We start from the raw sequence: 72,089 nt of genomic DNA, 5'->3' as shown, positions 1-72,089 counted from the left end.
TATCTTGAGTTTCAAATTTTGATCATTTTATAGAAAGAAATCTTTAAATTGTAATCATGTTAGCAGGATTGACTTAAAAGTAAGGACATGGGTGGGTTTTGATCTAATTATGCATGCATGAGGCATCCAACCATTTTTAATATAACCTCTCTAGGTGCAGCCCCACATTCGACTACTACCTCAAGGTAACCCTATGGCTCCAAGATAAGCCCTCATATGAATTTAACCTTTGCCGGCAATGAAAAACTCCTCGTGGATTCCAATAGTTATGGGCAAAAGATAAAAATAGGACATGGGTGTGGGTTTTGATCCACTTATGTGTGCACATGTCACAAGACCATTTAATATAATCTCTTTGGGTGTAAACACGCATTTGACCACTACCTCAAGGTGACCTTGTGATTTTAGTGTAAGCCCTCATGGAAGCTTAACCTTTGAAAACTCCTTGTGTTTCATCATTGGGTCCAACCCCTTTGGGCTTTATAAATTGAAGGACACGGGGGATGAGCTTTGATTCACTTATGTGTGCACGGGTCACAAAGTCGTTTAATATAATATCTCTAGTTGCAACCACATGTTCAACCACTACCTTAGGATGCCTCCATGGCTTCAGGCTAGGCCCACGTGGGAATATGGAGATCTTAGAAGTTATTCCTATGTTTGTTGAAAAGTGTGCAACAAGAAATGCTTGTTGAGAGTGCAACAAGATGATGGAGCTTAGTGAAAAGAGTCGCCTTCACTAAGTGGGCCCGCAGGCTATTTTTGGCGCAAGTCTATTTTTAGACTATGTCTATTTTTAGACATATGGATCATGTCTATGGATGATTGATCAAGTTGGGAAAAATAGATGGACTTCTATTTTTGATGAAAGTGTGAGTGATCAAAGTCAAAAATAGAAAAGTCAAATATTATTATCTCACAATAATATTTGGACTATAAACTTAATCTTATTCTCTTGGAGCACTTCAGTTTGAGCTACGGAAGTGGCACATGCAGCTGTCAGAAGGAAATTCGTTTTTCTTATGAGTCAGTTGAGTTGGTGCATGCATGACTTCAGTTAGAACTCAAGTGAGTTGAGTTTAGTGGACTGGAGGTACAGTTGATGGAGTTGTGTTCAGTTTAGCTTTGTTAAACTCAATAGACTAAAGATGAGTTGGGTGAATTAGTTATTAATTAATTCACAAGTTATTAACTCATAATGCAACTATAGAATACATCAGTTAACTCAGTTGCATGTCAGTGCATGTTCAGTTCAGCAGGGACAGGTGTTAGAGGATCAGATTGCTATCAGTTGTGACTATAGCTGTGCATGATGATTTGCACAATCAAAGGATTGAGTATGCCAATGAGTTTGCTCACGTATCTTCATGATATTATAGCTGTTGCTCACGTCCAACATAGTGTGGGTGACTATTTTGCAGTGTAAAATCGAGTTTGGGAAGCTATTCTCATCAGTTCTCGAGCAGGTTTGAGCAGTGGAGGCAGGCAAGCAGCGGGAGAGATTTGGAGATCAAATCTGAGCTGTATTGTGTGTAACAGGTGGAGATACTTGTGAGAAGTATTATGCTTTGTATTGTTACATGATTCAATCAATATAATATACAGATAGTGTGGGGTTTTTAGCGAGATGCTTTCCCTGGGATACATACTGTGTTTATGAGTTTGATTGATGCTTCTATGTGTGCCTGTGAATGTTTCTGCTTCTGTAAATTGATGATTAACGTAGAGGAGATTATGTATTATACATGTTCCGCTTAAATTGTATGATCGAGATAATCTCTGTTGAATATGTGTCATATTATTCAAAATTTCTACAATGTTAATGGTAGAGTTATTGATGGTTAATGAGACAATAAAGAGTCATTTAAACCATGTTACAATCTACAATTTTAATGGACCATGGTTAATTTATGTAGTGCTTATCAATTGAATTGTTATTAAGTAGGTCAAATCTTTCAAAGTCTATATTTGTTATAGTGATTTCATCATTGTTTTTTCTAAAGTACGAAAGAGAGAGCATTTCCCATGGAAACAATACCATGGCTTTGGGGTAATATTGGCATTTTCCCAAATCTTGGTCTATGGAGTTCAAGCTAGTGATAATATCTCTCTCTAGAATTGTGACACCTCTTTCATTACCCTAAATTTTGTAATGTAATTAAGAACATATAGTGTTGAGGTGCTACTATTGATGCTATGATGTCAAACTCTATTATATGATGTAATGGTTGGTTGTTGTTTTTTTAAACAAAACTACTAGAACCGAAGAAATGGGACAACCAACAGATTATGATGCCTTGCAGAGGGCGAAAACTTGACCTAAGAGGAAAAATATACCTTGGGTGAATATTTCCCTTTGATGTGATGGTTAGTCTTCCCATGGAACTAAAATGTTAGGAAGATGAAGGGTCAAGGTGTGTTTAAAAAATGAAAGAGAAAAGCAATTTAACAACTTTTTCTTTTTGCCTTTTGTTATGAGCATTACTCCGTTATTCTTCTCATACGCTCATTTTTCCCTCTCTCACTCATAAATTGTAATTGGCATGTGAATTGCTGGCAACTTGTGTAACATGAATTGAATGTGTTGTAGTTCTTTTTCCTTGGATTGGATGGTTTTGAGGATTAGGAGTTGTCTTGTTTGTGTGTGGCACAAAGAGCACTTGAGAAGGGAGGGTCAAGGGAATACAAAGTTCAAAGAAGGAATCCCTTGTGTTGTGCAGACTTGTATTTTCATTTGTGAATGTCTATGGGCTTGTTCAAAGAACAAAAATGTTGAACATTGAGATTCTTTACTATGTATGGAGGAGAGTGAACTTCACCTTTTTATTAAATATGGTCTGAAAACTATGTGCTAAATCCTTGAGCTTAGTTTTTCCTTCAAGGAATTAAGATTTGGCTCGAGGACGACCAACTATGAGAAAGACTACAATATAGCTAAGCCTATGGTTGGGTGGAGAGTGGCTCACCCTTCTTCAATTCTAGATTGCAAAAGATTTGAATTAATGTAAGCATCCCTTATGCATGATTATTTGATTTCTCTTTTCAACAAGCTTATATGTACATGTAGTTTCCCTTCAACAAAATTATAATAGTTGTAGCTATTATACTATTTGGCTATAGCTTTTTATATGTTAAATTTTGTAACAATGCTAGTTGAGGAAGATAAGATTCATAAATTCTTCTTTAAGCAGGTCATGCTGGCATTTCTACTATAAATATTCTTCTAGGAGGTTTTAAAAGCTTAAAATTGGACCATAGTGAGGGGAAATCCTACTAATCCTCTAGTCCAATTTTTAGATCTCGGGTCACAAATTTTTAGGAAATATTATCACATGAAGTTGGGCTTCCTAAATGCATCTTTAAATAGGTCATGTTGGGATTTTCTACTATAGCTTTTCTTCTGGGAGGTTCGAGAAGCTAAAACTTGGACCATAGTGAGGTGAAATCTCATTGATCATTTGATCCAACTTTCAAATATTGGATCACAATATTCTAGAAGATATGATTAGAGGAAGTTGAGCTTCCTAGATGCTCCTAAAATCATGCATCAAACATGTCATGGTGTCATTTCTGCTATAACTTTTATGTTATGAGGTTCTATACATTGAAACTTGGACTAAAATGAGGGGAATTCCTGTTGATCATCTAGTCCAATATTTTAGATATTGGTTCATGATATTTTTGGATATATAATAAGAGGAAATCAAGCTTCCTGGATGCTTCTAAAATCATGCATCAAACAGGCCATGTTGGCATTTTTGCTATAACTTTTCATCTGGGAGGTTTTAGAGGTTGAAACTTGGATCATAGTGAGGGAAACTCACATTGATCATCTAGTTCAATTTTCAAAACTTGGAATGCTATAATTTAGGAGATATTCCCTAAATAATTTGCTATATTAGTTTGCATGTAAAGTGTTCGAAGAAATGTGTAAATGGTGTTGGGAAAAATATTGAGAGGGGGGGTTAATCAGTATTTTAAAAACTCACAAATTTTCTTTCTAAAATGTATACGCGACTTTCTGATATGGTATTGAGTTATGTTTTCTCATTGATATTTATCTGATTGATGAAGATGCTTATGAATGAGTTGTTGAAAAAGAACACGTAGCATAGGTTCAGGGGGAGCATTAGCCTTGCAGAATATAATGCATTGTTGGCATTCTGGTTGTTGAATTTTGCTACTTTTAAGATCTTTTGGTCTTAGTTATTAATGTCATATCTGTCATTTGATGTAAAGGTCATATGGAGAGCTGTGATGTAATAATTGTCATATTTAGTCATGTATGGACTTTTGAGGTCATGTCAAATATGTAATCCCACTTGATTGGGTGCTTGAGTCAAATATGTATCCCCACTTGATTGGGTGATTGATGTAAGTATGAGTCCTTGGTGATAGAAAGGTCATACTCAGTTGAGTTATAGAGACATGTTCTTCACTTTAAAATCTTTCTGAAGATTCAGCATGTGCTCAGGGGGAACATGGACAGTACAGTGCAACTCAGATCCAAACGGAGAGCTTTGGTTCGCGCTTTGCCCTTGATGTCAAAGGGGGAGAATATCTTTGTGTTTGAATAATGGTTATTTGATGTATCTAACAGGTTTCTACAGATTGAGGTGATCAACACCAACATTGTTTCCATGAAGTCCAAAGGGGGGGATTGTTGGCATTATGATGCATGTGTTGTCCTTGATGGAAAATCACTTGTAACCAAACAAGTATATGGTAAATAGATGCATCCACAGGTCAGTTAAGAGGTGACAAAATGATGGAACAAAATACCAGAATGATGGGTCAAAGGTTTACAGATCATAATCAATAGTTTGATACAGGTGAATACACGTGGGTTTGTCAAGGCCAAGTCATGTATACGCGCGAGTTTGGTGAAGAAAAGTAGCGTATGGTTTTTGTACCATGGTATTCTAAATACCAGGGATCCTTACCATGGTATTGGCCCATAGTAATGAGTGCGACAACGAATATTGATATCGTCAAAGATTACCACTAACACTAGTGTAGTTTTGACCTGTGGTATTGGATAAGGGCTAAATTATATAAAGAGGTGAAGATCAAAGTGCTACGTGTGCAAGTGAAAGGGTTTTTTTTATGAATACTTCAATCTGAAGTATATTTGCATTGCAAGGGCCATAATTGTCACATTGATCCGAAATAATTATGCACCGATGAATACAATGATGGATCAAGATCATGAGACTTGAAATAACTTTTTCATTGTATGATCTGCTCATGGATTGAATAGATCTAAGTATTGACACATGTTTTTATCTATGAATATTATGATTTGGGTCTTTCTGAAGTTCTGAAGAGCTACACAATTTTAGGTCAAAATTTGCATATCTATACGCTAGTTGGTCTCGGGAAAAGTGTGTATACACGCGGGTTCGCTTCTTCAAGGTCACGTATATAAAGTAAGGATTTATGTTCATAAATTACTGATCAACCTGATTAGTGTTGTTGCTTCTATGTTGTTTTTTAATGATGTCCTCATGTTGATCTGGGTTGGGTGATAATGTCTTAAGTAGAATTGATTGAAGTTGAATTTGCTTACATGATTGGTTGAAAAGATTATTGATGCTGTTGAATGTATGAGGGTTCTGTAAGCTAACAAAATATTTCAAAATATCTCTGGTCAACTCTGTGTCTGATTCAAAATTACAAGTTTTCAGTTTTTAGTATATTAAGATCTGTACGCGGGTTTCTTTACAGAAAAGCGCGTATACACGTGGGTTGCCTTAAGTGAAGTAGCGTATACATTTTTGGCATTTGAATGATCAGGGTTGCAGTTGATTCTGTGTGTTGAAGCAGTATTCTGAGTTCAATTATGTGTATTGGTTACAGTGATATGACTGTTCCAGTTGATTGGTTGAGTTTTGATTAAGTGTCAGTTGATTGGGTTTTAGTGATTGGTTGATTCAGTTGTGTCAGAGATTGATGATTGTATTACAGTGATGAGTTACAGTTTGATTGTTGAGCTTAAGTGTTGATATTGGATCCAGTGTGAAAATTTATGAAACGTGGTCCATGGATGTTGCTGAGGGTTGGAGCCTTCAGTGAGGAAGTCGAAGCTTCCTACCAATAGTAGTTGGTGATCAGATTAGGGGGTTGGAGCTCCCTTCCAGTAGGAGATGGAGAACGAGTGAAGGTTGTAGCCTTCAACAGGTGGGTGCCTGCGTACTAGTATGAGTCTGCACCAATACAAGAATGTAAGAAGTTTTTTTGATATTAATAAGTTTTGAAGACTAAGACGACAACAACGATGGTTTTCTCCCACATTGGGTTTCCATCTTAAATCTTGGTGTTCATGTGTGATACTTTATTTAGTTCTTACTGCAGTTGTTTACTGCTTATCAAATGCCTAATAAATCTCTTACATTCTGGTTCAAGTTTAATAGATAAAGAATTAGTTGTTTTATAAGTTTACTGAGCATACGCTAGTTTCTTTTATTATGGTATTTCCTGTGTCAAGTTCATGAACCACACATTCTTGTGATCAGAATACCACCTCATTTCCTTGATCACACATTTGGCTAACACTCAACAAGTTATGCTTTAATCCATCAACATACATAACATTACCAACTTTAACCTTTTCTTTTAGAAAAACATAACCTTTACCCTTAATGACAGTAGGTGAGTCATTTCCAAAAGTGACATTATTTTCTTTCTCTAAAGCATTGTATGAAATAAGTTTATCTTTATCACCTTCCATGTGTTTTGAGCATCTGCTATCAATGTACCAATGATTTTTTTTCCCTTCTGCAAACAATGCTATGCCACAACTTTCAGATTGTAATTCCTTCTTTTTCCATATCTTAGAATTTGTTGATATTTGCTCCTTTTGAGATGTTGACTGTAATTTTCTCCTGCATTCAGATTCATCATGTCCAAAGTTATTTCAAATTGAGCATTCAATTTCATCCATAAGAGGTGAGAAGATATTATAAGAGTTCTTCTGGACTCCTATCTCATTCCTTTGTTTTGTTGCTTCTCTAGTCATGATAGTTTTGTATGCAACACATTGAGCAACCTTATGACCAAAATTCTAACATGAAAAACATTGTCCATTAAAGAAGAAATTTATGTGAGCATAGAATCTTCTGATGTTGTTTACCTTTTGACTGGTGCTTTTGTTGTTGTTCATCCTTGGATTAGAGTGAACATGATTTACCTGAGGAATGCCTTTATTCTTTTGTTGAGGATTGAAGCTTTGCTTACTAGTTTTTGTTTCATTACTGAAGCTTTGTTAACTGATTTTTGTTGCATTACTAAAGCTTTGCTGAATCGTTTTTGTTGCATTTAGATAGCTCCCGGTGGTGGCTGAAGAATTTTCTGTTTGAGATGTTCCTCCAGTGTATTGAAGACTCGTATTGATAAGAGGAGAGAGTTGTACCTTGATAATTTCATCTAAGGTTTCAGATCCTTTAACAAATCTAAGATTCAGAGTTTTATTTTCTCAATTTCCTTTCTTAGACTTACTACTTCACATTCTAACATCTCATTATGCTTTTCCTTTTAAAGTTGATGCTTCAAAGTATCTATGGCTACTTTGTTTTCTTCCAAGCAAATTTTGAGTTGAGTATTTTCTTCAAAGAAATATTTTTCCTCTAATGCATCCACAAATTTATCATTTGACTTTTTAGTATTTTTCTCAAAAGCCATGAGTAATTTAAGATCTCGATCAGATTCACCTTCTTCACTATTTGACAAGCCATCACTATCTTCATGAGTATAATAACTTATTATATTGTCAAATCCTCTCATATTACCTTTTGCATTATCCTTCCCTTTGTCATGGTTGTCTTTATGAGGACATTTAGCAACATAATGACCAACTCTACCATAAGAAAAACATTTGAAGGGAAGCTTACCTCTGAACCTTTCGGTGCCCAGTTGAAGTTTCTTTATAAAGATCACCTCATCTTATTTCGATATGTATCATGATTCCTTGTGTTCTTCCTTTTATTTTCCTTTTGCAGATGCTTTAAATGCGGCTTATATGACTTCTGAGGGACCTCCTTTCCTCCTTTCAAAAGCAGTCATGATCCCATGAATTTGAAAAACAATAAGAGTCTGCAGATCCTACTTCTCTTCAATGGTAGACACTTTTGACTTGAATTTAGGAGTTAGAGATCTCAATATTTTCTTTACTAAAGTAGTGTCCTTTCTTTCTTCACCCAGATTTTTCATGCGATTTACAATCTCATCTATACGTGGAAAGAAACTAGAAATTCTTTCATCATTATGCGTTCTAAGAGTTTCATATTGAATTCTGAGAGTTTGAATTTTAGCACTTTTTACCTTGGTATCGCCTTCATAGCTTTGAATGATTATGTCCCATATTTCTTTTGTTGTGTTTAGCTGCATAACTTTGACAAATTTTGATTCTGTCAGACTTCCCAATAATGCATTGACAACTTTGGCATTGGTTTCATACGTCTTCTTTTCTGTTGCATCTGTGGGAACTACAACTGGATATTGGTAACCTCCTTCCACAATTGCCCAAACATTTGCTCCAAGAGACTGAAGATAGGATCTGGTTCTTGTCTTCCAATATATAAAATTATTTTTGTTGAAGAGTGTGGTCTGATAAATGTCGATCCGTCTTGATTGCTCATCTTGGGAGATCTTCCTTCAAGCGATCACGCTTCTTTTAAAGGACCTGCTCCGATACTAATTGTTAGGAAAAATACTGGGGAGGGGTGAATCAATATTTTAAAAACTCACAAATTTTCTTTTCCGAAATGTATACGCGACTTGACAGAACCCAGCTAGCTTATATACGCGACTGTTGTAAAAGAAACTAGTGTATGCTCAGTAAACTTGTAAAACAACTAATTCTTGTTAAACAATTCATTCTTGTTAAAATTGAACTAGAATGTAAGAGATTTATCAGGTATTTGATAAGCAGTAAACAAGTGTAGTTATAACATAATAAAGTATCACACATAATTAACACACATGAACACCAAGATTTAAGGTGGAAACCCAATGTGGGAGAAAACTACCGATGTTGTCGTCTTAGTCTTTAAAAAATATTAATATCAAAAAAGTTTCTTACATTATTGTATTGGTGCAGACTCATAATAGTACGCAAACATCCACCTGTTGAAGACTACAAACCTTCACTCGTTCTCCAGCTCCTACTGGAAGGGAGCTCCAACCCCCTGATCTGATCACCAGTTAATACTATCAGGAAGGTTCAACTTCCTCACTGAAGGCTCCAACCTTCAGCACCATCCATGGACCATGTTTCATGAATTTTCACACTGGATCCAATATCAACACTTAAGCTTAACAATCAAACTATAACTCATCACTGTAATACAATCATCAATCTTTGACACAACTGAATCAACCAATCACTGAAACCCAATCAACTGACACTTAATAAAAACTCAACCAATCAACTGCAACAATCAAATCACTATAACTAATACACAGATCTGAACTTATAATACTACTTCAACACCCAGAATCAATTGCAACCCTGATCATTCAAATGCCAAAAATGTATATGCTACTTCACTTAAGGCAACCCGCGTGTATACGCACTTTTCTGTAAAGAAACCCGCGTACAGATCTTGATATACTAAAAACTGAAAACTTGTAATTCTGAATCAGACACAAAGTTTGACCAAAGCTATTCTGAAATATTTTGTTAGCTTATAGAACCCTCATACATTCAATAACATCAATAATCTTTTCAACCAATCATGTAAGCAAATTCAACTTCAACATTCAATCAATTCTACTTCAGACATTATCACTCAACCCAGATCAACATGAGGACATCATTGACAAACAACAGAGAAGTAGCAACATTGATCAGGTTGATCAGTCATTTATGAATAGAAACCCTTACTTTATATACGTGACTTTGAAGAAGCGAACCCGTGTGTATACACACTTTTCTCGAGACCAACCAACATATAGATCTGCAAATTTTGACCTAAAATTGCACAACTCTTCAGAACTTCAGAAAGACCCGAATCATAATATTCAGAGATAAAAGCATGCGTCAGTACTTAGATCTAGTCAATCCATGAGAAGATCATACAATGAAAAAGTTATTTTAGGTCTCATGATCCTGATCCATCATTATATTCATCGGTGCATAATTATTTCAGATCAATGTGACAATTATGGCCCTTGCAATGCAAATATACTTCAGATTGAAGTATTCATCAAAAACCCTTTCACTTGCACACTTAGCACTTTGATCTTCACCTCTTTATATAGTTTAGCCCTTATCCAATACCACGGGTCAAAACTACACTAGTGTCGGTGGTAATATTTGACGGGATCAATATCCATTGTCACGCTCATTACTATGGGCCAATACCATGGTAAGGACCCCTAGTATTTATAATACCATGGTACAAAAACCATACGCTACTTTTCTTCACCAAACTCACGTGTATACGTGGCTTGGCCTTGACAAACCCGCGTGTATTCACCTGTATCGAACTTTTGATTCTAATTTGTAAACCTTTAACCCATCATTCTGGTATTCTGTTCCATCATTATGTCACCTCTGAACTAACGTGTGGATGCATCTAGTTACCATATACTTGTTCTGTTACAAGTGAGTTTCCATCAAGAACAACACATGCATCATAATGCCAACAAATGGTTTAATGATTCATTACATACAAATTGTTTGATGAAATGCCCCAATTAAAATGTTGTTTTGTGGATGGGAATATTATTTTTATATGTTAACATTGTTATATGATAGTCTTTCTATAGCTAATATATGCCTATTTTCATGCAAAACATTTGAAGAAATGTGTTAAAGGTGTTTTACTATAATTTGCATACAAACTATTTGATAAAGTACCTCAAAGACATAAAACAAAAGTTGCATGATTGAGGAGTATATTTTAGTTAGTGTGTTACAAATAGAATCAGAGTAATGCTTCTTATTTGATTTCATACAAATTGTCTACAAGAAAAATAATACTTAATTGGTTGTATATAAAGTATTTGAAGAAAGATTTACATGTAAAGTGTTTGAAAAAATATATGAGGGATGAAAATCAAGTTTTTGTAAGTGTAGTTAGGATAAATTTAGTAGGGGTATGTGACAAAGTGGCATCAAATTTGATTGTTAAGCTCATGGAGAAGAAGAAAAATTGATACCCCGTATCCTTAATCAAGCATTTAAGCACTGGGTAGTTACAGAGAACCTTAGTTTGCATGAGACCATAGAACCAACTTGTCCAAATATGACATGTAGAAACTATGGAAGCAATAATAAATCTTCTTGGTGAAATTTTGAAAAGAAACTCCACCAAGGTTGAAAAGGAATCACCACATCTAGTAGATTTAGTGTAGAGGTTGAAATCATTGAAGTTTTACTAGATTATATCGTGGTACAATATGTAGATGATCAATGGTTTCATGTCTTAAATTATGAAAACACTTGAATATTTTGATGTAGAACTTGCAAATCGATAAACCCATTTGTAGGGCACAAGTCTAGAAAAGTTTATTCCTTTATATATATAAAAGTTAAAATCAAGGTTTAAGTCTCTCCCTAATATTAAAGTGCATTTGTACCGCCTTAATGTGATAATGAGGTTTGTAGCTCTCTATCAATCAACCAAAAGCAAGATTTTCCAACAAGGAAAGGTTTTTAATTATACTACAAGTTTAAAGAGGGTGACATGAAGCATGCTTTAATTCATTTGGACTACTTCCTTGTTAGAGTCTATTTAGACTCCCTATGTCACACAGAGAACATGGACACGCTATGGTTGAAAATCAACCACTGAAATTTGATGCAGTAACATAATTTGATGTATTTCAAAGACATTTTGCTTATGAATTTGTAATATTTTTCTTTTTCTTTTTTTACATGGAAAATAACTTCTATATTACATACGAGGATATAAATGTTATGATCCTTGAGGGACTATTCATTTTCAACAATAATGCTCGAAGTAATTACATCAAAGCTCAACATGTCACTTGCGGGAATTGAACGTGAGTGGGGAGGATCCCAATCATTCCTCCCAACCACCCAAGATAAACCCAATTGACATGAATTTATAATCATTGTAATATTGGAAAATTTTCTTCCTATTTGAAAATAATTTACTTAAGTTCAATAAAAGCATTGCATTTGGCCTAAAGAGATGAAGCACCATGAATAGTGTATTTATGTAAGTAAAACAACCTACAAGGTGTAGACCATTAAACATGCTCATTTATATTTGGCTATTCTATTACAATAGGTGTTATTATGCTAAAATCACCTTGAACTTACATTTAGGCATAATTGCATTTTTGTGTTTCTAGAAAATTAAGCTTTGGTGGGTGCTTTAATATGCCACTATCTTCATTGTTAATCACAACCACATTCACGATTGAGATTCGCATAACCCACAATGCTCTTTAAACATAACAAATCTATGCTTTTGTTTCCACTTGTTTACTCATACTTTTATTTTGGTAAGGTGATTCCCTTTTGCGAGAAAGAGAGTGTTGCACATATAGAGCATGTTTTACTTAATAAAGAGAGAGGTGTACTAAGAATAGTTTAATAGAAAAAATCCTTTTAGTTTAGATGTTTTCCAAAAGGAATATATTTGGCCAAAGTTACCCAAAACTTGCATATGATCCCAACAATATAGAAATAGGCATCACTTCATCACTTCTCATAGATGAGACGAACCACAAAGGAAAAACCAACATATTTTCTCTCTTGGAAGGGTTGACTAAGTAAGATGTTGCATTAGATAATAAATTAGGATATATATATCTATACCCTAGGTTTGGCCCCAATCATTTGTTAATTCATAAAACGTTTTTGGATTAGGGGTGTAGGAAATTGAGTATATCTAATGGCTAAGCAAATGAGAGGAGACACAAATAATATCTCTCTCTAGGAATTTAGTTTGTGTGAGATTGTGCAATATTCATATCCATATATGACACACATAAATTATGGAGGCAATAAAAAATATTTTTGGTAGATATCTCAAAATTGGCTCTACCCATTTTGAAAAGGAAATCATCACATTTGACAAAATATGTGAAGAGGTTGCATTAAGTGAGGTTTTCCTAGATCATATGATGGTACAATGTGGAGATGATCACCATTGATCTCATGTCTTACATTATCATAGCACAACCTTTTAATGCGAGACTTGTAAATAGATATACAATTTGGGTGCTTGTGTTAACAAAGTTGCTTCCTCTATGGAAACCAGAATTAAAAGCAAGGTTTAAATCCCCCCACTATATTAAAGTGGGATTGAACCACCTTAATGTGATGTTGAGGTTTAATATTCTCTATGAATCAACCAAAAAAGCCTCATTAATAAAAAAAATGTTTTTTATAATACATAATTTAAAGAGAGTGACATAGAGTACATTCCAATTTATAGGGACCATGTCTTTGTTAGAGTTTATTTAGACTCACTAAGTCATAAAAAGAACATGGACAAAGTAGGGCTAAAATACAATCAACACTATATGGTTAAAGAAGTTTGTATTGATTACTAAAATTTGATGTTTTAACATAGTTTCATGCATTTAAAAAACATTTTGAATTGTAATCATAGCAATCAGGGTTGGGAAATTTTTCTTTTTCTTTGAAAGTGATTTATTTAAGTTTGGCATAAGCATCCAATTTAGTCTAAGGAAATTAGGCACTATGAGTAGGGTATTGATACATGCAAAACAATCCTTAGGATGCACACCACTGAATGCAAGCGTTTATGTTTGATTAAGTTATTGCAATAAAAATGTTCTTGTGTTAAAATCACCTTAAACTTACATTTAAATTTAATTCTTTAATTGTGATTTTAGAAAATTAAAAATTTTATGGGTATTTTTACACACCATCCTATTCATGATTGACTACAACCACATTCATATTTGAAATTTCATGATTCACAACACTCTCCAAACATAATAAATCTATACCTTTGTTTCTATACTTTTCTTTTGATAAAATTAATCTTTATTATTAGTCCCTGTGTCTGTGAGAGACTATAGCAATCACATCATGGTCAAAGTCCCTTAATTGTCCCTTGGCAATGTATTAGTTCATTGATTTTTTGTAACTTTAACCAAAGTTTTAAGAAAATGCTATATATATATATATATATATTCCAATTTTATATTGGCTAAGAGAGCCTTGATGTGACATAATTCCCCTAGTAGAGGGCGATTTAATTTCAATATTTGTTAGTGTCTAACAAATCATTTATTCCATCACTGAGTGCTTTGACACTAACACTGATGCCTCACACTATTAATGTTATGCCCAAGTCCTTTACATAAGCGCACGAGGGAGGGGGTTATATAATTATTGTAAAAATAACTTCCATTCCCTAGTTTTCAAAAACAATATTGGGCTCTCCGCATCACAGTATTTGTGGAGCTCCTTTAGAACCCAATATCTAATGAAGCCTCTTTAATTGTTTAAGTGTATTCATCTTCAAAGAAGGATGCATGTGTGAAACAAGGAACACAAACTTTCTTCTACACACATCTTTATTCCTTGCTCTGCACACACAACCTATTATATCCTTCCTACTGATGTTCAACGAGTATGTTTTCCCAGTCCCCATTTGCAAAATGTACAACTTTAATGCATTCAATCTTAGTATATAATACCTGGCTACTTGTATTTATAAGATATTTAACCAAAACAAAATACTAAGAAAATTAATGTAATGTTGAAGTCGTGGCATTAATCCCATTGCCACAAATTGTTGTTTTTGTTGTCAAATATATTCCATTGGTGGTGCTTAAATCTCGATCACGCTCCAAAAACTAATAGAGTAAGAAGATTTGTGGTTGGAGGTTAACTATTGATTTCCTTGCATATGTGCATAATAAATTATGAATTAACCCAACATATGTGATCATAAATTCGAGCATAGAATGAATGTATATGTTATTTATTGCTTTCACTTGTGAAAAAATGTAAAGAAAAACTCTACTTTCACTTGTGAAATTCGACATTCATTACAATTCATGCGTTGAGGAAACCTACTTCTCCTGTATGATGCATTGAAGATGACCACTGCACAATCATTGGTCGGTAAGTTTTTCTTTCATATGAAGCCATTACTCACCACTTATTCCACCAATAATCATTTATTCTATAATCATGGAAAATGACGGTTTTTATGTTTTAAAAGTTCAATAAGTGCAAACAAGTTTCAAAATATTTCATTTGAAGACTCTATTTTTATGAATTATAATATCACAGGTACTCCATTAATTTGGACATTCTTTTATGTTTTTATTTTTCAATAAAACTTCTATAAATATGTGCACTGAAGGTGAAGTCCTTTTATTTAAAAGGACAATTTTGTTAGACATACGTTAATGTGAAAAATTGGAAAATTTGAACGAGGAAGGATATAATATGTTACGTGTGCAAAGCAAGGAACATAGATGTGTGCAAAAGAAAGTTTGTGTTCTTTGCTCCACACACGCAAAGCAAAACTAGATAAACATTCCAACTAGCAAACCAATCTTATAATTAAAAATTGCCAATTGTTATATAAACCCATTTCAAAATATAATGGAAATGAGAAGTTTACCTGACTTCTGATTAACAAAACTTTATTCATCCACTCGATTTATACTCATTCTATAGTGTGGCTGCAAACATTTATTATCACACTTAATCTGCAATGATATAGCATGTCTGCAACCTTTTACATGGCAATATATTGTGCCATAAAAAATTTATATAGAAAAGTTTCACATATCATTTGCCTTCCACAAGAGTTCGACAATAAAGTTTAATGCTAAAAAAAGAGCATCGTAAAAAAAACGAAATCATATCTAGTTGAGACCATAACCCTGGGACATACTTATTATTCATCATGGTATGTTCATCCATATTTAATTCATTCCAAACTTAAAAACATTTAGATGCTTTTCATTGACAAGTATTACCTGGTCCAAAATTTTGCACACTACATCATATAGGAATCATTTGTTTTTCTTAACATGAATGGCATTAAGCAACTGCATGGAATTTAGGTTGTTTGAATTATAATTTTATCGAATGACCCTATTTTAATTTCAAAATCATTTCAAATTGAACCTTAAATTGGAGAAGAAATATTGCAGTACTAAATATTTTTAATCGATTTCCACTAATGTAATCCACATTGTTATTTCACATTTGTGTTTATCATTGGATCTGCTTGAGCAACATTGGCCACTAGCCCTAAGTATTTTGAATAACAAGTTGATTTATTTGACTACTTTGGGCTACTTTCCAACTCTTTGTATAATAATTTTCCTTAGGATTTGCTTGTGTTGACCAACCATTTGGAGATCATATTTCTTGATGATGAGGAAGGTGAGGCTAAATTAAAAGCGAAAAGATGATATGGGCTTGAAGACAAAGATTTGATTGCTCAATTTAATATAGCCTCTTTAAATTCGTGAATGTTCTCGAGGTTTCTTGATAAAGATCTTCATCATTTGGGCATTTGCATGCCTCTGAATGTGCGAGACTAGTCCATCATCTCCATTGTATCCTATGTTTACTTCAATGGCTGATCTATTTCTTATTTTTGTTCATTGTCTTCTAAATTTGTAATATTTGGGAACATGTGTTTTGAATGTTGTGTGGGACAATTGGTGCGTGGAGCAAGAAATACACACTTTCTTTTACAATTTTCCACACACATCCCCACTTTGGCACCTCCACATACATTCTCCCTCTGCACGTGGGATCCATTATAGACCTGGACAATCTAGAGAGGCATGCATTCACGGTCTAAACAAATTTGTGTTAAAAGAAGCACAAAAGAGTGGCTGTGTCAAATAATGTATAGAGGAGTGGCCCCACTGACAACCACTAACCTGATTGTAATTTTGAGTCATCAAATGCCTTAACCTTCCAATAACTAATACCACAATATGGCGAAGGATTGTTAAGGAGTGAGATCTGGCATTCACTTTTCATGGTTTCACTAAAAGCAATACTTGTTTCTTCAAAAATGTTCAAAACTATAAGGCGAAATCACTACTTACATTGATAAGAGTCCTATAATCTAAAACTGCATACATAAATGATTCTTTGAAAGAGAATTTTAAGTAAATAAGCATCATAAAGTCTCAAACCACGCTAAAAACATCCAAAATTGTAATATTAAGTTATATGAAACTTTTGGAAATTCATCATTAAATTTCAAAATATTTCAAAATATTTATAACAAAAATAAAATCAACTTTTATCAAAATTAAGTTTAATAGATTTGGCCCTATAATTTAAAGCTGCATGCATAAATGATTCTTTGAATGAGAATTTTAAGTAAATAAGCATCATAAAATCTCAAACCACCCTAAAAACATCTAAAATTATAATATTAAGTTATATGAAACTTTTGGAAGTTCATAAAATAACAGTAAATTTCAAAATATTTATAACAAAAATAAAATCAATTTTAATCAAAATTAAGTTCAATAGCTTTGCAATAATTAGATTTACTCTACTAACCTTGTTGCATTTGCTAATGCGTAATAGTCACTAACAAGATTTATTATTAACCATATTCATTATTTTCAAATTTAAGGCTCTTGTCGAAATTTTTATTGTGCCAAGAGATTTTTGGTGGAAGAGTCATCCATTTTGAATATCTAGAAGTTACGGTCTAGCCACCATGTCTCATCATCATAATAGGGAGGGGAAGATTAGATCAAATATTAGCCACCATGTCTCATCATCATAATAGGGAGGGGAAGATTAGATCAAATATTCTGATCATGATGATGAATGATGAATCTTAATGGTGTGTGGTTGGTCCTCGAGAGATTCAAAATAGATGCTACTTCTTAGAAATTTTTCCCCACCCAAATTCATTAATTCTGAATTTAGGATTCAGGGTCAAAGGTTAATTCTAGCCCTGAATTGAAAAGTTCCTTTTGCCACACAACATGGGCTTTGTGATTTCCACATTTGTAGTATTCCTTCATGCAAGAACGATCTCCATTTTTACTCTGAGATCGAGGAGTAGCGCTATGAATTTGCTAATGTTCCCTGATTGTTTTTGTTCCCACACTCAACATTAGCAATTTATCAATGAACAAATGAAGGAATCGACATTGTGTGATTAAACTTTTGCATGAGCCGATCAAGGAACCATTGCATTGAACCAGATGAAGAAGCAATCTTTCCCATAGGCTATCTTTAGCCTCGTGGACGTTAAAATAATTTTCTTTCTTTCAAAAATATTTCAACATTGCAGTGTTTTGAGGTCTTAGACGCACTCATAAGCAACTCAACATAGTGGAAGTCATGTATGAAGCAGGTTTGTTGGAAGGCTTGCAAAAGGGAGCCTTGCCATATGATGTAGTTGGTTGCAACAAAATAGTTGCCACATGATTGTTACTTAAGACATTGGACTCCATTATTAAATATATTCGTTATTAAATGTCTAATTTATGAAGAATTGTAATTTTTAAAATGTACGCTCTTTTGGAAGGGATAATACACATTTGCTTGGATCTATGATAAAGTTATTATTATTTTATCCATAGTATTTAAATGAAAATTTTGTAAGAAAGCATAAAAGCGAGGAAGTGTGGATGTCTCTTGTGCATGTTTCTCTTTCTGCACACATCCCCACCTCTGCACCTCCACACACATTAGCCCCTCTATACACTTCTCTATGGGGATTTTGAATGTCAATGCCTAGACTACATCAGACCCCTTTTGTTGGACACCAATGCAGACCCAGGTTTGAGATTGAGCTCTGAAAGTGTAAGCACTGCGAAGTTTCAAAGCAAGATCGCCTTAAGCTCAAATGAGCCTCATTGGTATTGGGAAAGAAGAGTAAGGAACACAAACTTCCTTCAACAAGAAGTGTTTTTTAATGTGTGTGCGGAAGAAGCGTTGTGCGAGAGAACGGAGTGTGAAGCAAGAAATACAAACTATACATTGCAGTAGATTATAAAAACGAGAGTGTTTTCAAATAACAACAAAACACAAACCCTGCATTGCCTTAATCGCACCAACATATCGATAACTACCAAAAGATGTAGGGACTATACTGCTATGTAACTATGACTCTTGTTAACTACCAAAAGATGCAGGGACTATGCTACTATGAAACTACCAAAAAGTTGCACATATAATTTTTTTTTCCTTTTTATAAAATTATATATATATATATATATATGAAAAAACTATCATAACTCAGTTGTCAAGCCAATAGTGGGGACAACCATAACTAAATGCTATATATTAATGTAGGTTGATTCATCACTGTTATTTAAGAAAAAACACACTACCTAAATATATAAAAAGTTACGCATATAAACCTACTAATTAATTTGTATTACATATATATAGCTTGAGTGAGCCTAATGGTTAAGAGCACATGTTTCCTCATAAGAGGTCACAAGTTCAAAACCAGAGGAGGTAGAGTATGTATGCCTTTGTAGACTTAGCGGTCAAATCATTGCGCGGAGCTGGGTCCGTTGTCCCACAAACAAAAGGGTCTCATACACCGATTTGGTGTCTGGCTTGGCCGTGACCTTAAAATTGGATAATAATAATAATAATATATGAATATAAACTCATAATAACGAGACTTCAACTATTGTAATATATATAATATTAAAAAAAATCAATGTAATGTTTATTTTACCAAACTCACCAAAACCAATTTGGTATCTAGCTTCTTCGTGACCTTAAAATTAGATAATAAGAATAATAATATATGAATATAAACTTCATAATAATGAGACTTCAACTATTATTATATATATATATATATATATATAATTAATATTAAAAAAATATCAATGCAATGTTTATTTTACGAAATTCACCAAAACAATATATGTATGTGGAATGGGCCTCATTTTATTATAAGCATATGGTGGATAATGATAAAGACACAAAGTAAAAAACATCATACCACACTATATTTTAACAGTATATGTATGTGGAATGGGCCTCATTTTATTATAAGCATATGGTGGATAATGATAAAGACACAAAGTAAAAAGCTTCATACCACAGTTTATTTTAACAGTATATGTATGTGGAATAGGCCTCATTTTATTATAAGCATATGGTAGATAATGATAAAGACACAAAGTAAAAAAACATCATATTTTATTTTATATTTTAACAATATGTGGAATAGGCCTCATTTTATTATAAGCATATGGTAGATAATGATAAGACACAAAGTAAAAAACATCATATTTTATTTTATATTTCTTTCTTGGTCTCATAAATTATTTTTAGTCTCATAAAAATTAAAATATAATATCATATCATTTCATTATAATTCCCAACAAAATAGAACCATACATCAAACCACAAAATATAACCATACATCAAACCTCAAAGAGACTAATGGAACATACATTACCATAGCGAAACTCACCAATTTTCTACAAAATATAACCATACATCAAACCTCAAACAGACTAACGGAACATACATTACCAGAGCGAAACTCACCAATTTTCTATGGGCAAGGGCTAGCAAAGGTAATCGTAACATACGTCAGGCGTCAAAGAGACGATCCACAAGAGTTAAACTAGCCATTTTTATTTCCGGAAGGGCGCAAAGGGAATAGTAACATACGTCAAGCCTCAGAGAGACGATCCACAAAACCGAAACTCAATCATTTTTCTTTCCGAAAGCGCTCGCAAAAGGAATCGTTATATTGGAAGGATTGTCGGTTATGACCTATATATAGCAAGGATTGGCCATAATATTATGCTAATTTATTCATCATTTTGGGATTAGGTGGGAAGGAGCCTGAATAAAGCCTACGGCTAAGCAGACCAGAGGAGGTGAAGGAGAAAAAAGAAACAATGGCCGGAATAGGACCGATTAGTCAGGATTGGGAACCCGTTGTCATCAGGAAGAAGGCTCCTAACGCTGCAGCCAAGAAGGACGAGAAGGCTGTCAACGCTGCCCGTCGAACTGGAGGCCCTATTGAAACTATCAAGAAATGTAACCCTAACTGTAACCCTAACCCTTTGCCTTCGTGTTCATATTGATTGGTTTCAACTTTCTTTTAAAGGTTTTTTCATGACCCTTTCACGGTTTCATTATTTCCCTGTTAACGGCTGCCATTCTTTATTCGAACTTGTTTGGAGGTCTGTTTGTTGGCATTTTGTTCTAAATCTGCAAATTTTCTACCTGTTTGGACAGGGTTTCGTAGTTCAGAACACGCATCTGCAATTTTTTTAATTCATTTTTTCTCAGATTTCTATCTTCTGCCAGTAGCCTTCCATATTCAAAGTCATTCGAAAAAAGCAAATAATCGTAAGCGGAAAAATGGGTTATTTTTCCTTACTTTGGGTTCGGTCCAACGATCTGGATTGCCATATTTGATATTTAGCAGATTGTCGTATATGATTATATCATAATCTGTCATGTTTAATTTCTGTAAAACAAATTGATGGTTATATTTCATGTTCGGTGGAGTCCTCTCTCTCTATATATAAACATGGTTAAATACTTTGCGTTGCCGCTTTAACCCCCGATTTTTTCGTCCACGGGCTTATCCCGCATTTGATCCGAGGTAGGTGGCATTAACAGTCTCAATCCCTTTACTCTGTCAGTGTTAGTGCCTTTTACTCATCCTGGACATCATAAATAATATAGTTGCTAGCTGGTTAGGTGTTGCACTTTTTCTCTTTGCTGTATTTATTTCTGTATTCCTTTTAATTAATTAATTTAAATTCTGTAAGTATTAGAATTAGCCTGAACATGGCAGGCATCAGAATTGTCTGAGATGATTTTTGAAGGTCAAACTACTGATCACAAGAACTTTCTCTTGGCTAAGCCACTGCCCTAGTACGGAGAAGCTTTCCGTCCACGACTGACATGTGGTCTCAACCACGTATTTGTCAATCCAATGTGATTGAATGTTAGTGGGTAACTTGCTACAACATTGGCTTCACCACCAAACCACAGCCCCATTGGCATCTGCTTTTGATGTTATTATAATATTTTTTGCTCTTTAATCTCACTACTCCATGGCTTTTTGAAAAAAAGGTTTGGAAATAATTAGAAGCAGAATAAGTTAATAATTGGACAAACTCATCAATTTTCTGTCAAATTTTCCCTGAATCTGGTAGGAATTTTGCCAGAAATTTAAAGTTCCAACTCATCAATGAGAATTTTAATTGTGGAACTTTGCTTGTAAGGATTTTAATTTGCTCACTTTTTACCCCGCTTCTTTTGGAATCTACCTGCAGGTTGGAACACAATGTCAACAGTTAGTTGTAAAGCTGTTATCTCAGGATGTTATTGACATGTTTGCAGTCTAGTCCGACTGCATTTATGATCTGTTAGGGACTGGTGGGTTTTTTTCTGGTTTAGGGGAAAAATATTTTACATATAAAAAATAATGTTAAGTTTGTCATAGTATTTGTTGCCCCCCTTGTTAAACTTGCAGTGATTAAGGTCCAAATTTCAAATAGGGAATTTGGTATGGACTACATGTTTTTATGTTTTTGAATGTTCTGTTTTTTAAGTATTGGTTGGGGCATCCAATGCTGTTGGAATGCATCTTTTGATATTTGATGATTAATGTCAAATTAAAAAATTAATGACGTGTAGAAAGAAATTAGAAAGAAATTTAGCTTAATAAGAATGCAGTCATCTGAAATTAACATTCCAAAGCTTTCAAATTTATTGTTTAAACATGATTTATGTGAGCTTTTTGAATGATACTTAGTGGAAGTTTTGATTGTTGAACTGCTTGTGCAGTTAATGCAGGATCAAACAAAGCAGCCTCGAGCAGCACCACCTTGAACACCAAGAAGCTTGATGATGAGACAGAAGTTCTCGCTCGTAAGTTCCTTTTATATTGCAAATACAATTGTACTTGTTTTGTTATGGTATAAAAGTATTTTATATTTACAATAGGAATTTGAAACTAGGTTCTTTAGAAAGCTGGGATAGTGAAATAGGCAGAGAAACCAGAAATATACAAAAATAGTCCAAATTTTTTTAAGACCATAATTGCTTATTTCTACTGCTGAACATATTTTTTTCAAACGTTATTAAAACTTGAAATGGAGGCCTTTCATTTTTCTTTTTGAGTGGTCTTTGTCTTTGTTGTTTTGCTCCTTGTCTGAATTGTCTGAAGTGATGGAAGGATCATGTCCTTGGTGAGATAAAGTGTTGAAGAAGGGTTCCAATTTCTGTGTTTGCACTATCTGGCGTGGTGCCTTGACTTGGTCAAGGCTTTTTCACTGACCTGAATTTGCATCTGTTATTGGATATTCAATAGAACTTCGATGTCCTTGTAAGGTTAATTTTCATATCCTCAACTTTAACTAAAGCATATGTTTGCCAAAACAATCCACGGCATGGAAAAACTTCTTGTTTATAGAGGCAGGCTGTATCATATATGTTCTGGATGCCTCTAGAATGTTTAAGTTCTCTCCAACCACACAACCTTCCCTTTCTCCCCAAGAGTAATTGGCTCGTCTTTCGACTGTTGGCCTTCTTTACAGGTGCCATTCTGGGGGTCATAACTGCCAAGATGGTGCCAATATCTGCAACGTGGGATAGAAATGTTTACTTTTTGGCCTTTTGTAGGCATTGGAGCTCTACTTGTATAAGATCTAAAGTCTATAGGCTGAAAGCATGGAATGGGGAATCAAATTATTATTTTAGTTATGTGCAAGTTCGACGGGGAACTGAAACACTGACACTATTAGGTGGGATAGCTCAGGTTAAGGGGTTATCAACCCTTTCTGTTGAAAGAAAGCTGTAATAAGCCTGATGGGATCAGGTATGGGTTGGGGTGGGTGGAGTGAACAACATCCAAGTCAAAACCCCTGCTCAATGTATCCTAGTGTAATCCTGCCTATTTGGTAAGGGTTAGTCATGTGTGTCGAGGGAATATGTGAACAGAGGAAGGTGATTTATTGAGATATCAACTGACTGAAGTATGGGTAACCTTTGCAAATAGGTAATGAGCTCAATTAGAGAAATTGGTAGTAGCTATGGTCTGTGTGGAATAATATGAAAGATAAGTGATGATCCTTGCCAGTTGTGGAGTACACAAAGTTTTGAACTCGATGCAAAAGGAAACTAGTGTGATCTTGAATTGTTTGTCATGGTCAAGTTTGACTCTAATAAACTAGGTGTACTTACTACTGACCTTTGAACCAAAGAGAATGGTGGGTTTGATGAGGTTATTCATGAGGTCCATCTTGGATTGTCTTGAAAACACTGGTGCTCAAGATGAGTGAGTGATCCACAGCCCTTGTTGATTCAAGGTTGACAGGCTTTCCTCAAACCAAATCTAGGGCCTAAACACTAAATCCTCAGGTAATTGTCGTTAGTGGTGATTTCAATTTCCATCCCCTAGAATAAAAATGATTCTCTAATGGGTTGGTTTTTGAATGTTTCAGCCGTGAATGATCCAACTCATAAATGTTGATTTTAGCTGAGGTTTCCTCCCTGACCATGTGTTCCTTGATTTTCCTTTTGGTCTGCAACTTTGTTGGTCATCCTTCTGACATGGTGGAACTTTATTACTTCAACCATTTAATTTTTAAGAAAGTTATCTTATTTGAGGTTCAGCTATGTTTCTTGTTTAATAATGACTTTCAGTATATTAATACCTTGGATTCTCCTTCAACAATGACTTTCCCTGATAAACAAATTTTTTTCCATTGTGACTTCAAACTTACAGCTAAAGTGATACTTTCTGCTTGTTATTTGTTTCCTTTGATATGCTCCATTTTCACAGCCTGAATAGTATCATTATGATTCTGAAGATAGTACCCACACCCAGCTGTGCCTGGATTGCCCTGGGCTACTCCATCATAGTTTACTCTGATTTTGCCTTTCTTTGAATCACACCAGATCTTCACCTTGCTTTATGGTTGTGACTTGCCTCATCTCTACTAATGAAACAGGGTTTTACACTCTTATGAATGATGCCTTTTTGTCAAGACTTGAATGTGGATTTATTTTTTCTTATGTATTTCTAGTATTTGATGTTCATATTTTCTCTTATTTAAAATGGTAAAGTGAAAAACAATATCTCAAGGAGTGATACTTATTTCTATATATTAAGTGACTATTTAGAATTGTTACTTTTTGTTATGTGCCATGGCAAAAAATGTCTTCATAGGGGACTTTCTAGTTACAACCTCAATCAGGTTATTGGAGCAAAGCAAGAATGACATTTTATCAGAGGCCCACTAAGGATCAGGATTAAGGTTTAGAAAAGGACATTTTTTCAGTGACATTAAATACCTTGTATGATCTCTTTAAATGACTAGAGGTATGTTTATCTTATCCTTTGATTGTATGCGGCCAATCCTGTAGGCTACTGCTGTCTCCTATGTTTTCCATGAACACAGTCTTAATAATGCTGTATGCTTTTGAATAATCCCACCACACCCAGCTTTTCCTGTATTGTTCTTAGTTGCCCCATGAAAATTTACTTTGCTTTGGTCATCATTTTCATGTTGTCTGATCTTCTTGGGGGTTGTCATCCGACATTTATCAATAAAATAGAGTTGTACTTTACTTATTCAGAGAAATGATTTTTTGTTATAGATTCTAGGGCAATTGGATTCCCTTGCCCTTCTGCCACCCCAGGAGCATGCATCCAGGCCCTCTTGTTCCTTGATACTCTTGCAATGTTGTTTAACTTTCAGTCAGTACTTTACTTATTCAGAGAAATGATCTTTTGTTATAGATTCTAGGGCAATTGGATTCCCTTGCCCTTCTACCACCCCAGGATCATGCATCCAGGCCCTCTTGTTCCTTGATACTCTTGCAATGTTGTTTAACTTTCAGTCAGTATTTGACGAGTCTGATGAGGGACTCGCTTCTCGATTGCCTCACTCAGCATTGGCAGCTAGTTCCAACGAACCCTGACGTCCTCTCTTTTGTATTGCACTTTTTTTCAGCTTTTAGTATTTCTCTTGTACTCTTCCCTTTTTTATAGCTTTTGATAGTTTTAACTTTTATTATAGGCTGTTGGAGCAAAAGCAAAAATGACATCCTATCAAGAATCCTGTACCTAAAAAAGTAGAGTTCTCATATAGCAACTTTAAATACCTAGGATGATATATTTGCCTTATGACCAGAGCTCTCTTTATAGTGTCAATGATTTTATGATCTGTGGCTTGTAGTGTCTCCCATGTTTTCAATATACAGAGCCATGTTAATGCTGTTAGGATTGTGAAGAATTCCTCCATAGTCAGCTTTGTCTTCATTGCCCTTAGCTTTTCCTTCATAGTTTTCTTTGATTTGCCCTACTTTTGTATGTTGTCAGATCTTCTCCTAGTACTGGTTGGCTGACCTTAATTGATGAAGTGGAGTTGTATTTTTTTTTAAATAGAAAACAGTTATATTTGTATTGCTGAGGAACACACCTCAGCTATACTAGGAAGGCAGATAGAAGAGACTAAACGGGGATTATGAATTTTGAATGACTGCATATGTTAGATCTTTTTTGCAGTTTTGTTTGGATAATTTGTCTGCTTCTTGGTTATGTTCATGTTAAATATAATGGAAGTGTATAGAACCAAAGGGGTTTTTGACATCTGCTAATTGTAGGCTGCTATGATGTACCTGTTTCCTCTGTTTCCTTCACCACTCTGCCAGTTGACTCTTGTAGTTAGGATTCACCATAAATGTTATTATCATCAATGCCTTCTTTGCTATGGTCATTAAAATGACATCAGCTTTTGTTTCTGCATGACTTTTGGTAGCCTGTTTGAGTCCACATTCAAAATAGATCTGAGCAAAGAGTGGTGATATATGCTGCTATGAATTAAGTTACTATATAGAACAGTTACTGTTTGTTACATGAAGAAAGTGCCATAACAGACAACTGGTTAGATAGAAGCTCAATTAGGCTGTTGAAACAAAGCAAGAATGGTATCTTATCAGAGGCCCGGTATCTAAACTTCAGGAATTAAGTGTAGTAAATGGTTCTCATTTAGCAAACATTAAAAGCCTAGGATGATCCTGTGCCCTTTACATGGGTAAAAGGTTTGTTTATCTTATCATGTTTGTATGAGGGCCACTCCTGTAGGCTGGTACTTCCACTATGTTTAGAAAGAAGTCTGAGCATCACTGAAACCTTGAAGGGATGATTGTTTTTAGATATTCCCTTTACTCAGGCATATGCTTCTTATGGTATTCAGTGTGCAATATGGTCATTCCTATTTGTGCCTTCTAGGATTAGAAAAATTCTCAAGAACATTGTGTTCTCAGAACCTATGTTCATTTTTCTATAGCTGCATAGAATATGCATGGAATATGTTAATTCCTTCTATATTGTACAGTCAAACCTGTTGCCGATTTAGGGAAAATAGGAACGATGCTGCTCCACCTTTTTTTTGTGAAGGATAAATCATTTTTTCGATCAATGGGCATCTATAAAAAGAAGTCTCCATAACCATGTACCTACTTCAATGTAGTTGATCTGTGAAATTTCTCCAGCACACACATCGTTCCAGGGCTGTATGTTTATGTTATTAGATATTCACTGAATTTGCATTGGTTATTACTATCAGTATTTTTGATAGTATAAAAATAGCATAGAATAGGCATTCACTTCATAAGAATTTCATAGAATAGACATTCACTTTGTACGAAGTTAGAAGTTCGTAGAACAGGCTTGCTGTAGGTTATTGGGAGGGTTACCTGCTGGCACAGAACTAACAAGATGCCCGACAATGGTGACAATTGGTTGAGCTAGAACCAACCCTCGTGTTTACTGTATGCTAAAGTATCAACCCTGGTTTGTGGGGTCTGCAAAAATTATGCACACCCCTTTGGTTTACTTGTATTTAGGGCCTTATCCATTTCTTAACTTGTAATTTTTGTGGGCAGGCCACAATGAGAATAGAACACCAATTATTATTGTAGTTTCTTTTCTAGTTCTCATTGTGTGCATAATTGGCCGTGGACAACTATATTATTGAAATTCTATTGTATTTGCACCAAAAGAAGTTAGGTGCATTTCACATTCTAGTATGATGAGATGCGAAATATAATGTAATGCTAATAAGCTAATATAAAACATTTGAGTTTGTAATGTAAAAATGAAAATAAATGGACCATAATAATAAAAAAATAGTGTGAAAAATGGCCACTGTAATCATAAAAAAATTCTTACTTTACTAAGAGGAGTGAGGCGCATTCTATTTTTGATAACTACTTGTGATGTATTTTGATTAACTTTGATTATGCTTCTTCTTTCACTTGATTATTATTAGTGTTCTTATCTTCAAACAACTACCAAACAATGAAGATCAATGCGACAAGAGGACACAAAATGTAGGCTGTTAGGGCCAAAACCTCTCCTATTTAGAGGAAAATCCACAAGAATTCCTCTCTTATACGATGATGAATTCCAAGACCTAAGACCCTTGACAAAGATCCCTCCAAGACCAAGTCGAACTTCTCTTTCTTAATGAACTCTTCCAACAACTTTGACCTAGCAGCTTCTAGCAACTTCGACTTAGCCTAGCAGCTTCCAGTGACTTCGGCCTAGCTGCTTCCAGCGACTTCGGCCTAGCTGCTTCCAGCGACTTCGGCCTAGCTGCTTCCAGCAACTTCGACCTAGCAGCTTCCAACAACTTCGACCTAGCAGCTTCCAACAACTTTGACTTACCCAAATTTTGTAATTTTGACTTCCAACAACTTTTTCTGCAATGACTTTGACTTCCCCAAATTTTGTAAATTTGACTTCCAACAATTTTTTCTGCAATTTTGTCTTGCCCAACAACTTCTGCAATTTTGACTTTCCTAGCAACTTCTTCTACAACTTTGATTTGCACAACAACTTCTTCTACAACTTTGACTCGCCCAACAACTTTTGCAATTTCGACTTTCCCAGCAACTTCAACTTGCCCAACATCTTCTTCAATTTCGACTTTGCAGCTACTTTAGAAACCCTAACCCAAGAGAGAGAGAGAAATCCAAAACTTCGATCCAAAAATTTTGTCTTGCCCAACAACTTCTGCAATTTTGACTTTCCTAGCAACTTTTTCTACAACTTTGATTTGCCCAACAACTTCTTCTACAACTTTGACTCACCCAATAACTTCTGCAATTTCGACGTTCCCAACAACTTTTTTTGCAACTTCGACTTGCCCAACATCTTCTTCAATTTTGACTTTGCAGCTACTTTAGAAACCCTAACCCGAGAGAGAGAGAGAGAGAGAGAGAGAGAGAGAGAGATCCAAAACTTTGATCTTGCTTCTCTTTTGTCTTATCCTTGAATTTTGTCCTTTTCTTCTTGTCTTAGGGTTTCTTTCTTCTGGAGATCGAACTTGCCTGCATTATCTCCAAATGAGGTCAAGCTCCTTCTTATATATGGGCTTCTAGGGAGGTTGAATTGTTGTTCATGAGGCCAACTTGGTCCTTTTATGCCTACTTGTTTGACAAGGTCTTGCAGGGTCTTTGTGACACTTGGCTTTACAATTTTTTTTTTTTACAAGAGACAACATGCTCGAAGGGGTCTTGCATTGATGACAATGACTTTTGACTTCATAACTCTATGACAAACCTAGAAGCACTCAATGGGTGTTTGACCTATAATAAATTTATCTTGAACATGAAACACATGCATCAAGAATGACAATAATAAATTTCTTTTCTCTTTAATATCAAATATATAAAATCATGATTACAGTAGACATTATGAAGACCGAACCTAGTTACACATTTTAAATCTTAACTATGGAGGTATTCACAATACATACATGGTACATGGACATTCTCATACTGAAGAATTCTTGTAAGAAGAGTCAGATTGGTAAGCCATCTCATAAGGTATTATTTCAGCTTGTCTCATTGCATCTCATCATATCGACCAACATTGTCACATAATAAGACCTTGAAACAACTCTATCTCTCCACAAGGTCAAAGCACAATGTTGGCGAGACAATGACTGATAAACACCATCAACATTGTCTTTGAAGGCACATACCCCACTTGGATGTTCACAATGTATGTACTTTTACTACACATGGTTTTCTCTTGTTTTGCTTCTCATCAGTTAGTTTCCCGCGTTGGCCACTAGTTTGGATTTATTTACCATGGCTGTCGATAGATTTTCACAAGGCAACTTTAGTCTGAGTGTACTCGCTCTAGTGTGCTCAGTGTTGTTGCTGCGTGTTGTATTCTCTTCAATTTCTTGAATTCAATTTCTAGACGCTGCTTGTCCCCGCCGACTAGAGAATGAAGTGAATAGTGGTTGTTATTTGTGGATCGTGGTTGCTCATTGCTACTCATATGGATTTATTGATTGTTTTTTTTTTACTTTTTATTATTTTCTCATTCATATATATATATATATATATATTCGAAATTAATTTCGAACCTCATCGGAAAATTCGAATTTGAATTGAAATTAATTGTTGCCGAACTTGTATTTGAACCTGAACCGTGTGACATAGCTAACAACTTCCTTTCCTTGCTTGAAGATGAAAGTACTTCAACCAACTTGCCATGCTGCACGTCTTTGTCATCATACCTTACTAATGAATCCCACACAAGGTGGAATATGGACCATTTGTGAGGCACTTGGTTTCTTTATAGGGGTGAACCTTCTCATAAAGATTCTAGTGGAGGATCTTGATGATCCTCATTCTGCAAATGCTCCTCTCTAATAATGATGATATATGATCTCTTTATTTTCTATCTTGCTAGATGACTTTGTCCAATCATATATATTGCTATTTCAATTATCCTTCTATGCTTTCAATGAAGAGGTCGTGAGTTACTCCTTTTTATCATGATGAATGCTTCAATCATATAGACTTCCAATTCCGTACTTCTATGATGAAGTCATTTTTATCTCAGCTATAATGCATCCTATCATAAATGTGATTCTTTCTATCATGACTACCATCTTCTATAGTTGAAAAGAACGAAGTGAAGGAGGTCAACTTAGTCATAATAGAGATCTTTCACTTCCTCCTTCTTTAACTTCTTATTTTCAGGGCCTTCTACTTCTTTGGTGACGTGGGCTTCATTTCTTTCTTTTCTCTTCTTGTTGTCCTTCTTGAGTTTAGGACAATTCCTTTTGAAATGCCCATAAAGATTACATTCATAGCATTGTATCTTTGACATGTCGATCTTCTTCCTTTTTCGAGGATCAAACTTTCCAAACTTCCCTTTCTTTCTAGCCATAGTTGCATATGCTTGAGTTTGTTCATTTGATCCAACATAGCTCTTCGCCTTTAGTCTGGTTTCTTCAATCTTGCATAATGACCATAGTTCACTGAATGGAGTGGCTTCCTTCCTTCCTTCCATAGATGCTTGACACAATTGCCCCCATTCATCGAGTAGTGCATTGAGCACAATGATGGTCATTTCTTTATTAGACATTATTTCTCCTAGTTCTTGTAGTTGATCTCTTATTTGTGACACCCTCATAAGGTATGAGGCTATCCTTTCTTCCTTTGATACCTTCATCTTGTATAGTTCAATTCTCAATGTTATAACTTCTCCTGCAGTGCCAACTCACCGTAGATTTCTTTCGACCAACTTTTCTTTTATTAATGAGAGAATCCTTGATTGATTCTATGAGGATTCTTTGAGCCCTTACTTCACCTTTCATGTACTTCAATAGTGCTTGAGATTGCTATAGAGATGGTTTGGAGATTGAACCCTTAACATATTCAATAACTTCATTCTCTATGAGAATCAAAATCTATCCTCTTCTTCCATGCAAGGAAATTTGATGACTCAACTAGTTTGTTGCTCTCCTTGCAGAATGAAGTCATGTTGATTGTAGATTTAGACATAAATAGAAAATACTTACTTGTTAAGTGAAGATGCTCCTTGATGATGATATCTTCAAATTGATGCCTTCTTGATGATGTTGATAATTGGAGATGCTTTCTTGATGATGACGATATCTCACTTCCTCAAAGATGACAATATTTCTTCTTCAAGTGGGATGTTAGAGATGCGATTCTTTCTTCAATGTGAAGGAGATGACCTTGATTTGATGATGATGGTAAAGCTACTTCTAGCTTCCTTTAGATGATGGTTGTAGAGTGCGTGAACTTCCCAGGTATGCTTCAAGTGTAGAGTCTTTTGATGTTCCTTAGTTCTTCCTTAAAGATGATGTGTAAATTAGTTATTCTTAATGGTCTCCTTGTGCTTGACCCTTTTGTATTTTTCTTCAATTGATATTCTTCAAGCTGCCTTTCCTTGTCTTGTCACCTTAGCTTTCATACAATGTTGAGAAATTGAGGGCGCACCTAGATTAGGTGATTTCTCTTACTTTTGATAATTGTTTGTGATGTATTTTGATTATGCTTCTTCTTTCACTTGATTATTATTAGTGTTCTTATCATCAAACAATTACTAAACAATAAAGATCAATGAGACAAGAGGACACAAAATGTATGCTGTAAGCCATTGCCAAAACCTCTCCATTTGAGAGGAAAATCCACAGGAATTCCTTTCTTCTTATACGATGATGAATTCCAAGACGTAAGACCCTTGACAAAGGCCCCTCCAAGACCAAGTCAAACTTCTCTTTCTTGATGTACCTTTCCAACAACTTCGACCTATTGAGAAATCTATAGGGCAATGATTATAGTGATTTCTCTTTACTTGATAACTGCTTGTGATATCTTTTTACTTATTAGCTTTGTTACTTATTATTATATGTGTGTATCATCAAACAACCACCAATAGGCTACAAGCTAGGGCCAAAACCTCTCCACTTGGGAGGAAAACCTGTAAATCTCTTCTCTTCCTTATAGATTCTTCAATTGACGAATTCCAAGACCTTAAAGACTGACTTAAGTACCCTCCAAGACCAAGACCAACCTCTTTGGATGATGGGCTAACCTTGATCTAATCAAACCTAGTCAAATCTGTTCCAGTAGCACTTCTTCGACCTCCAGTTGTAGAATTTCGACCTCAACTGTAGATCTAAAATTTTGACCCCCCCTCCCCCCCCTTTGACCTTCGCTTGCCTTTCCCTCTCTTCTGGGGCTTGAGGATGACCCTTGGTGACATTCGTTTGACCTACTTGCCTTCTTTTCTCCAAGATCGAACTTGAAGATAGAAACCCTAGATTTGCTGCAGAAACCTGAGTTCTCCTTAGCACGTGTGAGAGAAATAGCCCAAACAAAGATCTTCTGTGTCCTTTTCCTTCTTTGCTGCCTTCTTCTTCCTTCTTCGCTAGAATGAGAGATGAGTGAATGTATGTCAAGGAGGACGAGTTCCCTCCTATATATAGGCTCTTCAAGGAGGACGTGGCTCTTCCTTTTAGCTTGACTTGCCAGCTGCCAGGCCGACTCGGTCTTGTAGGGTATTTGGACACCTTTTAAGACAAATAATTTTCTTTACTAGTTATAATATGCCGATGGGGTCTTCAACTTATGACAATGACTATTTTGACTTCTTGACCTAGGGAAAACCTTAGAAGCACTCAATGGGTGCTTGACCTATAAAATAATAGACCTTGAGCATGAAACCCATGCTCCATTAGTAATAATAAGTTTATTTTATTTTACACTTTACAAGAAATAAAACTACATTTCATCTTTATGAAGACCGAACCTAGTTACACATTTTTTAACACGACCTAGTAGCTTCCAACAACTTTGACTTGCCCAACTTCTGTAATTTTGACTTCTCCAACAACTTTTTCTACAACTTTCATTTTACACTTTACAAGAAATAAAACTATATTTCATCTTTATGAAGACCGAACCTAGTTTGACGTAGGAAAAACCTGCGATACCCACAATATGCATATAAAATGCATAATCTCGTTTGTCCCAGGAATTTCAATGACCTGCCTAGTCAAACCTTCATTACTTAAGGTTCAAGGCCCCTTAATTAAATCTCATGCGGAGCAATTCAACAACTAACCCCAGTCTGATCTTTTGGTAATCCTTTGCTGCGGAACCTTATAACTCAACCCTTCGACCATTATAACAATTGTGGTTAATTTTATAACCGCACACATTAACCAAACTCCACTCTATAAGCCAACTCATCCTTTATCGCAATCGCGGAGTTCAAAGGACTCAATAGAGTGTGCATTTAGAACTCCCGACTTGCGACATGTGATTGCGCTTTCCACCATTGATTTCGTCCATCAGATCAACGACTGTCGCAATATCGCATCACACGACTTCATCGCATTCCTAAGGCTCCTCTTGCATGCGATATGCGATAACACAACCGGACTTCAAATACAATAAAACCATGCCTATAACCTTCTCGGGTCCGCTCTCCACAAATCTTATCGCTCAATCTCCACTGTCGATCTTACCTTCAATTCGATGGCTGATATCTTCCCCGATCAACAGAGTTGCCCGGTGATCCTACGTCGTAGATCAAAACTCATTCGATCTGATGGTCTGTAGTGATATCGCATCGGGAACTTGCGTGACGTTTAACCGGTCTTACGAAGCCGATATAGATTATAAACCTTAACCTATAAATGTTCGGGTCCGCCCTTGAAGTTAAAGTCTGATCTCTTTATGGCCGATATTTGTTGGATGACGAAAGCCATCAAATCCTACGGTCTGCGGCCCTCCAACTAGCACGCGGGTTAATTACAGGTCTAATGCCGTAGTTGACTGTGACGTAAGCATTAACTTTTGCGATCGACGACTAAGAACAATTGTGGGCCTTCAACCGCGATCAAGGCATCCTGTACTCTCTACCCTCGCTGCGGTTACTAATCACCGTCGATCTACTAGATCTATTGATCTGACGGTCCAGATCGATTCTCGCTTTTCTTTTTCTGCAAACACTTAGATTTAATCTCTGTCGTTCATTTCTTTTATTTATGTGGCACGACTTAATCTTGGTCGCCCATCACCTTTAGCCTCGTTCGTTGATCTATAGATCCAACGACTCCTGTGCATTGTTCCTCATTTCTTCACCCTTTTTTTTACTTCGTGGTTACGCCGATCTTCAATGTTCTTTTGTGATTCCGGTTTTCTTTAGGGTTCTAGTCCTTCGCTGTTCCACTACACAACTTCCTCCTTAACTCCGCTCACGCCTTTATGCTCCTCCACCTTCACTGTAACACTAAAGGCTTCCTCCTGTATTGTTGATGTGTATAAAGCCGTAACACCTCTCTGTTACTCCTCTGTATTTTGCCTCTGATTCTCCACATGCAACTCCGTTACATAGAACTTACTTCTAGTTCACACACAAAATACAATTAAATTATTCCATACACACATACATTCAAAATTGAGTTGTTTGTATTAATGAACAAGTATTTACACAATTCCTTCTCTCAGGCCTGATTTCCAATATCAGTGGCCTTTGTTTCACAATCTGCTCGTAGGCTTACAATCAAACTCTTCACACTCTAACTCCTAACTAACTAGCTAACCAACCCTTGACTATGCCTTTTAGGTTTACATTTATACAAAAGAGATTCTACAATCAATTCTTGGTTTAGATCCATAATCTTCTCAACAAAATCTTAAAATCTCTTCCTTATTTCTAAGGATCCTCTCTAATCCACAAAATCATGAATTAGCTCCTAATCTAAGATTTACAATTAATTCTCAAATCTCTCAATCTCTCAACTATCTTGATTCTTTCATGTTCTCCTACATTCGAGAATATTTACTAATCTGCCTCACTATACTTAATTAAATCTCTATTCTAGCTTTTCTCATTAATATCACTCAAAACCTTAATAATTACATTAATTCAAAACATAGGAAACCAACTTCCTTGAAAGCATAAGACCTCCTATGTCTACTAGGATACAATGATATTATTGAGCTGAATGCTCCTGCATCATAGTCACACATTTTTCAACACGACTTAGCAGCTTCCAACAACTTCGACTTTGCCCAACTTTTGTAATTTCGACTTCTCCAACAACTTTTTCTACAACTTTGTCTCGCCCAGCAAATTTTGCAACTTCGATTTTCCCAACAACTTCTTCGACTTTGACTTGCTTAGGAACTTCTGCAATTTTGACTTCCCATCAACTTCTTCTATAACTTCGACTTGCTCAACAACTTCTTCAATTTCGACTTTGCAGCGGCTTTAGAAACCCTGAAATAAGAGAGAGAGGGGTCCAAAACTTTGATCTTGCTTCTCTTCTTATCCTTGAATTTCATCCTTTTCTTCTTGTCTTACTGCGTCTTTCTTCTAGATATTGAACTTGCTTGCATTATCTCCAAATGAGGTTGAGTTCCTTCTTATATTTAGGCTTCTGAGAAGGTCAAATTGCTGTCCATGAGTCGGACTTGATCCTTCTTGTAGGCTGACTTGTTTGACAAGGTCTTGGAGGGTCTTTGATGACACTTTTGACTTTACAAAAATTTTCTTTACAAGGTACAATATGATGCCCAAAATGGGTCTTACATGTATGACAATGACTCTTGTGACTTCATAACTCTATGACAAACCTAGAAACACTCAATGGGTGCTTGAACTATAAATAAAATTATCTTGAGCATGAAACCCATGCATCAAGAATGACAATAATAAATTTCTTCTCTCTTTAATATCAAATATATAAAATCATGATTACCATAGACATTATGAAGACCAAACCTAGTTACACATTTCAACAGATGTATACTGTCCATTGTTATTGCTAGTGCTGATGTGTCATAAGTGGCCCATATTAATATTTTTAATGTATAAAAAAATAACAATCCATACATATGAGATGTGTAACATCTATGTTTATAGAATCAAATACATAATAAAAGAATCCATAATGTGACATAAATAAAAAAAGCAATACCAAGCACAAACTATTAGACATGCACATTGATATAGATTCGTCTTAAATTGGTATCATTTAAGTACTGAGATACATGTTTCGATTTATTTTTGATCTTAGTTAAGGTGGATATCCAATTTCTGTTATTGGATATTACTGAATCTGCAATGGTTATTACTATCAATCTTTTTAATATTAGAAAAATATCAAAGAATAGGCTTTCACTTTCTAAGACTTCATAGAATAGGCATTCACTTTGTAAGAACTTCATAAAACAGGCTTGCTGTAAATTTCTACACCTTCTGTTTTCCAAAGAAAACTTTGCGGGGAACCTAATGGGTGCTTCCATGCACATTTGTGAATGGCATCCCTACTTCAACTGTGGGTGTAAATTAATATGCCTGACCCAAGGGGATTTGAACATGGTATCCCTAGTACATTTGTGGGTGTAAATTAGTATGCCTGACCCAAGGGGATTTGAACAGGGTTACCTGCTGGCACAGAACTAACCAGATGCCCAACGATGGTGACAACTGGTTGCTAAAACCAACATCTATAGATTAAAAGACATAATAAAAAAAATCCACAATGTAAAATAAATTAATAAAACAATGCCAAGCACAAACTACTACACATACACATTTATATAGATTGGTCTTAAAGTGGTATCATTTACGCATCGATATATATGTTTCAAATTATTTTTGATCTCAGTTAAGGTGGAACTATGCTAGTAATATTCGCATTGGCACAATTTTTTTCAGTGTCTTTAATATCTATCTATATATTGATTTCAGTTCTGGTAACTATACAAAGATCATTGAATGTTTTAATATACAAGATTTTGTTTCCAGTGTGTTTTTATATCTTTCTTCCGAGTTTAAGACTGAAAGCATTTTGCAATCTATCATTTTTTTCAGATGAAAGAGTTTCATCAGATTTGAAGAAAAACATAATGCAAGCCCGTTTAGATAAAAAGTTCACACAAGCCCAGCTTGCACAGGTATTGCTTTTGCTTAATTACTTTGTAAGGTTTCTTCCTTGTGTCTTCTTCCAGTTCTACTTTAGTACGGCAGCAACCTAACAAAAATTTTGTCTGGAGCAGCAAATCAATGAAAAACCTCAGATTATTCAAGAGTACGAGTCTGGGAAAGCAATACCCAATCAGCAGATCATTGCCAAGCTGGAAAGGGTCCTTGGTGTGAAACTGCGTGGAAGCACTGGAAAGAAATAACTGGAAGTATGCAATAGCAATAACATGTCATAGAGTTCTGTGATTTGACGTTCACCACCCACACCTGCTTTTGCATGTTTGTGAAGTTATGGGATCCTTGTACAAATTTACGCATGGAGACTCTATTGTAGTAATGCTACTGCGGACGTTTGGTTGTGCTTGCTACTGCTACGTTTAAGATCTAAGACGAATGTTTTTGCTGCAGCATTTGGATTGCATTTGTTGCTAGTTGATCTTGTGCCCAAATCAGTCAAGTAGTTTGCATTTACACAAATGGAACTCTTGGTCGAGTACTTACGCAGTCTCTGAACTTATCTAGAAGTGTGTTTTTTACGTCTGCTAAATATTAAGGTGTTTGTCTTTAATGGTTTGGCCATTTGCATTCTGCCTTTTAATGCTGTTTTGAGATCTCTTACCGGACTTGCTTACGTGAAATCTTTAATCAGAGTTTGAAGGTTATGTTGATTGTGATAATAGACTTCAAAATGCTGTTTTTTATTAGGTTCAGAATATGTGATGTATATGTGAACAAGAACGTATGCTTTCGTAAATCAGCAGTTTCTTTTCGGGAAATGAAATGCTACAGTATTATTCCTTGTTGACTATAATGGGAAGAAAGGACAAAAGATCTTGCTTTGCTTTGCCTAATGGAGGGGGGAAATGGGAATGACATAGGAGGCGTAAATTTTTCCAGGTATAATTGATGGATATGCAATTTAATGAATTCTACTTTTAAGCTTTCTAGTTTTCTGAAGATGACTGAGTATTTACCAAATTGAAATATCTATGGACAAAGATGCAAAACTGGAGTATTTCATTCCACATCCAGGGGAAATTTTCATAGTTGAAGGGTTTTTGTTGTAATTACTGTTCAGGAAGGGTAAGTACGGCGGTAACTAGCAGATTTTCACTCGTGAATGTGAGATATGGCATATCTGGTACAGGTGTATACTTTTCAATTCAATGATTTGTGGAACCTCTTACACATCAGTTGTTGGAAATAGCAGAAATTCACGAGCAAGACAGATTTTGTCGCAGCATTTGAATTAGTTTTGTTTTTGACTGATCTCCCGCCCAAATCAGTCTTGGCTACTTGCATTTATAGGAAAAATGGAACTTGTGATTGAATTACTTATACAGCCAGTGAGCATGTCTAGAATGATTTTCTGCTGGTTTCTAATAGTATCGTAAATAGATACGCTGGGAATTGTTTAGACTTGTATTCAGTCTTGGCTACTCGCATTTATAGGAAAAATGGAACTTGTGATTGAATTACTTATGCAGCCAATGAGCATGTCTAGAATGATTTTCTGCTGGTTTCTAATAGTATCGTAAATAGATACGCTGGGAATTGTTTTGACTTGTATTAGGTTCAGAATGCGACCTAGATGTCTGGGTGAATGCGTGCATGAGTAGTGCGTTATATCGATGTTAAATTTAGGAGAAAAATGACATGCTGTTGTTATTAAAAGTATTATTCATTTTCTACCCTTTGTTTATCAATGTACTCAAAATTTATATAGGAAATTACAAGGAAAATAAAAATTATAATTTGTGGAGAATTATACAAGAAATTTTAAGAAACATAAAACCTATATTTAGCGAAGTGGAGAATTTTCAGAAAAATAAAACCCATATTTAGGGGAGAAGTGGAGAATTTTTGGAAAAATAAAACCCATATTTAGGGGAGAAGTGGAGAATTTTCAGAAGAAACTGGTTAAAGGATTTTCAATCTGGCCGAAATTTTCAGTGGACACTTCATTTATTATGCTTATAATTTGTGGAGAATTATACAAGAAATTTTAAGAAACATAAAACCTATATTTAGCGAAGTGGAGAATTTTCAGAAAAATAAAACCCATATTTAGGGGAGAAGTGGAGAATTTTTGGAAAAATAAAACCCATATTTAGGGGAGAAGTGGAGAATTTTCAGAAGAAACTGGTTAAAGGATTTTCAATCTGGCCGAAATTTTCAGTGGACACTTCATATTATGCTTCCTGATGATAGGTGGAATGTCTACCCAAAAAAATCATTGGATGGATTAAAAATCCGCGTACATTTTTTTTTCAATTGTCCTTTATTTTTAAATTTCTTTGTTATCCTACGAAAATCCGCAACATGAACAATTATAACACTTACTCAAAATTATTATTTAATAGTTGTCATTTTGAACTCTCTTGATAATTGTCTTCACTTTATACAAAAAGAAAAAAGCTAAAAAAAATATAAAATATATTTAGAATAAAAGAGAAGTTATTAAAAAATAGAAAATATATTTAAAACCAAGGTTCATTTACATATTCAATAGTTTTATCTTGATGTTTTGTTATCCACCAAGTTTCATGTTGTTAAAATTTTTCAAAGGCAGTAGAATTATCATCTTTTGAAATCATAGCAAGAAAGATTTCATTTTTTGAAATATCATATTTTGAAATCATAACAAGAAAGACAACAAAAAATTGAGAAAAAAGTTTATAGATTTTTCTTATAAAATTATAACTGAAAATAAATTTTATGGAGATTGTTAGGCCTTGAGCTTTTGCCCCTAAGCTATGAATAATGCGAAGTGATGACAATTTGTATAAGAATTTGACAATTTTACTACCTTTGTTATGGTTGTTCAAGAGTCCTTTTTGAATGGGATTAAGAAGTATATTACTCCTTTTGTGGCAATGTCCTTGAAGTTTAGTGTTCATGTGCTATTATCATTTTTAAATTTCCATAGTTAATGTTCCTCTTGTGGTTTGCTTATCTATGAAAAAATTTAGTTTTCACCTTTGGCCTAGTGCCATAAAGCCTTACTTTTGAACTTCCATTCTTTTTATATTTTTAGGAATGTCTTTGGTTGCCTTTAAGAACTTTTACCTTGGTTCTTGCCTTTGACAAAACCCAAAGCCTTTGACTATATAATGAGATGAAATTGTAGGTCTTTCTTCACTTTTGAAGAGTGCTATTGTCATGCTTTGTTTAATTTACCGTTGCTTGGCTATCTTCTTAGATTTTTCTAGATTTTGATGGAGGAATTGTAAGAGTGTAGATTCTCTTGATCTCCAATATAAGGATTTGATAGTTATTTGGTCTTGTTAATATATTCTTAGGTTCATTTTGGATGGACTTAGAGGTTTCTCTTTTGCAAGGGTTATTATCAATATCATTGGATTGTGGTTAGAATCGCCTCTTAAGAAACATCCCATTGATGTATAACTAGTGTCCATACCTTGAGGCTACTAGGGAAAGTTTAGGTTCTTTCTCGTTGTCATTAACCTATATTGTAGCCATTATATAGGAAGTTATTCTATTATTGTAGCTTGTCCATATATCATCCATATACATTGAAGAGTGATTTCCTTGGCAAATTCTAGAGAGAACACAGTAATACCTAAACATTTAAATTCCCAAGAATTAGCAATGATATATGATCATTTCTTCCACCTAGTTATTCTCTTTTGTCGCCATCCTCAGTGTGACCAAAAAACAAAACTCAACTATATATTTTTTTTGGAAGTTCTCGAGCAATTTTATTCCCATTAGTGATATTTTTTCACAAATTAATGATAGAAGGATTTATTGACTCTATCAATATTTTTGGGGTTAGTGTTTTCTAGGGTTTGTCTATTTCTCGACAAGTATGATTCAATAAAACCAGTTTAAGCCCGCTTTGGGGACACTTGCTCTAGTGGCTATTAGAGATAACATCTTACCACATATAATTTTAGAGGATGCTTGTTTTTGAACTAGTGAGATAGAAGACTCCCTACCAACTTCAAGGAAAATTGGTGGTTCCTCTGCGCCTTGATTTGAGATTGTATTTTGAGGATTCCTTTGAAGGTTTGTTTTTATGTCTAGATATCCTCTATGTCTATACTCATATTTACTAAGGAACTTGTTAGTGTCTATTAGTCCTGTGAGTCACTAGTGATCAAATATGCTCTTACAAAGTTTTTGATAGGGTCCTACTGCAAATTTTTATGGTTTCAAATAGGTTTTCAATAAAAAATTGGTAACTAGTTAGATTAGGTAGGTCATCACTACTCCTTTCACCTTCATGGTCAATGGACGTCATCATGGTCAAGTCATTCCTTGTTGTAAGGGTGTCATAGTCATCATTAGGTCATTAGGTCAAAATCATAAAAAAACAATCATTTCATCATCAAAGTCATCATTTCAAGGAGTAGTGATGGAAAAAGTTTCAATAAAGTTTTCAAAAAGTGTTTTATATTTTCACTATGAGGTATTATGATTCATAAAGTTCCAACGCCGCATTTTCAAAAGCAAATGTCAAAGTACATGATGGACCCACTACACCATCCATGGAGAAAATTGATTTTTCAAAGCAATAAAAGACCAAAGAACCTCTCATTTGCTCATTTCACTTCCAAGAGCTTCTCTCTATCCTCAAGGAGCTTTGGCACCCTCAGAGAAGCATTCTCTTGCCACCAAAGTGTCTCATTTAGCCAGCGCTGCCCTTATCCCAAATTTGCTGCATTTTGCTCAAGGACATCAAAACTCCATTTTAGTTGATTCTACATCAACACACAAGGTTTAAGCTATCATTTACAGGTAAGTGGATGCGCTTATCCCATATTTGCTGCATTTTCCTCAAGGACATCGAAACTCCATTTTAGTCGATTCTACATCAACACACAAGGTTTAAGCTAGCATTTACAAGTAAGTGGATCATCCCTTAGCTTGCTTGTGCCTCAGTTTGTGCTTGAAAGTTAGTTTTACCTCTCCAAGTTTTTCTTGTTTTCATGGTCTTTATGGTTGCCATATTGAGAAGAACCCTCTAAAAATAGCTCACTCACTTCCTACATGTCCCATATATCCCCATAGACACATTCCCACACCCCTATCCCTCATCTACTCCCTTATTTTCAAAACCCTAGCCTAGCCTAGGATTGTTTTTCTCTCTTTTGGACCCCTTCCCTTCATCCTTTCCTTGAAATTCCACTTTTCCCTACTCCTTAACATCCCTCCCTATCTCCCCAAAATTTTCCAAGAATTTAGAGACCCCCAAACCCCTTCATCTCCCTCAATTTCAAAAACTGCCTAAATCCCCTGTTTTTCCCTTCACAAAACCCTAATTTCCCCTTCCATTGAGCTAGGGTTAGCTATGGATTCAGAGACCACTGAACAAAGGAGACATAAGGGAGGTTTAATTAGTAGATATGAGCCAATTTCAACACAAGAAATCATGTCATCTCCTTATCTCTTGAAGTCTTTTCAAGATGTTGGTTGCCTTACCTTTTGCCAGAAAATTGAAGAGCTTGGTTTTCATGATAAACTTACCAGCATTTTTGCCACTAAACTAAGGAGAGATAAGGTGACCATTGGTGGAGTGGTGTTCATTCTCTCAGTAGAGACCATTGCTACAACTACATGGATCCCAAACACTGGAGAATTATGGTTCAAGAAGAAAGACCTCGACCTTGAAAACTACAAGATGTATTTGAAACCTCCATACAAAGCTGCTCCAAAACACATCTTTCCTTTCAGACATCTGCTGGACAAGTGTGCCCCTCTCATGAAAATGATCATGAAGTATTTTACATGTGAGGGTAGATTCTCAATATTGTATCAGTATCATGTGAGGCTTTTGATGCATTTCACCGGTGTGAAGTCCCTCAACCTACCTCATTACCTTTACAGAAGCATGGTTAAAATGGCAGAGAAGGTACATAGGTTGGGAGAAGATCATCATGCTAGTTTGTTCCATCATGGCTTAGTGAAGATTTTGGTTTGCCATCAACTGTCACAAATTAACTTGTCTTGGGATGGTTTCCTTCAGTCAACATCTTATTTGCACTCTCCAGCTCAGTCAAACTAGTCACTCTACTCCTTTGTCTTCTCCAACACAACAAGAGGTGGCTTCCACAAGCAGACCTATCAAAAGAACTCCTAGGGAAGAGGTGACCAAGACCTACACAAGAGGGAAAAGGCTTGTGTTTGCTCTAGACATTGTTGAAAGGGCCAAGCCTACATCATCACAACAACATGAGACACCATTGGATGAAGAAGCACAGATTCATCTTGACACTGATATGGCAGATTTAGAAGTGCATGAAGAGGCCAAACCTTCAGAGCAGATCCTTCAAGAGAAAGAGGCTAAGATTAGAGAGTTGAGAGATAAGTTGTCAAAGGCTGAGTTTGTGAATTTCTTCCTTCAACAAGAGAACAAACAACTCAAGGTCAAGCAATTCTTGCTTGACAAACCTAAAATAGAGATAGAAAAAGGTGATGCCAAGGGTAAGACAGTCATAAACCTAGAGGAGATTGAGGCCACAGGTTTTCAGCTCAAGCCTAGGAGGCCTAAGACAAGAGGATTGAGGAGGAAAGAAGAGCACATCACTGAGCTATCTTCTCCCATGAAGTAGCCAAGTTTTGCCAAATCTCTTGAGGCAGACTTTGGGGAAAATAAGGCATATTGGTTAGAAAGGATTAATGATCACTTGGAGGAGCTCCTTAAGAAGGCCAACAGGGCCACTAAGCTTCAGAGGCACATGGCCATGCACTATTGCACTAGAAACAAGGTCTCCCAAGTCAAAATCAAGCATTTGAAGGACAAGCTAAGGCAAACCCTAAAGAGGCAAAAGGATAAGGACAAACTTGATTTGCTTGTTGAGGCCTCCCTCATTGTTTGACACATCATCCCAGGGTTCCATGGACCAATTTTCAACAAATTTTGAGGAAGTTTTGACAAATTTTGGTTTTTTGTGACTTTTGGCAGAATTGTGAAGGTTAATGTAGCGAAAAGCGTAGCGCCTTAGCATTGCTGTTTTTCCTCAGGGCTCCAAATGCCTAAAATTCTATATGCTTGGATAGAAATTGTCCCAAGGATCTCAGATATCTACTTTTTGAAGCATGTCAACGCACTGGTTAGGAGAAAAAGCTAAAAAAGAGGTCGAAAAACCACTTTCTGCCACCTTTTCAAACCAGGCACTGCGCTTTTGGAGTACTTGTGGGTGAATGAGTTTTTCTCTATGATGGAAGCTAGAGAGTTATAAAACTAGAGGAGATTGAGGCCACAGGTTTTCAGCTCAAGCCGTGGAGGCCTAAGGCAAAAGGATTGAGGAGAAAAGAAGAGCACATCACTAAGCTATCTTCTCCCATGAAGCAACCAAGTTTTGCCAAATCTCTTGAGGTAGACTTTGGGGAAAATAAGGCATACTGGTTAGAAAGGATTAATGATCATTTGGAGGAGTTCCTTAGAAGGCCAACATTGCCACTAAGCTTTAGAGGCACTTGGCCATGCACTATTGCACTAGAAACAAGGTCTCCCAAATCAAAATCAAGCATTTAAAGGACAAGCTAAGGCAAACCCTAAGGAGGCAAAAGAACAAGGAAAAACTTGATTTGCTTGCTGAGGCCTCCCTCATTGTTTGACACATCATCCCAGGGTTCCATGGACCAATTTTCAGCAAATTTTGAGGAAGTTTTGACAAATTTTGGTTTTTTGTGACTTTTTGCAGAATTGTGAAGGTCAATTAAGCTTAAAGCGCGCTGTGCTTTTTCCTCAAGGCTCCAAATGCCTAAAACTCTATATGCCTGGATAGATATTGCCCTAAGGATCTCAGATATCTACTTTTTGAAGCATGTCAACAAACTGGTTAGGAGAAAAAAGCCAAAAAAGAGGTCAAAAAACCACTTTCTGCCACCTTTTCAGACCAGGCGCTGCGCTTTTGGAGTACTTGTGGGAGAATGAGTTTTTCTCTATGATGGAAGCTCCATTTTGACTGCTTAAGGTGTCTAATGACAACTAGACATCCTAAGCTTTCTAGTGGTATGCTTAGTTTTCAATTTGGAGTAGTGGAAGGCCTTCAAAAGTGAGATGGAATATGGCACTGTGCTTTTGTCTAGAGGCATTGCGCTTTTGCCTGAAGGTCACATTTTCGAGTTTCTTCAGTCAAATTTGGTTTTTCATGATGTAAATATTCTTGTTTTGAGTTGACCTGATGTAAGTGAATGTAAATATGTTTGTTAATGTCATTTTGATGTAATTATGAAGCTCATTTATGATGGGTAGGTCAGTCAAAGTCTAAATGGAGGGTTTGTTACAACCTCCCTAGTCATTAGGTGTTGGTTGAGATATTCTTGTGATTAGTTCCTATACTGAGGGATTCGACCCCTGAGAGTGGGGAAGTTGTTTTTTGGTCTATATGTATCTAGTTTTCAGTCAAACAAAAGGTTGGACATCAAAGAGTGGGAATCTTGTAGCTTGTGTCTCATCACACTTTTACAGGAAATCAAAGGCCAGTTGCAACTATTATCTAGGAATTCTTGTGGTATGAGTTTGTGATAATGTTTTTCTTCTGTTAATAGCTTATATTAATGATAAATGCATATCCTTTCCATATCTATGCTCTTCAGTGATTTTCCTAAGAGTTATTAAACAAATTTCCTAAGAGGTATTAACCAAAATTCTTATGATTAAGCTCTGTTTTGTTAGGAAATCATATTTGTGTACTTAGTCTTCTGATAGATGAATTCATGGTTCACATGCTCATCTTGATTTTATTATATTTTCAATCCTATACTACATCGACCAACTCTTAAAATATCACAAAGGCATACCTACCCTGCTCCTTTATATCTCTTGCAATCAAATCCTTGGGACTTGACCTAGTTCCTTGATTTTGATTCCTGATTCAACAAAACCCTAAAATCTTCAAACCCTAGAGCCGAAACAGACCTGGCCTAACATCTTTTCCCACTCTAGTCATCATTGGTTGTGAGCTCATAGAGAGAGCCCTCTCTGGTTTGGCAAGGCTAGCTGCTGAACCTTAAGTGGTATGAGGTTATCTCTATCGATATCCTTTCTTAGCCTTGGGATATTGTGGAGGATAACATTTTGGCACTTTTGCCGGGGAAACAAGTGATATATCTTCCCTGGGATTAGTTTTGCAAGTGCATTCAAGACTGGTCTTGTGGGTCACAGGTTCCAGTACTTGAAGAAGGTTGATCCAAATCACATCAAGTTAAGGTGCAAAATTCTGGCTCCCAAAAGACACACGAGGTCAAACCCTAACCCAAATCCACCTCTTGTTGTTGATGATCCGAAGAAGCTACTAAGGAAACTCAAATCTCCTCCTCCTAAAAGTGGAGCTTGTAAATTGGTAAGAACTACTTCTTTGCTTGATCAATTGCTTACTATCAAAGATCTTTCTTTTGATATCAAATTTGAGCTATCTCTTTTCCAATCAAAGTCTGAATCTTTCCTTTAATAAGTAATATTCGGCCCTATCAAGATTGAGTCTTACTTTCTTCTTTTAGATCTTTGTTTTCTAAATCTGATCATGAGCTTTGGTCAAACTTTAACAAGCTCCAAAGTCTAGCTGACCAACTTCAGATCACCACCGAAAAGGCCTACATTCAATATCAACTTGAGAATCTGTCTGCTGCTACTTCCTCTGCCATACCTCCAAATACATCAGCCACATCATCTGTCATTGTTAATCCATCACCACCACCTCCATTGATATCATCATCCCCATTGGTACAACTAGTTATAGTTCATGTACAACCTTCTCCAGTGGTTATGGCAAGTTTTTCCCCTCTAATACTACCTGCTTAGCTTGCTGCTCTACCTCAAAATTATGGCCAAAGACTTCCTCTTTTTGATGGAACTTCAGAGATCATAGCTCAGCAACATGTTGACAAATTGGTGGATTTTATCGATCTTGAAGAGGTTGATGATGAGGATGCTAAAATGAGAATCATAGCACAAAGCTTTTCCAGAGAGGTCAAAAAGTGGTTTCGTGGTTTGACAGCTGCTTCCATCACCAGCTCTCGGCAGTTGACAAACTTGTTTTTAGCTTGATGGGAAGAAAAGAAGAATCCATTACAGATTTTGGCTAAATACAACTCCATGAAGAGACAACCAAATGAAACAATGCAGGAGTTCACAACTAGATTCAATAAGGTGTACAATTCTATCCCTGATGACATGAAACCTCCCCCTGGCTTAGCACTCCTCCACTATCCTGATGCCTTTGACCCGAACATGGCTTATCAGCTTAGGGAGAGAAGCCCTGCCACCTTAGAAGACATGCAGAAAAATGCAGTGAGTGTTGAAGCTAATTTGTTGATTAAGAAATCCAAAATGAAGTTGGAGAAGAAAGTTACCATAAAGGAGGAATCCTCCTCTTCTTCTGATGGTAAACTCAACACTCTTATAAAAACCATGGAGATAATGATTGGACAAAATGACCATTGCAGACCGACAGGCGAAGCCTTCAATAAGGAATCCAAATTATAGGGGTCAACAACAGTCACAATTCAGAAATAAGCAGAAAGAGAAGAAGAATCAAGATCCTCAGGGACAACAACAAATTAGAACTCTGTTTCAACAAAATTACACTCAAGGCCCGGAAGAAGAAGAAGAAGAGATTGCTGAAGCAAACCATTTCTTTGAGCAGGATCAACACGATCATCTACCTATTTTTCTAACTGAGGGAGATCAATTCTCTCAGGATTCTTTTGCACCAAGTGATCAACAACTTGTCCTCTCAAATGATGATGTATTGGCAGTGCAGAGCAAAGAATATCAAAGGGGCTATCAGAATGATCTTAGCGATGTGCAAAGGCAATACAATTTGAGGAACATAAATGTGCTTGTTACATTGAATGAAAAGAGGAAAACTGCTTAGAGAGATGCCCAAGACAAAGAAACAACCCCTGCCAATCAAAACAAAGAATTAGGGGTTTTTTGAGGTCTAAAATGGGCCTCCTAAGGAAATTATGAAATAATAGTGGAAGTAATAAAATAAGATTAGATGACATCATCAAATTTTAGAGGGGGAAAAAACGATTTTTTCAACTCGTATTTTCAACTTATCTCCCTATGGGTTTACTCAAATTTTGAGCGGAAACACTTGTTGGATGCATAGTTTGATTCCTCATCCAAGGAGTACCCATGTTGCATACTTTCGATGGACCCAACTACACAAAAACTGAGAAATACATGAAAAACGTGATTGCAATCACGTTTTTTCATGTATTTCTCATTTTTTTGTGTAGCAGGGTCCATCGAAAGTATGCACTATGGGTACTCCTTGGATGACAAATCAAATTATGCATCCAACGAGTGTTTCCGCTCGAAATTTGAGTAAACCCATAGGGAGATAAGTTGAAAATATGAGTTGAAAAAGTAGCTTTATTATTTTTTACTCCAAAAATGGTGAATCATCCCCCATGGTTGACATCATCATTTTTAATCCTATTGGTTCTTACAAAACTTACTTTGGTTGTACATTTTTCTTAGGAGGCCCATTTTAGACCTCAAAAGTCCCCTAATGAAAAGGAAATTGTTATTTTACGCTGGGACAAGACCAATGAAGCCTTTAACAACGATGCAAGGAAGGATACAGAGACTCAGAGTGAAGGTCCGAGAAGGAGTCTTCTACCAAAGTACAACCCGAAAAGAAGGACACCACTTCAAAAGAGGTAGAGAATCAATCTAACTTGTTTAGTCTGGAGAATGAAATTTCTAAGTTGAAAGTTTCTATCCCTGTAACTGAACTAGTAAAAAATGATAAATATAAGTTTCAGATTGCTAAGATGTTAAAGGTAGATCAAATGTTAGATATGGTTTATGTCACCGATGATCACCCTGGAATTCTGTTTGGTCTAGCTATAGATGGGAGTCTAGAAGATAGTGAAGTCCCACCATTCTATCTTAGTATGAAAATCCATGATTTTATCCTTCATAACGCCATGTTAGGTTCAAGGGCCTCACACAACCTCATGCCTAAAGCCATTATGGAAAAACTGGGATATTGTGGAGGATAACAGAACCCATTTGAGAGGTTCCATCTAAATAACCTTCTATTACAGGAATGGGAGTTAGAGGAGGGGGTCTAGAGCTTTTTATTCTAAAGAGGTTGGGTAGAAATTCTAAATAGCTTTTTATTACAAGAATGAGAGTTAAAGGAGGGGGTCTAGAGCTTTATATTCGAAAGAGGTTGGGTAGAAATTCATAAGGGTTCTATACTTTTGATATCATCATCTAATCCCCAAGTCCCAAGTATCATATTAATAGAAGTCTTTTTGATTAACTTCATGGGCTTACCTAGAAGTGTCGAATAGTGTTTTTGTTGAGTTTTTTCCATAATTTTCTCTTTGGGTTCCCTTGCGTATTGGGTTTGGAAAGCAACTACTTGAGGCACCTCGTATGGACATTCAATGACCCCATTACCTATAGAACCTCCATTGGTTTAATGAATACTTTCCCTTTTGAATTTTTCTACAATTGTGTGCTTTGCACAACTTAAACTTGTAATTCTAACTATTCATTATTAGATTTAAGACAAAATTCCTTAAAAAATATACGTAAAAAATATGAAAGTTTTGAGTAGTGTTTTTTGTTGAATTATTCCATCATTTGATCCTTGGGTTCCCTCATGTATTTCGATTGGAAAGAAAATTCTTGAGGTGCCTCTTATGGATCTTCAGTGACCCCATTACCTAGAGAACCTCCATTGGTTTAATGAACTCTCACCCTTTAATCATCTTCCCCATCACCTCGATTTTTTCTTTTGAACATAGATTTTTCGAGAGATTACATGTGTTCTTAGCTATCAAATGTCAATATCTATGGAACTTATGACACCTAAAGATACCTCTACTGTCTAATTTCACTAGAGAATATTTTGAACCTTTATTGAATTTCCATATTCGTGATGATATCCAGATTTGTGGACCTTATATCAAACTCTATATACCATTTTTGAGGGGAAAGTGGTTGCGCATCTCACTTACATCTTTGGTGTTGCATATTTGTAACATATTTATTTCAAAACATTTAGTCCATCCAATTCCTAACCAAAATTAAAGCTTGAGAAGTGTATTCAATTATGGGTCAAAAGTTATGAACAACAGTTCTTTTTTTGCCCATGAAATGGCAATGTCCATGCTTACCATTTCTAGTATCTGTTATCACCCCAAGAAACTCTCCTATGTTGTATCTCAGAGATGCTCGGGAACATTACAAACTCAACAAAAATGTTGGAAATAGGTGGACGAATGGAAGGAATGATGCATATTCAAGCCAGATAACCACTTCTACTATGCTTAACCCCAGACATGGGTGAACACCTCCAGACTACAAGGCTTTAGACCACCAATTACTCACAATTTGAGGAATAAGTGAACATGGAGAATACTAACCATACCAGCAGATACACAAGACCACGTGATGGCCGACTGCAACCAGTAAAGAGGTCTGCAAATCTATTTCCTAATGCACAGACATGATGACAGCTCTCTGGCATTAAAATAATAGAAATTTGCATATACATTCAATGATACATACAAGATTCTAACACAGAGGTGGGATGACAACCCTTCTAATGCTAACCATCAAAAGCACATGAAAAATGCACAACAGGTACAACCTGGAACAAAGAAGAAGTGGAAAGTGAGCAATTAACAGCAAAAGAAGCTTGTATTAGTTGAAAATAAAGACCAGACGCTGCAGGTATCACAGTAGTTACAGTCTCCAGAAGTTGAACCTTACATCAAAACAACTACCATCAACCCCATTACATTGTCTTTTTGGGTATATATAGAGTTTGATTACAAAAAATGCTCTGCTATCCTATGCGTGGAGGGGTCATAATGGACCACCAACCACCTTAATTCTCCGATGGAACCTCTGCTACAATCTGCTGGCTTTAATGAACATATTGACCTTTTCTGTTGTTTCAGTGAACAAAATCGATCTTTCTGATACTCTGCTGTACTTCACGAACCGATGGAGTGCTATATTGAAGGAGTTCCATAACTGATAAACGCCATAATCTGCTCGAGGCACGTCCTTTTGGTCCTTCTGGCCATAATGCTCTTGAATTCAGTAGTTGAAGAATAACTGCACAGGGTACTGGTAGATGGCCGCCATTGTCCTTCGGAAGCACGACTCAGTCAAAGGTGGCGAAGACTTCATGGCGGATGTACGAGTGGACGGAGGACGAACATCAACCATTGGATCACGCAGATGGATGGCAGAGATTGATTTGCAGGCGTTATCGGGAGATGTGGGATCGGAATAAACGAGGGCCGTCGGATCTTATACAGGCAGATCCGACGGTGATCGGGGGCGGAAGTTGAGCGGGAGATAACGAGTGGGGGAATGGTTTTGCGCGGCGGGCGGTATTTATCGCACCGCCTACGGGGGTCGGGCGGTATTCGTACACGGGGGCGCGATCACAATCAGCGCCTGACACGTGGCGGATGTGACCGGGTCAATACCGCTTTCCCCGCGAGCTAACGTTCGGTTAAGTTACGACATCGGGGGAAGCGAATACTGTTGGATCTCGCGGTGGATGCGATCGATGGCAGGGATTAAAAGCACACGTTTATGACTGATATGACGTGAAAAAGGCTTGCGAAAGGCACTCGGTCAGGTTATCGGGGTTATATGATGTTTAGACTCAGCACCCGGGGGCTTGGGGAATATGGGTTTATAAAGAAATTTGGAGTAAAACAAGGATAAGGGGGGTTATGGGAGTGTAGAAAAATGAAGGAGGAGGAGGAAAAGGACTGCTGCGGGCTCTTTGTAAGCATAACCAGCACTGCCCAACCTGTTTTTATCCATCAAATGTTGAAGAATATAGCAGAGCTAACACTGGCTCCTTCTGGGGATGAGATCCTCCCTGTGAGGTCTCAAGAACCTGCAGATCAATGCCTTGATGATGAAAAACAAATTAACAAAATTCCTAGTGTTCCATTGGGCATGGAGTCTACTTTTCTTACACTAAACTGATAAAACAAAATATTTACAACTTTAAGGCCAAAAGACCTTAAATCACATAAATTTTGAGAAAACGCCCATTAACTGGGCTATCAAAAACTTCTTCTCCTCCCATACTTTTCAGTATGAAGGTGTTGTTCCCTTGAATCTGAGAAATGATAAAAGGCCCTGTCCAAAAAGCATCAAACTTTCCATGATTGCCTTTCTTTTCTTTAAGTGCATCCCACTTCAGAACCAAGTCTCCAACCTGAAAATTATCTGTCTTTGTCTTCCTGTCAAAAGCATCCTTGATCTTTTTCTAATGTGCTGCAGCCTTTTCAACCAGCTGTTCTCTAATCTGATGTACCTCTGCTAAATCAATGATCCTTCTTGCCATGTATTCTTCCTCATTTTGTTCTGTTTGAAGGAATTTTGCCACAGGGAGAATTAATTGAATTGGGAATACAACTTCAGTACCATATACCAGCTTGAAAGGAGAATTCCCTGTGGATTTTTTAATGGTCACTCTGTCAGCCCAAAGTGCATACTTGAGCTTGGAATCCCAATTCTTTTTATTGTCCTCCAGTAGCTTCTTAATTATCCTTATTAGGCTTTTATTAGAGGATTCTGCTAGACCATTTCCTTGAGGATAATATGAGGTGGAATGAACCAGTTTGATACCCATTGAATCACACATATCCACCAATTCTTTTGCCCTGAAGGCTGTTGCATTGTCTGTGATTAATTTATGTGGACAACCAAATCTGGTAAAGATATTCTCTGTCAAAAACTTCGTGACCACATTATGATCAGCGTTTCTAGTAGGGATTGCTTCAATCCACTTGGTGAAATAATCAGTGGCTACTAATATCCATTTGTGTTGGCCACTGGAATGTGGATTGATCTCTCCAATGAAATCCAAGCCCCACTGCTGAAAAGGTCCTTTTGCATGTATTGGTTTTAAGGGCAGGGACTTTAGCTGCTGCTTTCCTTCAAATCTTTGGTACTTGTCACAAGATTTAACAAATGAAAACACATCAGAAAACAAGATGGGCCAATAGTATCCAGCTCTGAGAATTTTGTGGATAGTGGTTTTGCAATAATGATGTCCTCCACACATGCTAGAATGAAACTGCTGCATAATCTCCATTGATTGTTGTTTGTCCAGACACCTCAAAAGCACCCCAGATGGATCCCTCTAGTAGAGCAGACTTTCATTAATGCAATATTTAGCTGCTCTAAGCTTTATAGTCCTAGATTGACTTTGAGTAAGGCCTGGAGGGATTTCTAGCTTCAACAAGAATTTAACTATTGCAAAATACCAATCACAAGAAGCTAAATTTTCGGCTAATCTCTGATTCTTTTCTGGTTCAATTGTTTCTTGTTCCTCTGCCTGACCATTTTCTGCAATTGTGCACAAGAAATCAATATCCAATGATTTGCAATTTTCTTCAGTTAACAATCTGACAAGACCTTGACCTCTGACAAGTTTGGTGGGCTTCAGTTCTATATTGAATTCAATTAACTTTGCAATCCATTTGGCCCTTCTTCCATCAACATCAGGTTGTGTTAAAACATCTTTTATTGCAGCAGAGGGCACATATGCAGTTATCTTGGAATGCAGAATGTAAACTCTGAAAGCTTTCAATGATTTGATAAGATCATATGCTTGTTTTTCCATAATGTCATATCTCAGTTCAACATCCCTCAAGTTTTTGCTGAAAAATGCCACCAGATGCTTTGAACCTTCTTCATCTGCTTGCAATAAAACTGCTACAAGGGTGTCATTAGAGGTAAAAGAAAATATATGGAACTCCTTGTTGTAATTTGGGTTGCTTAGAGTGGGAGCTTCCATAATGGATTTTTTAATGGAATCGAATGATTTTCTTGCTACATCAGTCCATTTTATCTCTGACCCCTTCTTCAACATGGAGGTAATATGCTTCATCAGCTCTGCAAAATTTGGGATAAACCTCCTCACAAAATTAATCTTGCCCAGGAAAGACTGGATGTCCTTCTTTGATCTCGGGACAGACAGGGTCTGTATTGCTTTTACTCTTTCTGGGTCAATTCGGACACATGCAGCAGAAACAGCATGTCCTAACAGCTTGCCTTCTTCTAAAGCAAATTGTGATTTTTTAGGATTGACTGAAATTCCAAACCTTCTGCACTTCAGAAACACTTTCTTTAAATGCTGCAAATGATCTTGATGGCTGTTGGAGTATACTGTTATGTCATCAAGGTAGATAAGGAAAAATTTATCATTCTCTCCCACAAATTCTACATCCATAGCTCTCTGAAAGGTAGCTCCAACATTCATCAACCAAAAGGCATCTTGGCATACATAAAAGTGCCCCAAGGAGTGGTGAATGTAGTCTTCTCTTGGTCATCTGGGTGCACAACAATCTGATTAAACCCTGAAAAACCATCCAAGAAAGACATTACTTTAGCTTTTGAGACCTTCTGCAACAAATGCTCCATCTTGGGTAGAGGATAGTTGTCTTTCTTAGAGCATTTTTTTAAGTTTTTGAAATCAACACACAGTCTAATTTCTCCACTTTTCTTCCTCACTACCACCAAATTGGCTACCCATTTTGAATATCTGAGAGGGACTATGATCTTGGAAGCCATCAAATTTTTAATTTCTTTTTCAATCAGAGGAAGAAGCATATGATTTATTGGTCTCAGCTTTTGTTTGAAAGGTATGGTGTCTTTCTCCAGAGGGATTTTATGCTGGATGATCTTTTTGTCGTATGTTTTCAGGTCACTATATTCCCAGGAAAACACATCAGCAAATTGCCTCATTAAATTGCAGTATTCAACATTTTGGTCAGCAGACAGATGGGTGGACAGGTTTATATATCTAGGCTGACTTGGACTCCCTATGTCATGCTTACAGACTGCAGATTGGTTTTCTTTCTGGGCAGCCTTGTAAGGCACATCATTCTAGTCAAACAGTGTTTCTAGAGGAATTAAACCCTTAGGAATATGATTGCTGGGAAGTTGGACAATGCTATTTTTGCCAATTTTATTTCTAAGCTGGGATTGGGGGTTTTCTTCTAAAGCTTCATTCTCTTGGTCAATTTGCATTTCAGAAAATTCATCAATGACTTGCAGAAACCTATTTATTTCATCATCATCATAAAAAACTTTCCAATGCTGGACATTATCAGGCAAGGATGGTTTGTACTTCATTTGGACTTCATACACTAGTCTGGGAGGCATGGGAGGGATAAACAGGCTAGCAGACACAGCAAGGGAATCATCACGCTGATTTTTGGCTCTAGGGATATATGAAATACAGAAATAATCAAAGGATTCTTTGAGTCTCCGTACCTCATCTCTGTATGCTTTCAGCCTTGGGTGCTTTGCCTGAAACGTTTTATTTACTTGCTGAATGATCAAATCAGCATCTCCAAACACCTTTATGTTCCTGATTCCTCTGTCTTTTGCTGCGTTAAGGCCCAATAGCAGAGCCTCATACTCTACTATATTGTTTGTGACTTGAAAAGCCAACTTAAAAGACAGCTGGGTGCTTTCTTGTCTTGGAGATACCAACACTACCCCTGCTCCTGCAGTCTCCTTGGAACATGCTCCATCAAAGAACATCTCCCAAAATTGACTTCCTTGCTCCTTCTCGGCCTGAACAATTGGTTTCTTGAGCTGCAATGAGGCCTTTTTGGATTCTTCTATTTGGAGGATACATGCTCCAAAATCAGTGTCCACAGCGTATATGGGATGATTGGTAGGATTCTTCTCATCACTAATGATGTATGCCAACTGTGCTTCCTAGTATAATCTCCTGCTTTCTCCTCCAGAAACTGGGACAATGGCATAAGATAAATCATTCTGTAATGTCCCACCTCGTCTCTTAATCCATCCTCTAGACAGCAGCATGCCAAACTTGGGAGGGACATCTGCTACCACAATATCCATCATCATACTCTTCATGGGCAGCTGAGTTAGGGTAATGGCCAGATCTTTAATCAATCCTAGGCATTTCACTTTCCTTGAATCAAAAGAGAATAAATCATGGTATGGTATGGTGATATCAAGGCCTAACTCTTCCATGACAGCTTTAGGCATCAAATTGTGGCTGGCCCCTGTGTCTAGCAGGAAATTGTGGAGGATTTTGTCATGAATGGTCAAGGAGACATAAAAAGATGGAGAATTATTATCAGCAGGTTCAACCATAGGGTTAAGCACAACATCAGGTTTATCATCTTGCAAATTGACAGAGTCAGTGGTGGTTTCTGTGGTTTCCAGCTCAAGAGCTTCAAGGATAGGCTTTCTAAATATTTCACTCTTCACCAACTCTACCAGAGGCACATATATTTTTAATTTCTGGACTTCTAACTCAAAGCTGAAAGAGGAAGGTAACTTATCAGAACCTCTTACCTCTTGAACTGGTGCTTTGAGGATGATTGGATCAGCTGCTGGTCTTCTCTGTTTGATATTCTGTGATTCTGTTTGGACAATAGATCTTTGGGCAGGATTCTCTTTGACATTTTTTGCATTTGATCTCAGATTATATCTTTGCTATTCTCCATTCTGTAGAACAGCCTCTCTGTCCCACTCCTAACTGTCTTGTTCCTGCAACAATGATTCTTCATACGCAGCCAATGTCAAAAAGGCAGCACTGCCTTTATCTTCCATGCAATGAATTTCATCCTCATCTTCAAACTGTTCCTCCTCCATGACTACATTCTGAAAAGGAGCTTTAACCTTTTGTTCTTCATTTGGTTCTTTACCCCTCTGAATTATTTGTAACTGTTCATTTGCTCTTCTGAATGGATTTGGATTTCTTGGAGCAAATGTGTTTTGCTGCCTTGTCTTTCTTGAATTCTGCTCAACCTTTAGCTTAGAAATTTCAGCAGCCAATGACTCTATCATCTTAGTCATTTTATCTAATTTAGGCTCTGAAGATGAGGTAGAGGAAGAAGAAGCCTCACCTCTCTGCCTTCTTCTATCAGCATGTGTTTTGAGCTTTTCTGCAGCCATAATATTAGATTCCACCTCTAGTGCTGCATCTTGCATATCAGCTAGAGTAGCACATCTCCTTTCTCTCAACAATAGGCAGAAATCAGAGTCAAAAGAATTGGCATAGGAGAGTTTGGCAGAGGTGGGGGTAGGCTTTACCTCTGCTGGTATCTTACTATACATACGATTGAATCTTTTATTAAAATCAGGCAATGATTCCCCATTTTCCCTCTTCAGGTTACCAAACTTTGTATGGTAATACAACGAGTCCTTTTTATCTCCCCAGTGATTCAAAAATGCTTCATCTAAGGCTTCAATATCAGGAATAGATCTAGGGGCTAGTTCTCTGAACCACTTTCTGGCCTCTCCATCAAGGCTCTGAACAAAAACTCTCATCCACACATCATTTTCACTTATGTCTAAGTTATCAGCATAACTATAAAAAGCCTTAAGGTGTTCTTCTGCTGTTACTGCCTCTGTACCAGTGAACTTGGGCATATACTTCTGATATTCTCCTGCTGGCATAACATTTAAAGGAACAGGCAAGACCAGAGGTCCATAAATGGCAACTACAATTCTTTCTATCTTCGTAGGTACTTGCTGGCCTGACATGACTGGGATATGTGGAAGGACACTAGCAGATTGAGCAATTTGAAACAATGAAATGGATGACAGGGACAAAGGGATGTTATGGACTGTATGGGAAGTTTTCTTTGGACTGAGATTCAAAGGGGAACTAGATTGATAAGGAGCTCTATTAATCTCTGAAAGAATTTCCTTATTAACAGTGCTGGGCTCTAAATCTTCAAACTGTATATCTTCAGCAATAACCTTATCTTTCAGAGATGCATAAGATTTCTTCGGCTTACCTGATCCTGATGCTCCTTTCTGTGATGTTTTCTTCGGTTTAACAATCTTCTCAGGGTCAGGCACTGGTTCAGCTAGTGATTTCTGAGGATTTCTTCGAGTATGCCTCACAAACTGAGCCAGAACTTCAATGTGGAGTCGCCAAAAGTTGGTCTTCCTCTAGTGGAGTCGCCAGATAGATGATTACAACTAGAAATGTGTCCAGACCTTGTCTATCATCAAAATCTGGAACTGTGTCGTTCTCCCAAGGAAGCTGAGCTTCAATCTCCTCTCCCCGACAACGGTGCCAATTAATGTTATCACCCCAAGAAACTCTCCTAGGTTGTATCTCAGAGATGCTTGGGAACATTACAAACTCAACAAAAATGTTGGAAATAGGTGGATGAATGGAAGGAATGATGCATATTCAAGCCAGATAACCACTTCTACTATGCTTAACCCCAGACATGGGTGAACACCCCCAGACTACAAGGCTTTAGACCACCAATTACTCACAGTTTGAGGAATAAGTGAACATGGAGAATACTAACCACACCAGCGGATACACAAGACCATGTGATGGCCGGCTGCAACCAGTAAAGAGGTCTACAAATCTATTTCCTAATGCACAGACAGGACGACAGCTCTCTGGCATTAAAATAACAGAAACCTGCATACACATTCAATGATACATACTAGATTCTAACACATAGGTGGGATGAAAACCCCTCTAATGCTAACCATCAAAAGAACATGAAAAATGCACAATAGGCACAGCCTGGAACAAAGAAGTGGAAAGTGAGCAATTAATAGCAAAAGAAGCTTGTATTAGCTAAAAATGAAGACCATACGCTACAGGTATCACAGTAGTTACAATCTCCAGAAGTTGAACCTTACATCAAAACAACTACCATCAACCCCATTACATTGTCTTTTTGGGTATATATAGAGTTTGATTACAAAAAATACTTTGCTATCCTATGTGTGGAGGGGTCATAATGGACCACCAACCACCTTAATTCTCTGATGGAGCCTTTGCTATGATCTGCTGGCTTTAATGAACAGATTGACCTTTTCTGCTGTTTCAGTGAACAAAATCGATCTTTCTGATACTCTGCTGTACTTCACGAACCGGTGGAGTGCTATATTGAAGGAGTTCCATAACTGATAAACGCCATAATCTGCTCGAGGCACATCCTTCTGGTCCTTCTGGCCATAATGCTCTTGAATTCAGTAGTTGAAGAATAATTGCACAGGGTACTGGTAGATGGCTGCCATTGTCCTTCAGAAGCACGGCTCAGTCAAAGGTGGCGAAGACTTCATGGCGGATGTACGAGTGGATGGAGAATGAACATCAACCATTGGATCACGCAGATGGACGGCGGAGATTAACTTGCAGGCGTTATCGGGAGATGTGGGATCGGAATAAACGAGGGCCGTCAGATCTTATATAGGCAGATCTGACGGTGATCGGGGGCGGAAGTTGAGCGGGAGATAATGAGCGGGGGAATGGTTTTGCGCAGCAGGCGGTATTTATCGCACCGCCTACGGGGGTCGGGCGGTATTCGTACGCGGGGGTGTGATCGCAATAAGTGCCTGACACATGGCGGATGTGACTGGGTCAATACCGCTTCCCCCGTGAGCTAACGTTCGGTGAAGTTACGGCATCGGGGGAAGCGAATACCGTTGGATCTCGCGGTGGATGTGATCGACGACGGGGATTAAAAGCACACGTTTAAGACTGATATGACATGAAAAAGGCTTGCGAAAGGCGCTCGGTCGAGTTATCGGGATTATATGATGTTCAAACTCAGCACCCGGGGGCTTGGGGAATATGGGTTTATAAAGAAATTTGGATTAAAACAAGGATAAGGGGGGGGGGTTATGGGAGTGTAGAAAAATGAAGGAGGAGGAGGAAAAGGACTGCTGCGGGCTCTTTGTAAGCATAACCAGCACTACCCAACCTGTTTTTATCCATCAAATGTTAAAGAATATAGCAGAGCTAACAATATCTCATTTACTTGTTTTCCCTAGAAAAAGGTTGATTGGAGCCCGTGTTGAGGATACTTAGGTTTTCTCACATTTTGCAACCCTAAATTATTTGAAGCTAGGGTTGATGAGCCACTCATATGTTGGTATTCCAACATACTACTAATGAAACTACTCTTGAAACTTGTCATACTTTAATCTAAAAAATTGTAAAAGGGATTTTGGGATCAATGCAACTCTTTTTTATTAAAGGGAGTGACAAAGTATCATTCAAATGTTAAATATTTCTACTCACTAGTCCTATGGTTTAAAGCCCAAAAATTATCTAGATTTGAGCCAACAAGCTTCTATGAAGAGATATCATTTTTGTATTTAATAATTTTAGGAGATACACTACCTTCACCTTATTTATTAGGTTGACATCTCGTGTATGGGGATTTGGAAGGTCCCATGTCATTTCTCCTATAATGGAAAGAATGTCTTATTGTTGTGGTGTTGACCCACCGCGAAAGTCCTTTATGGATTTGACATGCCTTTAAGTAGATTGTTGAGCTAGCCCTCTAGTGATCCTCTATGTCGTTCAACACATGCCCCTCCATTATCTGCATACTTGGACTACCCTTTCCTCTTATATCTTGTGCATCATCATAAAATAACTTGTAGAAATCCTATGGATGCATTGTGTAAATCCTAATCTCATCCTTCCATATGATCTTATTTCTCCTAATATTTTAATTATAACCATTGACTTTGAGATCTTATGATAAATAACTGCAAAAATATTTGATATTTTCAAACTATGTGCTCACTTGAAGATTCAAGAAATCTCAAAATTATCCACTTATATAATTGTTTTTATTTTTTTCAAAAGATGGATATGCAAATTGAAACTTATTCTATTTTAAAGCTATTTCATTTTTAGGTATTTAATATTAGTTATTTAAGAGTATTTATTTAAGACTAATATGAAAAATCTTCATGGAGGTGTCATTTATGGTGGGTTCACATATACTATATAGACTTAAACTTCCGTTTTTGTTTTGTTTTTCTTTTTCATGAGAAATGAAGAATATACATGTTTTACGGTCCTCGAGGAAAACAAGAAGGTTCCAATCTATTACAACAAAGCTTAACTTGTGTAGAGAATAACAATCATTCCTCCAAACCACACAAGATAAACCCAATTGACAATAAGTTTTTGTTTATCAAGTACATTGATATTTTTGTTTGAAGGTGTTGAAGAGATATAGTGTAGTGTTTTTATTCCAAGGAATTTCTTAAGGTTTGAAGATATTGAAAACATAGGCTCATTGTTATATTGCATTTGGTTTTTGGCTTTTGATACTTTCTAGCTCTTCATTTATAGGTTAAGATTTTCAAAATGTTGTCACTTGCTACATATTTTTACAAGCATAGCGCCATTTAAGTAGATGGTGAGGTGCTTCTCATATTGATTGAATGCAAGGTTGAATAAATGCCTTTCTTACATGGTGAAATCTTGAATGGGTCACCTTTTGTGAAATTTATATGTAGAGCGAAGTAGCCTAAAATGTATTTTGTAAGCCTCACATTTCATTTTTTGTGTGTGTTTGGATTAAAACATAGATATCTATTTTTCGGGGCTTATTGATTAGGTCTTATCTCCTAGATATTGTATATTGCTATATGGATATAATATGCCATAGGAGATGGGGCTCAATGACTAAAGATATTGTTAGTGATTTGAAATGCCTTTGGTAAGAGGCATTTGAATAAATGCCTTTCTTACATGGTGAAATCTTGAATGGGTCACCTTTTTTGAAATTTATGTGTAGAAGTAGCCTAAAATGTATTTTGTAAGCCTCACATTTCATTTTTTGTGTGTTTTGGATTAAAACATAGATATCTATTTTTCGGTATTTTATTGATTAGATCTTATCTCTTAGATATTGTATGTTGCTCTATGGATATAATATGCCATAGGAGATGGGGCTTAATGACTAAAGGTATTGTTAGTGATTTGAAATTCCTTTGGTAAGAGGCATCTCAATTTGTGTGCAAATAGTCTTCTTTTGGCCTAAGAAGATGTGCCAGAGTATATTGGTAGAAATATTTCATAATTTGTGAAAGTTATCATTTCTTAAAGTATCCATGAGTTGCTATATAGGTTGTCTCACAAAGCTGTTTTGTTGCCTTGTTTTATTGAGACGGTCCAATACATATATGTAAGATTTATATTCAATATTTAAATTTGTTAATGCATAATGATTAATTAATGTTGTATATATGTTAAAAATGTGTGTATAAAATTATGTACAAATTTTAGTATATAGGTTGTCTCACAAAGATGTTTTATTGACTTCTTCTATTGAGATGGTCCAATATAGATATGTAAGCTTTATATTAAATGTTAAATTTTTTTAATGCATAATGATTAATTATCATTGTATATATGTTCAAAATGTGTGCATAAATTATAAACAAAATTTAGTTGAGAATGTTGTTGCATTACAATGTAAGGTTATACACATATGCTATGCAATCTAAATTCATAGCTTTGTATTATTGTTATAAAACCAAAACTAGAGAACTTTACATCATAAAAAGCTATAGAAAATCTAAAGAACAAGGAACACATAGAGATTGTTGGCATACTTTTCCTGTTATATTGGTTATAGTCAAAATATGCCAAAAGAAAATATTTATTGATGTCCATGTTAGCACCTTGTAATTCCTCCAAGCTGAAAAAAGGATCACAGGGGTAACCACAAACCACTTGCGGAATTGGAACCTAGCCTTTCCAACTCTAGAGATGGCTCTCTCTATAAGATTTTTCAGTCAATTAAATAACTGAGTGTTTTAGATTTTTAGGCTAGTTCTTAAGGACAAAGAAATGAATTTGTTTTGAAGGTTTGATGGTAGGTGTGAGTTGAAATTCATTGGACATGGAGTCATTCAGGGTATAGATTAATGAATCATGCAAACACTTGGTTGATTTAGTTAACTTTTAGAGGAAAGGTAGAAAATATCCCTTATGCTGATAGAAAGGTCATTGTAGATAATGGATTGAAGAAAGGACATAAATGCTTCAAACTTAGGGCATCTAACCAGGATGAATCCTAAGTAAATCTTAAGAAAACAATATAAGAAATAATCAAATACATAATCAAAGCATCAAATTCCCGATGAGTTCTGATACATATACATTGATTATGTTGCATATAAAGGAAGGAAATATTGAGATCAAACTGATATGGAAGATGAAACATACGTTGGGAAAAGAAACATACATAAAGAACACAATCACATGAATCTTTGAAAACCAAGATCAATTACTTCTGACTTGCATAAGCTTCATTAATCTCAAAACATATTTACAATTTGTAGACCATGAACTGTCTCTCACACACTAACCCACATGAACCCCTTCTTCATAGTTATTGTGGCTTTAAATACATTTTTTACATAATAGGCTCATTGACTAGATACATTGCATGTCTTATCCACTAGGTGGATCGAATCAACTGACTTTAATAACATGATGTTTTTTTGAACCAAAAAGACTAAACAAATCTAACCATAAAACACTTTATCTTATCCACCTAATGGATTTATCCATTCAATTCCAATGTTATCCATGTCCTTGATCATGACAACATAGTTCGGATCCAAAACGTCCTTGATCATGACAACATAGTTCGGATCCAAAACAAAAATAGAAATAGAAACAACAGAGAAATTAAGTTGCACAACGGTTGTGCAACATAATTTTGAATTTGTGGTTGCACCATGTCTTCCCGCTCCAAACCAAACAAAATAGTGACAACCAATCATCTAAGGTTCTGTGATATACCATCAACATCCAAAACTGCAAGAATGTATGCATAATTCTCCTCATTCACAAACCGAATTCCAAAAATTGCAGAATTCTGTCAATAAAAATTGCGAAAATAGGCCTCGAAGAAATACCTGTAGCTCCCAAATGGCTGAACCCATGTAAAAACTGAAGGAGGTTATTTTAGATGAAATTGTCCTGTATATTAACCTCTCTCAGTTTATTCAAATTCATACCAGCGCTCCATAAAAGGATATTCAAAATAATGCCTAAAACAGGAAAATACATAGTCTGAAAAATAGACCTTGAAGATGCATTCAAAACTCCAAATTTATGACACCTGTGCAAAAAATGGAAGAGGTTATTGTGATTTGGTCTATTCTTGAGAAAAATGTCTTTCTGTTTTTTGAAATTTGGCTCCTTTTGGTTGGAATCATCGTTTCAAACTGATGGATAAAACAAAGTATTTGTGTAGCACTGTGTAGCGAAAACAGGGGTTGCACAACACTTTAGAAACAATGGTCTAATCACGACTCTAACCCTGATTTAAACTCATTTACAAACATTAGGATTTGATTGTTAAGACCCTACCTCTAGATTAGCATAAAAGTGAGAATCAAGTCGTATCAAGGTTGTGTGGCTTTGGAAGGATGCTGTGCAACGACTACGTAGCGCTGTGTGTAGCGATGACTTTGTGATGGTTGTACTTTATTCTCAATCACTCGCTTAGCTGCAAATAAATCTTCATTCTTCAACCATGAAAATTAACCAGTTTTAACTTGGCTGTACTTTATTCTCGATCAAGGGCTTAGCTTCAAATCAAACTTCTTCCTTTAACCATGAAAATTAATTAGTTTGAACTCAGCAATGCAGACAACTGCATGAAGGGCATGGTGGTTTTTCCATTGCATTTGAAATTGTTACTATTTTTTCTTGTTGTGTGATGTCATACAATGCCTCCTTTTCAAAACATGATATTTTGGGCATTATAATCACTAGAAGGTTTGGCTTAGCATAAAATTTGGAGTCGTGGGAGGATTATATGAGTAATGTCATTTCTAATGCGCAATCATAGCTTTTGAAGGTGGAAATGGAAAGGGACTTGTGATGATTATATGATTTATGAGTGAAGAATTATGAGATGTATAAGGGAGTAGGGTATGGTATTTAAAACATAAGGAATGGGAAATAGGGAATGTAGAATATAGGTTATAATGTTTAGGAAAAAATAATAGACTAGGGGGAGAAAAGAAAGGTGGAATTTCAACTGCTATCTTGCTTTGAGCAATGATATTTTCAAGTGTCACTGTCTCATGTAAATCTCATTACAGACCCACTATTGACACATAACCCATGACTCAATTACTCAATATTTTGACAATGTTTCTCAATAACTCAAGACAACTTCATGCTTTTGACCGAACCTCTTGATGACCACACCCATGACGATGTTTTGGATAGTGACATTTAAACTTATGACAACAACCATGACATTAAGTTCAATTTTATTCAAACTGACCATTAAGTAATTTAAAGACATTTGAGAAATGCAAACTTACTGACCCTAACAATCCATAGCTATAACATTTCAACATTTTTGCACATACAAAGACCTAAGAAGACATCTAAAATTGTCATCGACTTACAAAACATAAATATTAATGAAAAACATAAATGTTGTTGGATTATTCCTATCCAATGTAGAGTCTTGGTTACCTAGGTCTAGTGATGGAAAATATCTTCCTCGTATTCATTTTGAATTGAATGCACTGGCATCCTAGGTTGGAGGCAAAAGAATGATATCCGCCATTGAGTTTTCTAACCACACTTCTTAGCATGGAGTGCCCTACCTAAAAAACACCGTTTTGTTTCTTATGCTAGACTAGAGTGTTCAAAACAATGCATTCTGAGAGTTGCATTAATGCTCCATCTCATGGGCTTTAGAAGTCACTTTAAATGGATAAGTTTTGTTGCTTTTGATGGATTCCTTTGACCTTTGAGGAATTTTGAAAAATTCTTGAGTTTCTAGGTAATCCATGATAACTTCACATAGAGGACTAGACTATGATTTCCAAAGTAGTGCTTGAATTTGGCTATTGAAGAAACAATGCCACATAGAGAGAATTGCCAAAGAAGACCCAAATTACTGAGCATAAGAGGATCCAATCCATTTCATTGGAAACTACACAAGGGGGCAAAACATATGTCCTATGGATACTAGAGCCAAAACCTTTAGAATGATAATCACAAAAATATCCTAGACCCAAAAAAATAAAAATTCCAAATACCCAATAAATTTCCAAAATGTAAAAATAGAGGGACGTTAGTGCACTAAACATTTGTTGTAGCTATGTTTGCCAAAAAATAGTTCCAATACGCAGTCCATAGGCTAAGGGAAGTCCTTACTAGGTAAAATATTTAATTCAAAATATTCTTCCTTAATTTGTGCTATTCAAGCCTCTCATGGCACAAGACTCCTTTATCCCACCATTCCTTGATAAATCCCACATGATGGTTCAAGAAACAAACCATGAGTTATTTCATGTAGGCAAGAAGTGGGGTGACATGGCCTTTCATATATTAATCCTCACATTAGGTTGAATGATGGTGGTGCCATGACATACGTTTAATTTTGATATGACATGTCTCCATTAACAATAACCTATAAGGATTAAGGTATGAATGCTTGTTGCATGCCCCCAATTTTTTTTAGAGAACCCCAATTTTGAGCATTGGCTACAGAGTCGCCACAATGATTATGCTCTATTAGAACCTAGTAGAATGAGAAATTTTGGAGTTCGTAAACATCATTTTGAAGTGAAGCTATAATATATGCCAATTTGCTATCAGAAGGATTCAATTTTGAAGTAGAGTTCATTATTATACTTAAGTCATTGATAAGGACCATTTTCTTTGTTTTAGATGAAGACCTTGAAGAAGAGTGTGCCTTACCTTTATTTTTTATGGAATTCATTAGACTCCAAGTGAAGGTTGTTTCTATATGTATACCTTGTGATCAAGAATGACCCTACTCCTACCGCCCATAGCTTTGTACAATTAGTTTGAAACAAACATGGCTTTGATTTTTGGTAACTAGATATAGTATAAAGAATGAACACAACACCTAAATGATCTTTATATACTTGGTTTGTGAAATGAGTATGCCTTTGTAGAATTGAGAAATCTATAAACCAAGAAAGAATGATAGTTCACCAAACATATACATGTCAATTTCCTTTTGCATTTCCATTGCAAGCACTTTGAATATTTTGTTCATACTGCTTTCAAAAAATGATATTGACTCTATAAACACAAAAAGTCATATGATTTTCTCTTTCTGTATTGATGTAGAGATTATTATTAACAATTCCTCCTTTGAATCCTTGTTTTTGTAGATATTTGTCAATTGCTAAATACCAATCTCTAGGAGCTTGTTTTAGTCTATAAAGAACTTTCTTCAATTTGTGCACATGATCCTTATTTTTTATAATAGGAACCCTTTTGGCTCTTAAGTAATTAATTCCTCCATATTTCCGTTGAGAAAGGATGGTTTGACACCCATTTGATAGACTATGAAGTTCTTGAAACATGAAAATGCCAAAAACATTTTAATAACTTCGAGTCTTGTACCCTTGTATCTTTATCACCAATAATTAAATTTTTTGAATGATTCTTTTGGACAAATCGAGATGGCGTATTTGCATCTTGGGGTTTTATTCATTCTTCTTCTTCTTTGAATCTCATCATTTTTGGATGTTCATTTGTTTGTGATTTCTCCTTTGGAGGCCTTTCTTTATTCACTTTTACATTTGTAGTTTGTACACTTTTGCATGATGCTTTATTGTAACATCTATAAGCCTTGCTTCTTAATGAATAACCAAGGAGGATACCTTTATCAACCTTGGAGTCAAATTTTCTCAAATCCTCATGATCTCTCTTTATGTAGCACGTGTTCCTAAAAAATTTGAAGTATTTAACTATTTTTGGTCTACCCTTCCATAGTTCATAAGGAGTTGTATTGTTGTTGACTCTCATTTGTCTTCTGTTCAAAATGTAGAGTGTAATGCTAACTACTTTCTCCAAAAGTTGTCTAACATATTTATTTCATTCAACATTATTCTATCCATATCTTGTATCATTTGGTTCTTCCTTTATACCACTCCATTCTGTTGTGGAGTTCTTGAATTTGAAAAATGTCTCTTTATTCCATGAATCTTGTAAAACTCTTCAACTTCATTTGAGATAAATTCACCTCCTTGGTCTCAAGGTCTTGATTTTTAAATCAGTTTCATTATCAACCAAAGATTTGATTGCGTTAAACTTCTCAAATGCTTTACACTTGTATTTTAGGAATACAAGCCATGTTATTCTAAGGTAATCATATGTGAGCAACATGAAGTAATTTTCACCTTGTAGACTTTGTGTTCTTGTATGCCCACAAAGATTTGTATGAAGAAGTTCCAATGGCTTTGTTGTTGAGTATTCCTTGGAATTGAAGCTTGTTCTTATTTTCTTCCTATGTTGACATTGCTTATAAATGGTGTTAGAAGTTTTTGTGATCTTTTGCATGTTTCCCAATGCTTGTTAAGTGCCAGTTTTCACCAAATTATCAAAAGTCATATGGCCCATTATTCTATGCGATAAACAAATTCCATCTATTTGTCCCATATTGAATTTTTCTTCCTTGATATCATTAAGGATATATATGTTATTTGATGTTCTATTTGAATCTACAACTAACTTTCTCGTGGCTTCCTTCCTTATTTCACAACCTTGAGAATGAAAGGTGAGAGTGTGTCCTTGATCACACAATTGACTAAGAAGATTATGTTTCAAACCTTCAACATATAATACATTTATTGTTTTAGTTTTTCCACTATATAGACTAAGAGTACCTTTTCTAGCTATCCTTGCAGTGCATTATCTCCAAATGTCACACTACCTTCCAATTTTTTTCAAAGTGAGAAACTTGTTCTTGTCACATGTCATGTGTAGAAATTTCTTGTAGATGCAAATTGCTAATTGTAATATGCTAAAACAATAGAATTGAATCTACTCTACTCATCAGCGGAAACAATAAACATTAGGGGAATTTTGAGGTCTAAAATGGGTCTCCTAAGGAAATTATAAAATAATAGTGGAAATAATAAAAAAATAAAATAATAGTGGGCAACACTCATTGAATGCAAAATTTGATTTCTCATCCAAGGAGTACACATGTTGGATACTTTCGATGGACCCTACTACATGAAAAACGTGATTGCAATCACATTTTTTCATGTATTTCTTATTTTTCCTGTAACAGGGTCCATCAAAAGTGTGCAACATGGGTACTCCTTGAATGAGGAATTGAATTTTGGATCCAAATAGTAATCTTGCTCGAAATTTGAGTAAAACCTTAGGGAGATAAGTTGAAAATAAGAGTTGAAAAAGTAGTTTTATTATTTTATTAATTTTTACTCCAAAAAAGGTGAATCATCCCCCATGGTTGACATCATCATCTTGAATCCTATTGGTTCTTATAAAGTTTATTTTGGTTGTACATTTTTCTTAGGAGGTCCATTTTATACCTCAAAATTCCCCTAATGTGATTGATGAAATCACGAATCATACAAGATAAAGAATTCAATCACACATAACACAATGATTTTCTAGGGAAAGCCACATCTAAAACCCCCTGCTATATGTATATTTTATTGATTAGAAAATATAAGATTACAATGCTTTATTCAAGCTCGAGCAACCTATGCACTATCTCTATCTATCTCACTGCTTCCCAGACAAGCTCAAGCCAATACTTAGCCAATTCTGCTGCATGCCAAGCTCTTATTTCCTTGCGTAGTTCCCCTAGGAATTAGCCCATATTTAATTGGGAAATCCCATAATTATGAATTGCGCAATCCTCATAGGTCTTCCTCTGATTGCATGCACCAACTATACAATTCAAATGATTATACAACTGATAATACACTGTCCCTGAACTCCAATATCAACTGGGTCTTTCTCTGATCTGACATGCATGAGTTAATTATGAGTGAATCTTCAGTTTACTAATCAGTGCTGGTTACACCCCACTACTACATTTTACACCCCACTACCGCAGGTTACACCCCACTACAGTAAGTCACACTCCACTGCAGTAAGTCACACCCCACTGCAGTAAGTTGCACCCCACTGCTACTGGTTACACCCCACTGTTTCTGATCTCCCAATAATTCCTCCATCAGTTGGAACTGGTTTAACCGACTTTAACTCAGTTAGATTGAATTAGATAATTACAACTCAAAATAAACTCAACTAGTGTTCCTAATTGTAGGAGACACTCTACATGACCCTAGTTAGACCCTCAAAACGAATTAACTGAGATATGAAATTACTATTTAATTCCTAATTTAATTCAAGGAGAAATTAAATTAGAATTTTCTTGTTGCATTTTCAATACTCCCTCTCAACAAGAAAGGGATTATCTATTACCCTGATCCTGCCTATGTGAAACACAAATTTTCATCTTGACAATGCCTTTGTCAAAATATCTGCATCCTTCTCCTCTATAGGAATGTACTCTAGCAACATGATTCTCCTATGCCCACAATCTCGTAGATGGTGATATCTGATGTCGATATGCTTGGACCGATCATGAAAAACTGGATTCTCAGAGAGTTTGATACAACCATGATTTTCACAGTAAATCACTGTAGGATCCATCTGCTGAACAAACAACCCAACAATGATCTTCCTCATCCAGATAGCCTCACAGGCTGCTTGACTAGTAGCCATGTACTCTGCTTCTGCTGAACTGAGTGCAACTGATCTTTACTTCCCGTTGTGCCAAGAAAATGTTACAAACCCAATATTGAAGATCCCCCTAATGTGCTCTTCCATTTAGATCGAATCCCTTCCCAATCTACGTCTGTGAAACCTTGAAGCTTCACTCCCTTTGTCCGTTTGTACCAAAGACCAAACTGAGTGGTGCCTTTGAGGTATCTCAACACATGTTTAGATGCCTTCCAATAGATTTTGGTTGGCTTGACCATGGCTTGACTAAGCTGGTTAACTGCAAAACACATGTCTAGTCGTGTGTCCACCAAATACATAAGTGAACCCACAAGATTTCTATAAATAGTAGCCTCCACTACTTCACCCAAAGTAGAATCTTCCTTCCTCCAACTACTTGCTAGAGGAGTTTCCATGGGTTTGCTACTCTCCATGTGGAACTTCTTTAGTATCTCGTTGGCATACTTTCCCCAAGAGACAAACATTTCCCTATCTCCTTGCCATAATTCCATACCAAGAAAGTAATGCATGAGCCCTAGGTCCTTCATCTCGAATTCTCTTGCAAGATCCTCTTTGCAATATTTTATCAGCTTCTCATCACCTGTTAGAATCAAATCATTGACATATAATAATATAATCAATAATTTTCCTTCAACCACAATATGGTAAAGGTTCACATCTGCTTTACTTATAGTGAAGCCCAACCCTATGAAATAACTGCCAATCCTGGTGTACCAAGAATGGGGTGCTTGTTTTAGTCCATACAATGCTCGCTTGAGTCTTCACACACACGAATCTCTGTTGAAGGTATCAAATCCTTCCGACTGCTCAATATACAACTCTTCCTCAATCATACCATTGAGGAATGTTGTCTTCACATCCATCTGATGTATCTTCCATCCCATATGCATTGACAATGCTAGAATAGATCTGATTGAAGAGTACCTTGCTACTGGAGAAAAAGTCTCATCATAATCAATTCCCTCCACCTAAGAGA

General features: G+C 36.1%; 1 protein-coding gene across 1 annotated transcript; it reads left to right on the top strand.

Moving 5' to 3' along the window:
* The first annotated feature begins 20,611 nt into the window (after positions 1-20,611).
* LOC149159192 (multiprotein-bridging factor 1b-like) lies at positions 20,612-38,328 on the top strand. Its single transcript, XM_089436425.1, has 4 exons — positions 20,612-20,989; positions 22,757-22,840; positions 37,650-37,732; positions 37,835-38,328. The coding sequence occupies exons 1-4, from the start codon at positions 20,848-20,850 to the stop codon at positions 37,961-37,963; spliced, it is 438 nt and encodes a 145-aa protein (XP_089292551.1). The 5' UTR covers positions 20,612-20,847; the 3' UTR covers positions 37,964-38,328.
* Positions 38,329-72,089: the final 33,761 nt, after the last annotated feature.

The sequence above is a fragment of the Pinus tabuliformis genome, chromosome 5_2 (genome assembly GCF_031772625.1).
Source record: "Pinus tabuliformis cultivar Carrire ecotype Pingquan chromosome 5_2, CPIR1, whole genome shotgun sequence".
NCBI classification, from domain to species: Eukaryota; Viridiplantae; Streptophyta; class Pinopsida; order Pinales; family Pinaceae; genus Pinus; species Pinus tabuliformis.
Note: the sequence above shows the minus strand (reverse complement) of the source record. Positions and strands in the feature narration are given on the sequence as shown.

Bases quoted from the DNA above. Each gene is read 5' to 3' on its own strand.
- LOC149159192 (XM_089436425.1), top strand. From the start codon at position 20,848: ATGGCCGGAATAGGACCGATTAGTCAGGATTGGGAACCCGTTGTCATC. The intron at 20,990-22,756 runs GTAACCCTAACT...CTGCTTGTGCAG, and splicing joins TATTGAAACTATCAAGAAAT to TTAATGCAGGATCAAACAAA. The intron at 37,733-37,834 runs GTATTGCTTTTG...TGTCTGGAGCAG, and splicing joins CACAAGCCCAGCTTGCACAG to CAAATCAATGAAAAACCTCA.